Consider the following 72,089-nt stretch of genomic DNA (forward strand, 5'->3'; position numbering starts at 1 on the left):
AAGTGGCCCAATTAGTAATATTAACCCCCATAGCAACGCTATAATTATAAGCCGACCCCCCAGTAATAACCCCCACTCAGTAATAATAATAAGCCCCCTCAGTAATAATAATAAGCCCCCACCTCAGTAATAATAAGAACCCCCACCTCAGTAATAAGCACCCCCCGAGTAATAAGCAGCCGACCCCCCCAGTAACAAGCAACCCCCCCACAGTAATAAGGAGGCCCCCACCGAATAATACCCCCTCCTCAGTAATAAGCAGCTACCCTTCCCCAGTAATAAGCAGCCCCCACCCCCAGTAATAAGCAGCACCCCCCAACCCATATACTTACCTCTTCCTTCCTGTCAGCGTCGCTCCCTCTCTGCTTGCCCTGAGCCCGGATGCACACTGACAGTGTGTGCACCCGGCCCGCTTCCTCCCTGAGTCCTCTCCTGCGGAACTGATGAGTAGGGGACTCAGGGGAGGAGGATCTTGGCTGCACATTGACATCAGTGTGTGCCGGGATCAGCGCTAACAACACGATTACCAGGGGGGAGCTGCGGCGCCCCCGCTGGTAATCGCTTCAGTGGTGAGCAATGTCGGCACACCGCGGGCCACATAACACAAGGCAGCGGGCCGGATTCGGCCCACGGGCCTTGTGTTTGACACATGTGTACTAGAAAAAGTGGAAGTGATTAATTAGCTGTTTGTTCTTCAAACCAAGGTCTATGATGAAGTTGAGAAGTTTACAGTGAGTCTTCAGCAGGAAGTAGAAGATATTAGTGTGGAGCTTGGTTACCAATGTCAGATGGTGTCAAGCTGGAGAAGAAACAAAAGGTGTCTGAACAGTGGCTCACTGAGGAGAAATTGGCATCTCCTAAAGATGCAAAAGAATGGGTTAACAAGCAGGTACGCTCTGAAATGCAAGACTGGATTAGCGCCAAAAAAGAAAAGGATGCTGAGAAGAGAACACTGGTATGGGAAAAGCTAAAAAGTGTCGTTCAACAATTGGTAGAAGGAATGGAGACCTTGTTGGAGAACATTAAAAAAAGAGACTGAAGCGCTAACCTTGATGCGCACCCTAAAGGTGGGGTCAGAAGAAAAAACAAAATTTCAAAAGTCTGTTAAGAAGTTAAATGCAAAGATGAAGCTCTGGGAGTCAAATAGTTGTGTTGCTGAAAGTGAGATTCACAGACTAGAGAGGTCTAAGACCCAGTTCAGATTGGAAAGAAAAGAAAAATCCTTGCTGAAAAATTGTGCAAATGAGACGCAAGCAGTGAAGCATGCCAAATTATGCAAAGATGACTTGGGCGCTACAGGTGAACAGTTTATAGAGACGGGAATGCAGCATAATGTATAATGAAGCTGCATAGGGACTGTGGGCTAGTAAGGGTTAAGAGCAGAATGAGCTCAGAGGATCGGAAGCGGAACTTCAGCAGGAAGAGGAGGAGTCCAGAAGAGGGAGAAAGAAGAGAGAAGACTTTGGAAGAAGCCGAAGGAAGAAAGAAGTAGCAAAGAGAAGAAGAAATGCAAATAGAAGTGAAGATAAGAAGAAAGAAGGACGGAAGACCGAAGATATCGGAGGAAGGAAGGATGGAAGAGCTCCAAATGAAGATTCGGGAAGCGGTAGTCCAGGACGGCACTGAATGGGTGGAGCAGCTACTGGAAGCATGCAGAGGCCCCCCCGGCAGCAGCACCAGGACTGCCAGGAGGAACGACCGAGGACCAGCAGCCTACTACACCACAACCCCAGGCGGCACTCGAAGATGAAGGCTCAAGGAGAAGACCTAGGCGGAGGAAGAATCCTCCGGCGCGACTCAGCCCCAGCCCGGTGGTGAAGCGAGGAGCCAGGAGGTACAGCCCCGGAGCGGAGGAGCTGCAAGGAGCCGCAGCGCAGAAAGCAGCAGTGACGCAAGGAGCGGAGCCGAGGAAGAGCGTCTACTCACTGACAAGGCAGGGTGGCACAGGAGCGGTAACAGAAAGAGAGGCTTCGGCGGGTCACCAGCGCAGAGCGGTAGCGGCTTGGAGAGCAGACGCGATGTTAGGGCTTGTGTGCCTACCCATTTTCGTCAGGCATCTTTTTCACCAGCGTCTTCCGCTAGCGAGGGGCAACAGCGCCGAAGGAGGCATAGGCACTCACTGGAGCGGTCCATCCGGGGCCAGGAGACAGCATCACGGTCCGATGATGGCCGTAGAGCAGCAGCAGAAGACCATTGGAGGTATCCGAACACGGAGCGGAGAGAACAACCCCTAGAGATAGCACGAAGCATAACACCGGTACCAGAGCGTGAACATGGTGGTGAGGCTTCATGCTTTGCAGTGTGCAAAAATGTGATGGATCCAGCAAGGGAGGCCGGAAAAGGTGATTTTGTGGAGGCTTTAAAGTCATTATTAGGTAAAATGGAACAAAAAGAAGGGCTTTTAGTGTCCTCCGGGTTACCAGGGGGCGTGGGCTCGCCTGACGGGAAGGAAAAGATGGTAGAACACAACGAAGGTCTAAAGTTCGCTGATTCGCTATTCTGTGGTGTAGCCCCACTGGGGGTTGGTTTGTCTGAAGAAACGGTAGAGAAGGTTAAAAAAGGTCTTTACATCGATATTTGGTCACTACTATCGGCTGATAATATGACAGTAGACAAGGAACGTGCTTACGAACGCGGGGCGGAAAAGAAGCCTAAGATCGCCAAGACCTTTGGTAATTGGCTCCAGGCCTTCTTGGTGTTGGCTCATGTTACATGTCAACACAACCCTGGTAAGGGTCGGGAGTTGATGGTGTACATGAATACCATATACAGCGCATATAAACTTCATGGTGGATCGGCGTGGTGGAGGTACGATGAAGACTTCAGGCGTCAGGTTTCTGGCATGGGCCAAATCAGCTGGGCGTCCAAAGCAACGGACGTTTGGATACAACTGATATTGGCTCAGCGCCCTCAAAAACAACCCTTTCCAGGGGGAGCCGCTGCGGCTGGTCAACAGCCGTCTGCCACCCCATCTCGACCAAACGGCTCGTGTTGGTTGTATAATGAAGGACACTGTAGATTTTATGCGACCTGTAAATTCCGCCAAGAATGCTCGGTATGCGGAGGCCAACACACCGCAATCCGCTGTTTCCGAAAGCAGAGAGGATTGGCTACAGTGGATGGTACCAGTAACGCGGCACACTCCAGTGAAAAACAGCTTTCTACACAAGTGGCTCGAGCGATATCCCAGGAAGCAGGAGGCAAGCCTGCTCAGGGAGGGCTTCACTAAGTGATTTAGGATCCCTTTCGTGGAGCAGCCCGCGGCGATGTTTTGTACAAATTTAAAATCGGCTATAGCCAACACCGAACTGGTAAAAGAAAAATTGTTGAAGGAAGTCGAACTGGGCCGAATGGCCGGCCCCTTTTCAACCCCTCTGTTCCCCAATTTGCGTGTTTCCCCCCTGGGGCTAGTCCCCAAAAAGGAATCCGGTAAGTTCCGATTGATCCATCATTTGTGCTTCCCAATCGGCGAATCGGTGAACGACGGAATAACAAAAGAGCAATCCACGGTAAAATATCCCTCTTTTGACTGTGCGGTGCAGTTGGTTCGGACCGCAGGTAGACGGGCCTTCCTGGCAAAGGCGGATATCGAGTCCGCATTTCGCTTGTTGCCGGTTCACCCGCAGTGTTTCCATCTTCTGGGATGCATGGTGGACAGCCAATTCTTTGTTGACATGTGTTTGCCTATGGGGTGCTCTATCTCCTGCTATTATTTTTAATATTCAGCTCTTTCCTCGAATGGATGGTAAGATTCGAGACGGGCATCCCATCGGCGATACGTTATCTCGACGATTTCCTTTTCGTGGGCGCAGAAGCATCGGGAGACTGCGAAGTGTTATTGTCACCTTTCCGTAAACTTATGCGACGAGCGGGGGTCCCGCTGTCGGAGGAAAAGACCATGGTCCCAGTCACAAATATAATTTTCGTGGGCGTCGAGATAGATACGACGGAAATAGTTTACCGCCGGAAAAAGTCGCTTGACTGCGCCAGTCAGTTTCAACGATATCGGGATCAAAAAAGACGACGCTGCGTCAACTGCAAGTGCTTATAGGCTTGCTAAATTTCGCTTGCAGAGTCATCCCTACGGGACGCGCTTTCGCAAGGAGGCTGTCCTTAGCCACAGTGGGGGCAAAGGAGCCTCACCATTTCGTGCGCATAACGCAAGGTATCAGAGCGGACTGCAATATTTGGAGAATATTCTTACACGAGTTCTATGGACAAGTTATTTGACAAAAGGAAGAAAGGTCGAGCAAAGAGCTCAGCCTTTTATCGGATGCGTCCGGGTCTATCGGTTTCGGCGTTATTTTCCAGGATCATTGGTGCAGGGAGTTCTGGTCAGAATGTTGGTTTGAGAGGAACTGGACAAAGAACATTACATTGCTGGAGTTTTTCCGGTTGGTAGTAGCGGTAGAGTTGTGGGGGCCGCTGCTAACAGATCAAAATATCTGCTTCTGGTCAGACAATGCAGCAGTGGTCCAGATCATCAACAAACAGTCCGCTTTATTGTGCTGGCATTACTGAGGTTCCTTGTATTACGCTGCCTGCAGCTGAATATTTGTGTTAGAGCGAGACACGTACCTGGTTGCGAGAACGGGCGAGCTGACGCTCTCTCTCGTTCGCAGATGAAGACGTTAAGGGAGCGTCACCCGACGGCGGACATGGAGGGAGTACGTTGCCCTCCGTACTTGTGGAAGCTGGCAGACGAGAGCTGATGTCGTTGGTCTGGGGGTCAGTAGCCGAGACAACCTGGAAAGCGTATGAGGCAATATGGGCAAAGTGGTTAAGTTTTACCGATGGCAGAGAGTTTGACGAACAGCAGGCAACATTTGATATGCTAGCGTCGCTACGGGCAAGAAGAGTTTCAGTGGGCGTGGCAAAAAAGCACTTAGCAGGCGTGGCTTTTTTTTCCTGCAATTAAATGCAAAAATGGATGTGACAAAAGATTTTGTTTTCAAAAAAAGAAATAAAAGGTTGGAAGAAGGAGGGGGGATGGGTGGACTCCCGTCGCCCCATCACCTTTTCCATTTTGCTGGAGTTATTGGAAGTTCTGGGATCGGTATGCAGGGACGAACAAGAGGCGTTATTGTTCAGGGTGGCGTTTGTTTTGGCATTTTTTGCGGCCCTTAGAGTAAGTGAGCTAGTGCCAGCAAGTAAACACAAACCCGGGGGCCTTAAGTTCGCGGATGTGCTGGTGTCTGACGAGATGTTAAAGGTATGCGTTCGAAAATCTAAGACCGATATGTACGGGAGAGGAGAGTGGATATCCATAAATAGGCTAGGTTCAGTGTGGTGACCACTAAAGTTAGTGTCACAGTATATATCGTCCAGGCAACCTGTCCAGCAATTTTTAGCCCACTCATTTGGCCTCCCCCTAACACGGTTTCAGTTTTCCGTGTCATTAAGCTCGGCATTAAGCAAAATAGGTTTACACCCATCGGAATTCAGTACCCACTCTTTCCGTATAGGGGCCGCTACTACGGCAGATTTTTGCGGCATGCTAGGGGAAGGAATTAAGAGGCTAGGCAGATGGAGGTCCGACGCCTACAAGTTGTATGTTAGACCAGACTTGATCGTTCGATGATGTTATAGGTTATATTATTGATATTCACAGATTCATACATATAGTCATAAAAAAAAAAAAAAAAATCCATATAATTCATGGAAAACAGACGGAATTTTGTGTTTTTACGATAGTACAGCAGTATAGTTTTGTTTTTCCAGTGGTCGATCAATGGACAGTATGGATTGCCGGGTACTCCTATGTGCATTGGGCGCAGAAGAGGGCAATGATTCGCCCAATGGGGAGGAATCTCGGTTTGCAAGGCCTAAAGGTGCATTGGCATGGGACTTCAATGGCCCAGGCTCTTGCAGGAAATGATGCAGATCAGCGGGTGGACCCCCCCGAAGGGTAATCCTCGTGGTACATGCCGGGGGGAATGACCTAGGGAAGATAAAGATGGGAGAGCTCTTGATCCTTATGAAGCAGGACATGCTCCGTTTCAGAGACTGTTTCCGTGAATCGGTCATGGTATGGTCGGACATTGTGGCGACATGTTATTGGAGAGATGCCAGGAACACGGAGGCGATCGAGCGCGTGAGAAAACTGATAAATTTAAAAATGTCGCAGTTTGTGCAATGTTTGGGCGGGATTACAATCAGGCACTGGGAGCTAGAGGATAGAGAGAGGGGAGCTCTTAGGCGTGACGGAATTCATTTGAATGACGTCGGTTTAGGCACTTTTCTATCAGGATTGAGGGACAGAGTAGAGGCAGCTTAGTTAGGGCTTATAGGGTGGGGCGGCCTGTGGCATAGAGGTATGCCACATTCCGGATGGCATAGAGCTTCCATGCCTGAGGTGTTTTTTCAAGGATGGTTAGCAAGCCCGTAATGAGAACGGGGCTTTCAAACACCCCAGGATGTTTTTTTTCCTACTAAATGAAAGTGTTTCAAGCATGGAAGAGTTGGCGATATTAAAGTTGGAAGTTATACAATTAATTAGAGTTAATAAAAGCTGTGGTCTACCCCACAAATGTTAGCAACAAGAAGGAGTTAGAGTTTTTTTGTTCTAATTTAGCAAGGTCAAAAGGGTAGGGGTCTGTTGATGAGTGCACACATTCTGGAAAAGTCTGGAGAGAAGAAATCGCCTCTGTAAACCAGAGAAAAGTCATTGAGAAAGTGAGAGCTGAGCTATAGGTGGAGGGTGAGCAATCCTCTGAAGTTCAAGTGACCATAAAGAAGGCAGAAGGTGAAACTGCTGAAGCAGAGAGGGCTACTAAGGTAGCAGAGACGGGGGAAAAGGCCTCAGAAATGACTCCTGTCCTGGATTAGAAAGTCGTGCAAATAAATGGAGTATCTCTGTGATAGATGGACACAGGTGGAAATAAGTGCACATGCTGCTACTGAAGTGCAGACTGAAGAAATGGCTTCACAACAGTTAAACAGATGAGTGATGTACAATTGGAATCATCCAATATGGAAGCTAAGAAAGTTGTTGTTTCAGTTTAAATGCAGGATAAGGGAAAAGCCAGTGCTGCTGTAGGTGAGGACCAGAGTGAAGTTCCTACTGCAAATTATGTACACACGGAAGAAAATGTGAAGGAAGTTAAGGCTCAAGCAAATGGAAAGATTCTTAGTGTTAGACAACATAAAGAAACTGAGCTTGAGAAAGTGCCAGTTAGGGCAAAAGACCCCCAAGCCTAGAGTTTTGACCCTGGAGGGCCAAAAGAAAGTATGATACAGCCTACAGCTTATATCAAAGGAGTTATATGTAGGCTGCAGTATCAGAATGACCTGCAGAGGGTGCTAAATAGGCATTCTGACAGCTGCAAAAGGAAAAGATAGGGTTAAAGGGGTTCTGACATGAAAAAAAAAAAATTGTACTCACCTTGCCTGGCCTGGCCCGATCGCCAGGCATGTCCCCTCCAGCCGGCATCTTCTTCTGTGCCTTTAAAGCAGAGCAGGAGCGGTCAAAAAGACCGCTTCCTGCTCTGGTCCGTCCGTCAGGCACTTCCGAGGTCAACGGACGGACCGCTGTGGGCGGCCCGTCCGTCCGGCTGAACTCCGGAGTGCTGAGCATGCGCAGTGGAGACGCAGCCCGTCCTGACTCCTGTCAGAGGGCACCTCTCCACTGCGCATGCGCGCGATCCCGGAGCGGCGCGGCTGCTGGAGGAAGAAGACTGCCTGCCGGGAGGCATACTAGCACTTTCTGCTTAGGTTAAGCAGCGCTGCTGATTAGAGACACCTGATTGGCTCTTCGGCACCACGTGACTGCACAGCGTGCACCAATCAGGTGGCTCTAGTCAGGCTGCTTAACCTAAGCAGAAAGTGCTAATATGCTGCCGGGAGATGACCCCCCCCCCCCCCCCCCCGATGTCAACAACAACAGGAGAACAGGTAAGTATAAGATTTTTATGCTTTAGCAGCCATTAACCCATGGGTTTCCTGGGTCCATTAGGCAGACCAGGGAACAATGGCTGCTAAAGCATAAAAAAATTATTTGTGTCAGAACCCCTTTAAAGGGGTTGTCTCGAGGAAGCAGTGATTTTTTTTTTTTTTTGCCCAGTCCCCCTAATTAAGCATACATTACTAAGCCCCCCTGTAAATGACTTTTCTAGCTGGTTTGTACTTACAGTTCCAGCGTTTCAGCAACTTATAAAAATTTTCCCAAGACGGCCGCCGACTCTTTTCCCATCGCTTGCTGTAGCCCGACGTGCGCGCTCCCGAGACGCTACCAGCTGTGTCTCCCTGACAACCAGACGCCCCGCAGCCGCCGACCGGACCCCTGGATTGAAAGCGGCCGACCACGGCACACAGTCACCCACCGCCAGGCAGCAGGTAACCGGCGCAGCCCCCCCTCCCCCGGCACAGCGGCAGCCCCCCCCCCCCCCCGGCACAGCGACAGCCCCGGCACAGCGACAGCCCCCCCCCCCCCCGACACAGCGGCAGCCCCCCCCCCCCCCTGGCACAGCAGCATCCCCCCGGCACAGCGGCAGCCCCCCCCCCAACACAGCGACAGCCCCCCTCCGGCACAGCGACCCCCCCCCCAGGCACAGCGGCAGCCCCCCCGGCCCATCACTTACCTGGGCGGCAGGATGACGGGACAGCTGGGTGGCTTCTCGAGACAGCTGTGCGGCTCTGCACCTTCCTCTAACAGAGGATGGTACAGAATGGCCGCTCCAGCGCGCTCCCAAGCAGTGACAGCTCGTCTGCGCATGCGCAGAAGAGCTGTAGCGGCGAGCACACTGAAGCGGCTCGTGCTGAGAGGAGAAGACCGGACTGCGCAAGCGCGTCTAAAAAAGCAAGCTGCCAGCGAATTTAGACGGAACCATGGAGACGAGGACGCAAGCAACGGAGCAGGTAAGTGAATAACTTCTGTATGGCTCATATTTAATGCACGATGTATATTACAAAGTGCATTAATATGGCCATACAGAAGTGTATAACCCCACTTGATTTCGCGAGACAACCCCTTTAACACCTGATGGGTGTAGCAGGAATTAGGTGAATATAAGACAGTTCCTGATAGAAGCAAAGGGGAAGTTATAGCTTGGCTGTGCAGGACAACCCTAACCTCACACCCAGGGTGTTTATGGCCTTTGCATTGGCCCAGTTGGGCCTGTTACCCTGTCTGACGGAGAAAGACACCCTCCAGATGCCCCAGGAGGGGTTAGTGACAGGGCCCTGTGGGTTGTGAACCCTAAAAACGATATGGACTGTGAATGATGTTGGATGTACTGTGAAAAAAGGCAGACACGAGACAGATTTAAAGAAACCTTCTGACTGCTGAGCATATTTTTGTGCAGATCCGCCACTTTTTATTCTATTGGCATTTTATACTTCATATACAGCATATGATCCATGTATGTTTAGCTTTATATGGCCCATTGGTTTCTTTTACAGAATATCTTTTTTTTTTTTTTAACCATATATGGAGAATATGCTATATAGAGACGAGCAAGGGTACTCGCTAAGGCAAACTACTCGGGCGAGTAGTGCCTTATGCGAGTACCTGCCCGCTCGTCTCAAAAGATTCGGGTGTCGGCGGGGAAGAGTGGTGAGTTGCGGGAGTGAGCAGGGGGGGAGAGAGTGAGAGAGAGATCTCTCCCCCCTACCCCCCGTTCCTCCCCGGTCTCCCCCGCCGCTCCCTGCCCCCCGCCGGCACTCGAATCTTTTGAGACGAGCGGGCAGGTACTTGCATAAGGCACTACTCGCTCGAGTAGTTTGCCTTAGCGAGTACGCTCGCTCATCTCTAATGCTATATATGAAGTATAAAATGCCGATAGAATAAAATTAATTTATTTTCTAAGAAACAGTATTAGAGAAATATATGTACCACATTATGTACAGGGGTGAGATGATTTTAAATTATTTACATGTGGAATACACGAATTGGAAACCGCATGAATTTGAAAAACATGCGGAACCCGATACTGAGATAAGCTGAAGCTTTGTAACAGCGTACGGTCCACTATAGTAAGACCCGTTTGTTATGAATGAAATTGCCGAATGCTTTATTTTAGAAAAAATAGAGTGACACATTTGGTCACTAAATTATGTGTTCTTATGTGACAAATTGAATTTATGAATCGCATATAAGAGAAATGATGTGAAATTTGATGTAAAGAGAGTTTGGTATTTTTAATAGAAGATCTGTTGTAGTAAGAGTGGTTTTATAAATGAAGGTGCCTGATGGAACGCACAATGCACTCCAACAGAAAAAGTTACCGTATATACCGGCGTATAAGGCGACGGGGCGTATAAGACGACCCCCCAACTGTCACCTTATACGCCGGTATACAGTGGAGAAAAAAAAATAAATTCATTACTCACCTCCCACGGCGTTCTGTCACGCTCCGGCAGGATGTCGCTCGCTCCGGCAGGCTGTCGCTCGCTCCTCGTCCCCGGCGCAGCATAGCTTTCTGAATGCGGGGCTTGAAATCCCCGCTTCCAGAAAGCTAATACACACGCCGGCAGCCATGACATCATTGAATGGCTGTGATTGGCTAAAGCACACGTGGCTTCAGCCAATCACACTATTCAATGACATCATTGAATGGGTGTGATTGCTAACACGTGCGCCTTCAGCCAATCACAGCCATTCAATGATGTCATTGAATAGTGTGATTGGCTGAAGCCACGTGTGCTTTAGCCAATCACAGCCATTCAATGCTGTCATGGCTGCCGGCGTGTGTATTAGCTTTCTGGAAGCGGGGATTTCAAGCCCCGCATTCAGAAAGCTATGCTGCGCCGGGGACGAGGAGCGAGCGACAGCCTGCCGGAGCGAGCGACATCCTGCCGGAGCGTGACAGAACGCCGTGGGAGGTGAGTAATAAATTTATTTTTTTTACACTTTTTTTTTTTTGTATTACCGGCGCATAAGACGACCCCCGACTGCAGAGCAGATTTTTCGGGGTTCAAAAGTCGTCTTATACGCCGGTATATACGGTAAGTGGATAGTTTTCCAAGCGAATACTCTGCTGTAGTAAGAGCTGTTTTTATAAATGAATGAACTGAACGGGGCGCACATTGCATTCCATCAAAAAAGAAAGTGACGTACCAAGTCACCTGAACAGGAAGCACCTCCCATATGATGACGCTGTAATTGCCTTCGTATTGGCGTCTTCCACGAGGGATGAAATGTAAGTGGATTTTAACCTATATATAGGTGTGTTTTATGTATTTTATGCACAGTATGCTCGAAAAAGGCAATAATGGATTGCCGAAACGTGTTGCACATTAAACCAAGTTTTATGGACCAATGAGCTTACGATTGATTCCTTTGTATTCCGGAGTGCGTGGATTTTTTTCATTTGAGCAAGCGGTACTTTTCCAGCCCTGGAAAGGGTGGTATTCCCCAAGACTACTCTCCAGGATCTGGTTTTGGAACCAGAGTTATATGATAGGACATCGTGGATGCTAGGTGCCAGTGAATTCTCCTTAGGGAAGAAATTCACAGAGCACCAGGTGAGTGCACATTGATTCATTTGCTTTAATTTTGGTTTGCTTTGAATGAGGCGCTGATATATCTTTATGTGTGTAGAATTGTGTGCATGTATGTGTGTAGAATTGTGTGCATGTATATTATATATATATAAAGCTGAAAGCCCTCACTGACTCACTGACTCGCCAAAAGTTCTCCAACTTCCCGATGTCGTAGAGACATGAAATTTGGCGCAAGCATAGATTATCTCCAAAATAGGAAAATAAATTGGGTCCCAACTCGATTATTCAATTCTTGCACAAAAGAATTGGCGTCGAAATTTAACGTACATAATCTAAATCACTCACTTCCCAATGTCATAGAAACGGGAAATTTGGCACAAGCATTGATTATGTCATAAATAGGAAAAGTTAATAGGTCCCAACTCGATTGTTCAATTCTATGCGCAAAAGAATTGGCGTCAAAATTTTACGTGCATAATTAAATCTCCCAATTCCCAATGTCATAGAAATGTGAAATTTGGCAGGAGCATTGATTATGTCATAAAAAGGAAACGCTAATGGGTCCCAACTCCATTATTCAATTCTATGCACAAAATAATTAGCGTCCAAATTTTACGTGCGGAATGTAATTTTCTCACTTTCCGGTGTCATAGAAACCGGAAATTTGGCACGAGCATTGATTATGTCATAAATAGGAAAAGCTAATGGGTACCAACTCGATTATTCAATTCTATGCGCAAAAGAATTAGCGTCCAAATTTTACGTGCGGAATGTAATTTTCTCACTTTCCAGTGTCATAGAAACGGGAAATTTGGCACGAGCATTGATTATGTCATAAATAGGAAAAGCTAATGGGTCCCAACTCCATTATTCAATTCTATGCGCAAAAGAATTAGCTTCCAAATTTTACGTACATAATCCAAATCTCTCACTTCCCAATGTCATAAAAACATGAACTTTGGCACAAGCATTGATTGTGTCATAAATATGAAAAAGTTAATAGGTCCCAAGTCGATTATTCAATTCTAAGTGCAAAAGAATTAGTGTCCAAATTTTATGTACGTAATCTAATTCTCTCACTTCCTGATGTCATTTTATATGAAGGAAACGTCGCATGGTTACCTTCACGTGGTATTTCCTGGGTAACGCAGAGAACTATGCAAAATGGTGAACATATGTTTTTCCTCAGTATCTCTAAAGTAACCACGACTTCATAGCATTTTCCGTGTGAACACCAGATAAACACCAGTACCAAATTGACTCGGGCGAAGCCGGATATATCAGCTAGTGTGTATATGTATGTATATATATATATATATATATATATATATATATATATATATATATATATATATATACTAGCTGATATACCCGACTTTGCTCGAGTTAATTTGGTACTGGTGTTTATCTGGTGTTCACACGGAAAATCCTATGAAGTCGTGGTAACTTTATAGATACTGAGGAAAAACATATGTTCACCATTTTGCATAGTTCTCTGCGTTACCCAGAAAATACCATGGGGAGGTAACCATGAGACGTTTCCTTTATATAAAATGACATCAGGAAGTGAGAGAATTTGATTACGTACATAAAATTTGGACACTAATTCTTTTGCGCATAGAATTAAATAATGGAGTTGGGACCCATTAGCTTTTCCTATTTATCACATAATCCATGCTCGTGCTAAATTTCCTGTATCTATGACACCGGAAAGTGAAAAATTTACATTCCGCACGTAAAATTTCGACGCCAATTCTTTTGCGCTATAATTGAATTTTGGAGTTGGGACCCATTAGCTTTTCCTGTTTATGACAGAATCAATGCTCATGACAAATTTCCTGTTTCTATGACACCGGAAAGTGAAGAAATTACATTCCGTACGTAAAATTTCGACGCCAATTCTTTTGCGCTAGAATTGAATAATCGAATTGTGACCTATGAACTTTTCTTATTTATGACATAATCAATGCCCGTGCCAAATTTCACGTTTCTATGACACCGGAAAGTGAGAAAATTACATTCCGTACGTAAAATTTGGGCGCTAATTCTTTTGCACATAGAATTGAATAATCAAGTTGGGACCCATTAGCTTTTCCTATTTATGACATAATCAATGCTCGTGCCAAATTTCGAGTTTCTATAACACCGGGAAGTGAGAGAATTAGATTCCGTACGTAAAATTTGGACGCTAATTCTTTTGCGCATAGTATTGAATAATCGAGTTGGGACCCATTAGCGTTTCCTATTTATGACATAGTCAATGCTTGTGCCAAATTTCCCGTTTCTATGACACCGGAAAGTAAAAAAATTACATTCCGCACGTAAAATTTTGACGCCAATTCTTTTGCGCTAGAATTGAATAATCGAGTTGGGACCCATTAGCGTTTCCTATTTAAGACATAATCAATGCTCATTCCAAATTTCCTGTTTCTATGACACCGGAAAGTGAAAAAATTACATTCCGTACGTAAAATTTCGACGCCAATTCTTTTGCGCATAGAATTAAATAATCGAGTTGAGACCCATTAGCTTTTCCTATATATGACATAATCAATGCTCGTGCCAAGTTTCACGTTTCTATGACACCGGAAAGGGAAAAAATTACATTCTGCACGTAAAATTTGGACGCTAATTCTTTTGCGCATAAAATTGAATAATCGAGTTGGGACCTATGAACTTTTCCTATTTATGACATAATCAATGCTCGTGCCAAATTTCCTGTTTCTATGACACCGGAAAGGGAAGAAATTACATTCCGCACGTAAACTTTGGACGCTAATTATTTTGCGCATAGAATTGAATAATCGATTTGGGACCTATTAGCTTTTCCTATTTATGTCATAATCAATGCTCGTGCCAAATTTTAAGTTTCTATGACATTGGGAAGTGACAGATATAGATTACGTACGTAAAATTTCTACGCCACTTTTTTTGCGCTAGAATTAAGTAATCGACTTGGGACCCAATTTCTGTTCCTATTTTGGAGATAATCTATGCTTGCGCCAAAATTCATGTTTCTACGATATCGGGAAGTTGGAGAACTTTTGGCGAGTCAGTCAGTGAGTCAGTGAGGGCTTTCAGCTTTATATATATATATATATATATATATATATGACTAGCTGATATACCCGGCTTCGCCCGAGTTAAAGGGGTTGTCCTGCGCCGAAACGGGTTGTTTTTTTTTTCAACCCCCACCCCCGTTCGCCGCGAGACAACCCCGATGCAGGGGTTAAAAAAGAACACCGGAGAGCGCTTACCTGAATCCCCGCGCTCCTGTGACTTCTTACTTACCTGATGAAGATGGCCTCGGGGATCTTCTCACTCGGTGGACCGCAGGGCTTCTGTGCGGTCCATTGCCGATTCCAGCCTCCTGATTGGCTGGAATCGGCACGTGACGGGGCGGAGCTACACGGAGTCGGCATCCAGCACGAGCAGCCCCATTGAAAAAAGAAGAAGACCGGGACTGCGCAAGCGCGGCTAATTTGGCCATTAGACGGCGAAAATTAGTCGGCTCCATGGAAATGAGGACGCTAGCAACGGAGCAGGTAAGTGAATAACGTCTTATAACTTCTGTATGGCTCATAATTAATGCACAATGTACATTACAAAGTGCATTAATATGGCCATACAGAAGTGTATAGACCCACTTGCTGCCGCGGGACAACCCCTTTAATTTGGTACTGGTGTTTATCTGGTGTTCACATGGAAAATCCTATGAAGTCGTGGTTACTTTAGAGATACTGAGGAAAAACATATGTTCACCATTTTGCATAGTTCTCTGCGTTACCCAGGAAAAACCACATGGAGGTAACCATGCGACGTTTCCTTCATATAAAATGACATCAGGAAGTGAGAGAATTAGACTACGTACATAAAATGTGGACGCTAATTCTTTTGCGCTTAGAATTGAATTACCGAGTTGGGACCCATTAGCTTTTCCTATTTATGACACAATCAATGCTCGTGCCAAATTTCCCGTTTCTATGACACCGAAAAGTGAGAAAAATACATTTCGTACGTAAAATTTGGACGCTAATTCTTTTGCGCATAGAATTGAATAATGGAGTTGGGACCCATTAGCTTTTCCTACTTATAACATAATTAATGCTCGTGCCAAATTCCCTGCTTCTATGACACCGGACAGGGAAGAAATTGCATTCCGTACGTAAAATTTTCACGCCAATTCTTTTGGGCTACAATTGAATAATGGAGTTGGGACCCATTAGCTTTTCCTATTTATGACATAATCAATGGTCGTGCCAAATTTCCCGTTTCTTTGACACCAGAAAGTGAGAAAAATACATTTGTACGTAAAATTTGGAAGCTAATTCTTTTGCGCTAGAATTGAATAATCAAGTTGGGACCCATTAGCTTTTCCTATTTATGACATAATCAATGCTCGTGCCAAATCTCACGTTTCTATGACACTGGAAAGTGAAAAAATTACATTCCGAAAGTAAAATTTGGACGCTAATTCTTTTGCGCATAGAATTGAATAATCGAGTTGGGACCTATGAACTTTTCCTATTTATTACATAATCAATGCTCCTGCCAAATTTTAAGTTTCTAAGGCATTGGGAAGTGACAGATTTAGATTATGTACGTAAAATTTTAACGCCAATTCTTTTGCGCTAGAATTGAATAATCGAGTTGGGACCCAATTTCTGTTCCTATTTTGGAAATAGTCTATGCTTGCGCCAAAATTCATGTTTCTATGATATCGGGAAGTTGGAGAACGTTTGGCGAGTCAGCCAGCGAGTTAGTCAGTCAGTCAGTCAGTGAGGGCTTTCAGCTTTATATATATATAGATATATTTATACACACACACTTATATACACATACTATTATATACATAGATATGTGTGAGTATATATGTATGATAGTGTGTGTATGTATATATATATATATGTATAATTTGTATGTGTGTATGAATAATAATATATTATACATACACACTGTACATATATACATACACACAGTATAATAGTGTGCATCTGTGTGTATATATGTATAATAATGAGCGTGTGTGTGTGTGTGTGTGTATATATATATAATATCTATATAATCATGTGTGCCACTGGCCACCATGTGGTGCCCTTTTACCACTTGGGCCACTATGGGGTTCATTATTACTATACAGTCTTACAATTAGAACCAGCCCTTGAAGGCAACAATAAGGCTGATGTGGCCCTTGTTGAAAATGAGTTTGACATCCCTGTACTAGAAAGTGCAGTGACTGCAGAGTATATGAGCCGGCAGGGGAATACAGAGAGTCAGATGATAGATAGTAAGAGAGGTCAGTTAGTGAGAGTACAGCCAGCTGTCAGTCCGTGTAAAGCAAAGAACAAGGCGGTGTCAGTACAAGGGAGAGGAGCAATAGGATAGTGATAGTCTGCTAGTCTGTTATAGAGAAAGATAGCAGCATAGTAGAACGTGCCCTTAGGAGTTGTCATAGGGACCCAGTCGTTGGATAGGGAAGAGAGAGTCAGCGGCAGTGAGAGCTGTTGTCAAGATGTCGGAGGAGCACAAAGTCCTACAGATTCCTGTCAGAACCCTGACAGGAAAGCTACCAGACCCTGTGGCGTGTGACTATGCCGAGCCCTGGTGGAAAGAGAGCAAGTGGTCATGGAAGAGAGATAAGTGCCAACAGCCCCTGCTATTGCAATGAATTGTAATAAACTAAGTAAAATGCCTATTGCAAATATGTGCCTCTGCTCTAGACTACTCCCTCTTCTCACCCCCTCCCACTGCGTTTCTAAAATTTACTAAATATGGCGCCTCCATCCAGGAATGCAACCGAGATAAGACTTCAGCTCCTGGAGAAAGATCCATATAAGGGCAATAACCAATCAGTTACAGATTCGTACTTCATGACGTATTAACCATGCCCACTGTCTATGAAACCCAATGCAGCTTGATTGGAATAAAGAAGTTTCATTTAGCTGAACAGCAGGTTTCAGAGTGATTCTTCCATGCATGCACAGGCCTCAGGCCTTATGCCTACTAATCAGGAAGGGGACAGATATTTATCATTAGGTATACTAGTACCAATCTATAACACTATACTCTGGACCTTACTGGGATCTCCCTGGAGGCTAGAGATGAGCGAACGTACTCGTCCGAGCTTGATACTCGTTCGAGTATTAGCGTGTTCGAGATGCTCATTACTCGTAACGAGTACCACGCGGTGTTCTGGTTACTTTCACTTTCATCTCTGAGACGTTAGCGCGCTTTTCTGGCCAATTGAAAGACAGGGATGGCATTACAACTTCCCCCTGCGACGTTCAAGCCCTATACCACCCCCTGCAGTGAGTGGCTGGCGAGATCAGGTGTCACCAGAGGCGTTGTGACATAGCTGAGGGACAGTGCTATCGTGTTGGAGCTGCTGTAGGGAGAGTGTTAGGAGTTAGTGTAGGCTTCAAGAACCCCAACGGTCCTTCTTAGGCCTCATGTCCACAGGGAAAATAAGAATTAAAATCCGCAGCATTTTTCCTGCACGCGGATCTGCGCCTTATAGGAATGCATTGACCATCCGCGGGTAGATAAATACACGCGGATGGTATTTAAAAGTGAATTAAAAAATTTCTGGAGCATGAAAAAAAATGGACATGCTCAATTTTAGTGCGGATCACACATGCGGGAGCTCATAGAGCACATAACTCAATTGATCTCCCGCATGAAAAATAAAAGACAATTACAGTGCATCCGCAGCCTAAATCCGCGTTACAAATCCACAGCGGATCTGATTTTCCCCGTGGACATGAGGCCTTAGGGCCACATCTATCCGTGTGCAGTAGTGTGGAGGCTGCTTTTTGCAGTGTTGCACATTTTTTTTTTTGGTATATCGGCCGTGCAGAGCATTGCGCCCTGCAGTAATACTCCAGGGACAGAAGTGTGGAGGCAGGGACAGAAGACATATATTATTGATTGAATATACGCAGTGGGCCTTTTCTAAAAAATATTGGGCAAAAAATCTATTTGGCCTGCCTGTCACTGTGCTCAGTGTTCTGGGCCCGTGTGTGCTGGGTGTAGTAGTTCTACAAAATCATATGCAGCCAGCTAAGTGTTACAGCAGGCTTGCGCCAAATTATTTCCTGGCTCTGAAATCACCGCTCTGTTGCAGTTAATAACAGTGCAACACTCTGCAGTTCTGTGACACACTCCAGGGACAGAAGTGTGGCGGCAGGGTCAGAAGACATATATTATTGATTGAATATACGCAGTGGGCTTTTTCTAAAAAATATTGGGCAAAAAATCTATTTGGCCTGCCTGTCACTGTGCTCAGTGTTCTGGGTCCGTGTGTGCTGGGTGTAGTAGTTCTACAAAATCATACGCAGCCAGCTAAGTGTTACAGCAGGCTTGCGCCAAATTATTTCCTGGCGTTCTGTAAGCGAACTCAGCCTCCAACCACAGGCCAATAAGCGGCACATTTAATTACAGCGTTCTGTTTCTGCATTACTGGTAATACAGCATGCTGAGGGGTAGGGGTAGGCCTAGAGGACGTGGGCGCGGCCGAGGACGCGGAGGCCCTAGTCCGGGTGTGGGCACAGGCCGAGCTCCTGATCCAGGTGTATCTCAGCCGACTGCTGCGGGATTAGGAGAGAGGCACGTTTCTGGCGTCCCCACATTCATAGCACATTTAATGGGTCCACGCGGTAGACCTTTATTAGAAAATGAGCAGTGTGAGCAGGTCCTGTTGTGGATGGCAGAAAGTGCTTCCAGCAACCTATCGTCCACCCACAGTTCTGCGCCGTCCACTGCTGCAACTCAGAATCCTCTGGCTGCTGCTCCTCCTTCCTCCCAGCCTCCTCACTCCATGAAAATGAGACATTCTGAGGAGCGGGCAGACTCCCAGGAACTGTTCTCGGGCCCCTGCTCAGATTGGGCAGCAGTGGTTCCTCTCCCACCAGAGGAGTTTATCGTGACTGATGCCCAACCATTGGAAAGTTCCCGGGGTCCGGGGGATGAGGCTGGGGACTTCCGGCAACTGTCTCAAGATCTTTCAGTGGGTGAGGAGGCCGATGACGATGAGACACAGTTGTCTATCAGTGAGGTAGTAGTAAGGGCATTAAGTCCGAGGGAGGAGCGCACCGAGGATTCTGACGAAGAGCAGCAGGACAATGAGGTGACTGACCCCACCTGGTTTGCTACGCCTACTGAGGACAGGTCTTCAGAGGGGGAGGCAAGGGCAGCAGCAGGGCAGGTTGCAAGAGGCAGTGCGGTGTCCAGGGGTAGAGGCAGGGCCAGACCGAATAATCCACCAACTGTTTTCCAAAGCGCCCCCTCGCGCCATGCCACCCTGCAGAGGCCGAGGTGCTCAAAGGTCTGGCAGTTTTTCACTGAGAGTGCAGACGACCGACGAACAGTGGTGTGCAACCTTTGTCGCGCCAAGATCAGCCAAGGAGCCACCACCACCAGCCTCACCACCACCAGCATGCGCAGACATGTGAAGGCCAAGCACCCCACAAGGTGGGACGAAGGCCGTTCACCGCCTCCGGTTTGCACCGCTGCCTCTCCCCCTGTGCCCCAACCTGCCACTGAGATCCAACCCCGCTCTGAGGACACAGGCACTACCGTCTCCTGGCCTGAAACCACACCCTCACCTCCGCTGTCCTCGGCCCCATCCACCAATGTCTCTCAGCGCACCGTCCAGCCGTCGCTAGCGCAAGTGTTTGAGCGCAAGCGCAAGTACGCCACCACGCACCCGCACGCTCAAGCGTTAAACGTGCACGTAGCCAAATTTATCAGCCTGGAGATGCTGCCATATAGGGTTGTGGAAACGGAGTCCTTCAAAAGTATGATGGCGGCGGCGGCCCCACGCTACTCAGTTCCCAGTCGCCACTATTTTTCCCGACGTGCCGTCCCAGCCCTGCACGACCACGTCTCCCGCAACATTGTACGCGCCCTCACCAACGCGGTTACTGCCAAGGTCCACTTAAAAATGGACACTTGGACAAGCACAGACGGGCAGGGCCACTATATCTCCCTGACAGCACATTGGGTGAATTTAGTGGAGGCTGGGACAGAGTCAGAGCCTGGGACCGATCAAGTCCTACCCACCCCCAGAATTGCGGGCCTCAGCTCGGTGCTGGTATCTGCGGCGGTGTATGCTTCCTCCACTAAACCACCCTCCTCCTCCTCCAACGAAACCTCTGTCTCGCAATCAAGATGTGTCAGCAGCAGCACGTCGCCAGCAGACGGTGTCGCGTGGCGTCGCAGCACAGCGGTGGGCAAGCGTCAGCAGGCCGTGCTGAAACTACTCAGCTTAGGAGATAAGAGGCACACGGCCCACGAACTGCTGCAGGGTCTGACAGAGCAGACCGACCACTGGCTTGCCCCGCTGAGCCTCCAACCGGGCATGGTCGTGTGTGACAACGGCCGTAACCTGGTGGCGGCTCTGCAGCTCGGCAGCCTCACGCACGTGCCATGCCTGGCCCACGTCTTTAATTTGGTGGTTCAGCGCTTTCTGAAAAGCTACCCACGCTTGTCAGACCTGCTCGGAAAGGTGTTCCGGCTCAGCGCACATTTCCGCAAGTCCAAGACGGACGCTGCCACCCTGCGCACCCTGCAACATCAGTTTAATCTGCCAGTGCACCGACTGCTGTGCGACGTGCCCACACGGTGGAACTCTATGCTCCACATGTTGGCCAGGCTCTATGAGCAGCGTAGAGCTATAGTGGAATACCAACTCCAACATGGGCGGCGCAGTGGGAGTCAGCCTCCTCAATTATTTTCAGAAAAGTGGGCCTGGTTGGCAGACATCTGCCAGGTCCGTGGAAAGTTTGAGGAGTCTACCCAGGTGGTGAGCGGCGATGCTGCAATCATTAGCGTCACCATTCCTCTGCTATGCCTCTTGAGAAGTTCCCTGCAAAGCATAAAGGCAGATGCTTTGCGCTCGGAAACAGAGCCGGGGGAAGACAGTATGTCGCTGGATAGTCAGAGCACCCTCCTGTCTATATCTCAGCGCGGTGAGGAGGAGGAGGAAGATGAGGAGGAGGGGGAAGAGACAGCTTGGCCCACTGGTGAGGGTACACATGCTGCTGGCCTGTCATCCTTTCAGCGTGTATGGCCTGAGGAGGAGGAGGAGGAGGAGGAGGAAGAGGAGGATCCTGAAAGTGATCTTCCTAGTGAGGACAGTCATGTGTTGCGTACAGGTACCCTGGCACACATGGCTGACTTCATGTTAGGATGCCTTTCTCATGACCCTCACGTTACCCGCATTCTGGCCACTACGGATTACTGGGTGTACACACTGCTCGACCCACGCTATAAGGAGAACCTTTCCACTCTCATACCCGAAGAGGAAAGGGGTTCGAGAGTGTTGCTATACCACAGGACCCTGGCAGACAAACTGATGGTAAAATTCCCATACGACAGCGCTAGTGGCCGAAGGCGCAGTTCCGAGGGCCAGGTAGCAGGGGAGGCGCAGAGAGCAGGCAGCATGTACAGCACAGGCAGGGCAACACTCTTTAAGGCCCTTGACTGCTTTATGACTCCCCAGCAAGACTGTGTCACCGCTCCCCAGTCACGGCTGAGTCGGCGGGAGCACTGTAAAAGGATGGTGAGGAAGTACGTAGCCGATCGCACGACCGTCCTCCGTGACGCCTCTGCCCCCTACAACTACTGGGTGTCGAAGCTGGACACGTGGCCTGAACTCGCGCTGTATGCCCTGGAGGTGCTTTCTTGTCCTGCGGCTAGCGTCTTGTCAGAGAGGGTGTTTAGTGCGGCTAGGGGAATCATCACAGATAAGCGTACCCGCCTGTCAACCGACAGTGCCGACAGGCTAACACTCATCAAGATGAACAAAGCCTGGATTTCCCCAGACTTCTCTTCTCCACCAGCGGACAGCAGCGATACCTAAGCAATACGTAGGCTGCACCCGCGGATGGAAGCATCGTTCTGTATCCCCATCAAAAACGGGGACGTTTTCGCTTCATCAATCTCTGTATAATATTCCTCCTCCTGCTCCTCCTCCTGAAACCTCACGTAATCACGCCGAACGGGCAATTTTTCTTAGGCCCACAAGGCTCAGTCATATAATTTTTCTAAACAATTTTTATACGTTTCAATGCTCATTAACCCCTTCCCGCTCCAGGACGTACCGGTACGTCCCGGGAGCCTGGTACTTCCCGCAACAGGACGTACCGGTACGTCCTGGGGATAGCGCGGGATCACATATGATCCCGCGAAATCCCGCAGCGGGAGCCGGCTGTCAGTCACAGCCGGCGTCCCGCTCCAACAGCGGGGGGACATCGGAGATGCGCCCGCCGCTGTTAACCCCTTCCCTGCCGCGATCTAAGTAGATAGCGGCAGGGAAAGAGTTCACAGAGGGATCGCGATCCCCCGTGTCTCCGGCCGGCTCTCGCGATGTCATCGCGAGAGCCCGGCCTGTCACCATGGCAACAGGACGCCAGACACTGGCGTCCTGTATTGCCTGTGCCTATAATCGCTGTACAAGCGATAAGGCATGGGAGAGCAGTAGCTCTGCCATGCCTTATGAAGCAATCATAGGCATACTGCTGCAAGTCCCTCAGAGGGACCCAAATAGTATAAAAAAAGAAAAGAAAAGTGTAAAAAAAAGAAAAATGTAAACAAAAATGTAAAAAAAAACCTTTTTTATGCTTTTTCTAATATTAGCATAAAAAAAGGGAAAAAAAAACAAAACCCCCACATATTGGATATTGACGCGTCCGTAACGACGTGTACAAAAAGTTGAACATGCTTTTTATTTTGTACGACAAAAAGCGTAAAAAAAAAACGCTAAAAAACAGAGGCAAAATGCTAATTTTTAGCATTTTGCCTCACAAAAAATGCAATAAAAGTGATCAAAAAAGCAGTACATTTCCCAAAATGGTACCAATAAAAACTACAGCTCATCTCGCAAAAAAATAAGCCCTTAAAGAGCTCTGTACTTGGAAAAATAAAAAAGTTACAGGACTTTGAATGCAGCTATAGAGAAAAAAAAAAGATTTCCAAAAAAAAGGGGGTTTTATTGCAAAAAAGTGTAAAAACCTAAAAAAAAATATAACAATTTTGGTATCGTTGTAACCGTACCGACCCGCAGAAAAAATTGTGTGTGTCATTTATGCTGCATGATTAATGCTGTAAAAAAAAAAAAATAAAATCTATGGCAGAATTGATGTGTTTTCTCTCCCTGTTATCATTAAAAAAAACAAATTTACGATATTGTCTATGTAGTTGTACCCAAAAGTGGCACAGATAAAAACTACAGATCGCCACGCAAAAAACAAGCCCTTATACGGCCACGTCCACGGAAAAATAAAAAAAGTTATGGCTTTTGAAAAATGGAGATGGAAAAATACCAAAAAAAATCGCTTGGTCCTCAACGCCAAAATAGGCCGTGTCATTAAGGGGTTAAAGCGTTGAAACGTTCACCTCAACCAATTTTTATTTTAACTGGGCTGCCTCCTGGCCTAGTTACCAATTAAGCCACATTAACCAAAGCGATTAATGGGTTTCACCTGCCCTCTTGGTTGAGCATGGGCAATTTTTCAGAGGTACATTACTACTGTTGGTACACCAATTTTTGGGGGCCCTCGCCTACAGTGTAATCAAAATAATTTTTAGCCCACCTGCATTACAGCTGACGTTACATCAGCTGTGTTGGGCACTGCAATGGGATGTATTTATGTACCGCCGGTGGCTTCCTGGCACCCACCCATGCTGTGGGTCCACAGGGAGTTTTAAATGCATCTGTTTCCACTTCTAAAGAACCCCAGTCTGACTGGGGCATGCAGTGTGGGCCGAAGCCCACCTGCATTAAACATGACATTACATCAGCTGTGATGGGCAATGCAATGGGATATTTTTATGTACCGCCGGTGGGTTCCAGGGAGCCACCCATGCTGTGGGTCCACACGGAGTTGTAACTACATGTGTCCACTTCTAAAGAACCCCAGTCTGAATGGGGCATGCAGTGTGGGCCAAAGCCCACCTGCATTTCATCTGACGTTAGCTCTGCTGTCCAGGGCACTGCAATGGGATACATTTATGTACAGCAGGTGGGTTCCAGGGAGCCACCCATGCTGTGGGTACACACGGAATTCCCATTGCGGAGTTGGGGATTCCCAGTTGTACCTGCCTGTGACTATTTATAAAAAAGCGCGGTCTGACTGGGGCATGCATACACCTTGACAGAATGAATAGTGTGTGGCACATAGGTTACCCATTGCTATGCCCACGTGTGCAGCTCCAGATGGAAGTGGCACAGGATTGGATTTCTCATTGCTTCTGTACAGCATTGTGGGCTATCGCCCCGCCCCTTTTAAAGAGGGTCGCTGCCTAGCCGTGCCAACCCTCTGCAGTGTGTGCCTGCGGTTCCTCCTCATGGCAGACGCACTTATAAATAGACATGAGGGTGGCGTGGCATGAGGGCAGCTGAAGGCTGGGCAGGGACAGTTTGGTGTGCGCTGTGGACACTGGGTCGTGGGGGGGGGTTGGGCAGCATGTAACCCAGGAGAAGTGGCAGCGGAGTGTCATGCAGGCAGTTATTGTGCTTTGTTGGAGGTAGTGTGGTGCTTAGCTAAGGTATGCATTGCTAATGAGGGCTTTTCAGAAGTAAAAATTGTTGGGTGGGGGGGGGGGCCCACTCTTGCCGCTATTGTGGCTTAATAGTGGGACCTGGGAACTTGAGATCCGTTGCTGTGTCATTCCCATCACTTTCTTGAATTGCCCCGATTTTCACAAATGAAAACCTTAGCGAGCATCGGCGATATACAAAAATGCTCGGGTCGCCCATTGACTTCAATGGGGTTCGTTACTCGAAACGAACCCTCAAACATCGCGAAAAGTTCGTCTCGAGTAACGAGCACCCGAGCATTTTGGTGCTCGCTCATCTCTAATGATCACCAGTCTGCTGAAACACAATACGAAGTGTCCTTTATGCAAGTCCATCATTGTGTACACTGGGTCGTGGGGGGGGGGGGGGATTGGTCAGCATGTAACCCAGGAGAAGTGGCAGCGGAGTGTCATGCAGGCAGTGATTGTGCTTTGTTGGAGGTAGTGTGGTGCTTAGCTAAGGTATCCATTGCTAATGAGGGCTTTTCAGAAGTAAAAGTTGTTGGGGGGGGGGGGGCACTCTTGCCGCTATTGTGGCTTAATAGTGGGACCTATGAACTTGAGATGCAGCCCAACATGTTGCCCCTCGCCTGCCCTATCCGTTGCTGTGTCGTTCCCATCACTTTCTTGAATTGCCCAGATTTTCACAAATGAAAACCTTAGCGAGCATCGGCGAAATACAAAAATGCCTGGGTCGCCCATTGACTTCAATGGGGTTAGTTCTTCGAAACTAACCCTCGAGCATCGCGAAAAGTTTGTCTCGAGTAACGAGCATCCGAGCATTTTGGTGCTCGCTCATCTCTACTGGAGACCATTTATGTCAGGAGGCCTAATCACAAGGCTATAAAAGGGAAGTTCCTACATAAAGGTCATCAGTTTGTGGATTTGGTATCAGTGTAGAACTGCTGTGGGCCGACTCTGCTGCTCAACCATATAATTACTGTTTTATCTCCCTTTCCGGGAGGATAGATAGTTGGCAACACTTTTCCTGAACATTCTGCAAAGGAACCAAAACCTTGTAAAACAGAAACCACAAAGCTCTCCATCTCACACTGTTGCCTGTAGTTCAATCCAGCCGCTTTCAACATCAAAACCACAACAGAAAATTGTAAGAGTGAAATCTGCTGTGGATGCGCATCAAAAACCACATCAACATCAGCACCATTGGCACAGATTTTGACATGATTTCCAATGTCTTTTTTTTTTTTTATAAATTTGTTTTTATTGACTTGTCTATAATACCATAGTGTACAACAAAAGTTATTCCAACTATGTCATAACATACATTTGAATATATTTGTAAAATATAACCAGTGACTCCAATGTCGTTTTGATGCAGCATTTGGTTCATATTGTCCTCTGTGTACAATCTCCCCCCCCCCCCCTTCATCTTCTGCTACTTGAGAGCATACTCTTCACACACAGGATGGCTTAGCATGGCTCACCCCCCCCCCCCCACCACACAGGATGCCCTAGCATGGCTCACCCCCTCACCACACAGGATGCCCTAGCATGGCTCAACCCCCCACCCTCACCCAATACCATACAGGATGCCCTAGCATGGCTCACCCCACCAACACCACCACACAGGATGCCCTAGCATGGCTCACCCCCCCCCCCCCCCCAAGACACCACTCAGGATGCCCTAGCATGGCTCACCCCCTCACCACACAGGATGCCCTAGCAGAGCTCACCCCCTCACCACACAGGATGCCCTGCATGGCTCTGTACTGGTGCATCTTGTCTCCACCAAAACTTGAGGTTGAGACATGGGTTGGTCTGGCTTAGTGACAGAGAAGGTGCAGGTGACACCCACAGCAGTAGATTGGCTGCTTCCCTCGGAATCTCCTGTCATGTTATATAACCTATTACGGCTGAATATCACCCAGCCAGATTCAAGGGCAGGAGGGAAGCTGGCGGCGACTCAGACAGCAGGGCACCACAGCAAAACTGAATGGGCGCGTATGTTCCTGCTGTTAACAGTGGTTCTGCCTTCCGCAGCACCACTTCCACACATGCAGCCATGGTGAGTATGAGGCCGCCGAAACACCAATATAGGAGAACTGGACAGTGACAGTGGGGACGACAGCAAGCACAGATTCAAGGGTAGAAAGGAGGCCGGCACCTACACTGACAGTGGGGGACTGCCGCGGAGCTGATCAGGCGCATTTGTTCTTGCGTAAGCGGCGATGCAGGAGGACCAGAGCACAGCACTGGCCATACTCAGAGCGATGGAACCACAGGGGACAGTGCCGTAGTAAGTTACAGGAGACAAGAGGGCAAATGGTGGTAGTAGTGCAGGAAAAGTCCCATGAGCTGGCAGGGGGACACTTACAGGAGGCAGGAGGGTAACGCGGGTGGATAGCACTCCTGCATCAGTTAATCTACTGCTGAGGGTGTCACCTGTCACTAAGCCAGGCCAACTCCTAGTTCTGGTAGAGAAAAGATCCACCAGTACTGCATGGTTCACCTCTCACCACACAGGATGCCCTAAAATAGTTCACCCCTCACCACACAGGATGCCTCTTCATGGCTTTCACCCGCTCTCCCGCTAAATGCTGCCTGTGATTCCCCTCCACCCCTGCATGTTGGAGTCCTGGTTTTGAGTAGAAGTTTAATGATGTTTTCTGAATGCTTACAATAATTTGGGGTCAGATCTAAACCTTTAGGGAATGATAATAACTAATGAAGTAGAACATACATTACATCTGAAGATGGAAGCTGTCTAGAAGACTTATTGTTGGCATCAATGTATCAGTCTGAGATGATGTGATCAAGCATTTGACTATTTCTCCCCATTATCTTGGGGGTTCCAATAATGTAACAGACAATCTCAATGTAATGCTCAGAAAGTAATTTATTGTAAAAGAACCAATCACAGGTGCAATTACTTCTCTTCAGATAACAGTTTTCATTCTATTATCCAAATGTATAGATAGAGAGGTGATTAGAAAGAAATCAGATCTTGTGGCATGCCTGTGCCATAGTGATGTAAGGTACCTGCAAAACACAAGAAGCCATGGTTAGTGGGGGACAATGGAAGATACTACATATATGTACTGTGTGTGTAACTGTATCCCTTATTACATGGACAGACACTTTCTGAGTGTCCTTGGGGTCCAATCACATCCTTTCAGTAGGAAAATCTCAATATGCTATTTAGAGGAGTGAGCAACAGGAAATGGTCAACCTCCGATGGTTCCCAAGTCTAATCCCTTATGTAAGGCATTGAATATGGAATACAAATCTTATCCATATCAGAAAAAAGCCTGTGTCAGGGTACCACACAGTCTTTTCTTCTGGTGGTTTTTGAGTGAAAAAAAACCCAGAAAAACTATAATTTGTATATTGGATAGAGATGAGCGAGCACCAAAGTGCTCTGGTGGTCGTTACTCGAGTCGAACTTTCAGTGATGCTCGAGAGTTCGTTTCGAGTAACGAACCCCATTGAAGTCAATGGGCGACTCGAGCATTTTTGTATATTGCCGATGCTCGCTAAGGTTTTCATTTGTGAAAATCTGGGAAATTCAAGAAAGTGATGAGAATGACACAGAAACGGATAGGGCAGGCGAGGAGCTACATGTTGGGCTGCATCTCAAGTTCCCAGGTCCCACTATTAAGCCACAATAGTGGCAAGAGTGAGACCCCCCCCCCCCCCCCCCCCCCCACTGTCAGCATAAAGATCGTTCTCCTCTGCCACAGCTCTAACAGCTGTGGCAGAGAAGAATGATGTTAGCCCATTGAATTCAATGGAGCCGGCAATACAGCCGGCTCCATTGAAAGCAATGGGCTGCCGGCGATCGCGGGATGAATTGTCGGGAAGGGCTTAAATATATAAGCCCTTCCCTGCAATCCATCCAGAAATGTGTAAAAATAAAAAATATATATATATACTCACCTTGTCCCGGCAGACGGAGTTCAGCGAGGCAGGCTGCAGTTCTCCTGAACTGCTCTGAACAGCTCTGAGTAGTATTCAGCAGCCGGGGATTTAAAATCCCTGCCTGCTGAATGAGCTGCCTCTGATTGGTCACAGCCTGAAAATATTATCAATCAATGCAAATACTGTACAAATCAAAATCTGATGACAATACTGATTCAATATGATTTTATCCATATTTTAATCAATTTCCAGATAATAAAATGGGTGTATTTTTCACGTAATATGGACAGAAATATCACATGCTGTGTTTTTTAAAACACAGCTGTAAAAAAGCTCCCCATGTAAATAGATACACACTGTTACATCAGCTCTGTATTACAGTCTGCAAAACACAGATCATTTGCTGGTGGTTGGGAGTCTCACTGCTGAGATGCACACCAATCTCAGGAATGGGACCCCATATCCCAGCCTGCCTGTCGCTGTGGGGGTTACTTCTCCCCCCACAGTTACATTTAAATAAATGAAGTGCTAGCGTTCCATTCATTTCAATACAGAAATACCCAAGTGCGTGCCATTCGGCTATCTCAGCAGTCCCATTAAAAGTTAAGGGAGCACTATTACACTTGCATGACCAGCACTCCATTCAGTCACAGTCATTTATCAAGCGCTGGCTGTGATTGGCTAAGCGGTAGCCAATCACAGCCAGCACTTCCAGAAGGAGGGATTTTTTGAATCCCCGGCCAGAAGAGAAGATGATCAGGGACCCGTGGAGAAGATGTGGCCGGGCTGACAGCGCGGGAGAGGGGATGCATGTGTATTTTTTATTCTGCAGTAGATTGTAGCTTTGACAGTAGCATTGTTACGATATACTACCCATGATACGCCAGCCCGGGTGCCCTAGATCTCACCCACAACCCCTGTCCCTGCCTACTTGCCTACACTCCTGGCTAACCTCAGGTGGGCAACTAGGCGGCAGTCCCTACTCACTAGGGACTGAAAAGGGACGCTGGCATACCTGGATAGAAGGGTAGAATACCGACAGGAAAGGCAGATGTAAATAACCAACACGAACAATATTAAGCAGAACTGAGGCAGATGGAAAAACCTGGTGGATAATAGCAAAGTATAGCAGACAAGCTGACAGTCAGGAGACCAACAGAGGCAGACTAGCTAGCACACTGATGGAAACCAATAACTGGCAGTGATTTCCAGTCTCTTCCCGACCTTTAAACAAAAGCCTCCACCCAGGGGCGGAGAGGGGGAGACAGCCAACTCCCAACAGAACATAATAAAAGGAAGCTCGTGCACGGCAGCTGCATTCACAGGTGCACACGCACACAGCATCGGGCGCCACCAGCACCACACCAGCCAGGCACCCGCGCCCCTGGTAGCTGGACAACAAGCCGGGGGGATGCGCCCCAACCGCAGGACCCCACACACCGCCACCCCAGGAGGACCAGCAACCGCCGCATGGTAACAAGCATTTGTTACTGTCAAAGTTGCATTGCACCGCACAATAACCGCAATGCAACAGAAAGGAAGGCTCCATAGGGAAACATGGGCTACAAAACCTCACATGCACAAAGCCGGACCCATGAGGTTTTTGTGTCGTTTTGTAGCATGCTACAAAAGATCGCATGTGTGAAGGAACCCATAGGAAAGCGAGGGCTTCTCATACATGCAATTTGTAGCACTGTAGCAACGCTACAAAATTGTGCGACTTTGTCACCCGTGTGAAGGAGGCCTTAAAGGGGTTGTCCCGCGGCAGCAAGTGGGTCTATACACTTCTGTATGGCCATATTAATGCACTTTGTAATGTACATTGTGCATTAATTATGAGCCATACAGAAGTTATAAAAAGTTTTTTACTTACCTGCTCCGTTGCTAGCGTCTTCGTTTCCATGGAGCCGACTAATTTTCGCCGTCTAATGGCCAAATTAGCCGCGCTTGCGCAGTCCCGGTCTTCTTTTTTCAATGGGGCTGCTCGTGCTGGATGCCGTCTCTGTGTAGCTCCGCCCCGTCACGTGCCGATTCCAGCCAATCAGGAGGCTGGAATCGGCAATGGACCGCACAGAAGCCCTGCGGTCCACCGAGTGAGAAGATCCCCGCGGCCATCTTCATCAGGTAAGTAAGAAGTCACCGGAGCGCGGGGATTCAGGTAAGCGCTCTCCGGTGTTCTTTTTTTTAGCCCTGCATCGGGGTTGTCTCGCGGCGAACGAGGGGGGGGGGGGGGTTGAAGAAAAAAAAAAACGTTTCGGAGCGGGACAACCCCTTTAAGGTGTTAAGATAATGTTCTGCACCACAGTTTATTTGCCATTTCAATAGCTTTTCAATGATCTTAGTTTCTTTTCATTGGCTTAAAATAAGATAACTGGTCACAGAAAGGCATTCTATTCAAGTTACACTTTGCTAAATCTGTAAGAATTGATGTACCGTATTTTCCGGCGTATAAGACGACATTTTAACTTAAGGAAATCTTCTCAAAAGTCGCAGGAGGTGAGTAATGATTTTTTTTTCTATATTTCAACTGGAAAAGTTGGGGGTCGTCGTATATGCCGGAAATACGGTATGTTAAAATGAAGTATGTGATTGCTGGGAACAGTAGAACGCTTCTGCAGCACAAACTGCATACTTTATGAAGTGTGCTATTCAATGGGAAGCCACGCTGGCATCTGCTTTATTTTCTCTAATAAAGAGAACGTCGCAATGAAGAAAATCAGTACAGCAGCAAATAATTAGCATTTATTGTGGTGCCCGGGATAGTAAATTAGTTATATGTACTTATAATTGGTTAATTTGTCTGTTTAGGATGAATTGAATTACTAATGGGAATATCGGAAACAGATAAAAAGGACTGCATTTTATTACCTTACTTTAGCATGGACAGGTATATAAGTTGCCTCCAAGTAAAGCACCGACTAAACCAACAATACTACCAAGTAAAATCCCAATAACTGCAGTCGCGGTGCTTAGAATAGTGTCAATGCTGAAAAGGATCCAAGTGCACTTGGAAATCAAATCTTCGTTACCCTGGAAGGGAAACATTTGTCAACATGTGGATTTTGCCATGAAACAAACAATACAAATATACCTTCTAGTTTCTAGGATTAAAAATTTATTTTCTATATTTTACTCATTTTTTATAACGCACACATGTTCTGCGACGAGGTACAGGGAACACTTACATCGTTCCCTGTCCTCATTGGGCATCACTATCCGATTTCACCTATTAAAGATGATATAATGAGGTTTGCCATTTTCACTGAGGCAGTTATTGTCTATATAATCAACTAGCTGATATACCCGGCTTCGCCCGAGTTAATTTGGTACTGGTGTTTATCTGGTGTTCACACGGAAAATCTTATAAACTTGTGGTTACTTTAGAGATACTGAGGAAAAACATATGTTCACCATTTTGCATAGTTCGCTGTGTTACCCAGGAAACACCATGGGAGGTAACCATGCGACGCTTCCTTCATATAAAATGACATCAGGAAGTGAGAATTAGATTACGTACATAAAATTTGGACACTAATTCTTTTGCGCTTAGAATTGAATAATCGAGTTGGGACCTATTAACTTTTCCTATTTATGACACAATCAATGCTTGTGCCAAATTTCATGTTTCTATGACATTGGGAAGTGAGAGATTTGGATTATGTACGTAAAATTTGGACGCTAATTCTTTTGCGCATAGAATTGAATAATGGAGTTGGGACCCATTCGCTTTTCCTATTTATGACATAATCAATGCTCGTGCCAAATTTCCTGTTTCTGACACCGGAAAGTGAGAAAATTACGTTCCGTATGTAAAATTTGGACGCTAATTCTTTTGCGCATAGAATTGAATAATCGAGTTGGGACCCATTAGCTTTTCCTATTTATGACATATTCAATGCTCGTGCCAAATTTCCCGTTTCTATGACACCGGAAAGTGAGAAAATTACGTTCCGTACGTAAAATTTGGACGCTAATTCTTTTGCGCATAGAATTGAATAATGGAGTTGGGACCCATTAGCTTTTACTATTTATGACATAATTAATGCTTGTGCCAAATTTCCTGTTTCTATGACACTGGAAAGTAAAGAAATTACATAACGCACGTAAAATTTTGACGCCAATTCTTTTGCGCTAGAATTGAATAATGGAGTTGGGACCTATTAACTTTTCCTATTTATGATATAATCAATGCTCGTGCCAAATTTCATGTTTCTATGACACCAGAAAGTGAGAAAATTAGATTCCGTACGTAAAATTTGGACGCTAATTCTTTTGCGCATAGAATTGAATAATAGAGTTGGGACCCATTAGCTTTTCCTACTTATGACATAACCAATGCTTGTGCCAAATTTCCCGTTTCTATGACACCGGAAAGTGAGAAAATTCTATTCCGCACATAAAATTTGGACGCTAATTCTTTTGCGCTAGAATTGAATAATCGAGTTGGGACCCATTAGCTTTTCCTATTTATGACATAATCAATGCTCGTGCCAAATTTCCCGTTTCTATGACACCGGAAAGTGAGAGATTTAGATTATGTACGTAAAATTTTGACGCCAATTCTTTTGCACTAGAATTGAATAATCGAGTTGGGACCCAATTTGTTTTCCTATTTTGGAGATAATCTATACTTGCGCCAAATTTCATGTTTCTACGACATCGGGAAGTTGGAGAACTTTTGGCGAGTCAGTCAGTGAGTCAGTGAGTCAGTGAGTCAGTGAGTCAGTGAGGGCTTTCAGCTTTATATATATAGATTATCTAAGCCCTTCACAGTTATAGAAACTGAAAATAATTTTTATTGAGCAACTCGTTAAAAATTAGAGGGCTACCATTGACAGACTAACGCAAAACTACAAAGACACACAAAACTCTGATTCCACTGGGCTGTGATTGAGGAGAACCACAGTTTAGGAGGAGAGGTGACGGTCTCTGGCTTGCTGAACCACAACTGATTTGGACAGAGTGGAAATTAGTGGGTTAAATTAAACCACACCAGTCTAAAGCCTGCACAGGAGTAAATATTCCTGTTTTGAGTGAACATTTGTATTTCAATCAAGAGGGGTGTCCTCTCTATGTTTGTATATTATATATGTGCCCCATCTAAACCAGTTTCACTTCAAGGAGATGTCCCGAGGCAGCAAGTGGGGTTATACACTTCTGTATGGCCATAATAATGCACTTTGTAATATACATTGTGCATTAATTATGAGCCATACAGAAGTTATAAAAAGTTTTTTACTTACCTGCTCCGTTGCTAGCGTCCTGGTCTCCATGGTGCCGACTAATTTTTGGCCTCCGATGGCCAAATTAGCCGCGCTTGCGCAGTCCGGGTCTTCTGCTGTTCTCTATGGGGCTCCGTGTAGCTCCGTGTAGCTCCGCCCCGTCACGTGCCGATTCCAGCCAATCAGGAGGCTGGAATCGGCAGTGGACCGCACAGAAGAGCTGCGGTCCACGGAGGAAGAGGCCATCTTCAGCGGTGAGTAGAGAAGTCACCGGAGCGCCGGGATTCAGGTAAGCGCTGTGCGGGTGGTTTTTTTAACCCCTGCATCGGGGTTGTCTCGCGCCGAACGGGGGGGGGGTTTAAAAAAAAAAAAACCCGTTTCGGCGCGGGACATCTCCTTTCAGCCTGATGAAGGGTTGATAGAAGACCCAAAAGCTCGCTGTAACATCATATATTTTTGTTAGCCATTAAATATCATATCTACAAGATTACTTGGTTTCTCTCACTGAGAACAATCACACTGTGTTCAAACCCCTTTAATTTCCCCATCTCCAGCACACTAATTGCTTCCATAAAATGTATAATCTTTGTATGGCAAATTGTGTTGCTGCAGTCATTGATAATATACTATACAATTGAAATGGAATAGTTTAGCAATGGGTGATTCAAGGTCATTGTCAAAGGAAGTAATGACCCTTAGGGCTCTTTCCCACGAGCGTATATCAGCCGCCGTTTTCACGGCCGGCCGATATACGCTACAATCTGACACATTGGATTCCAATGCATCAGATCACATGGCCATATTCCCACAGTGTAAAAGCGCATGTCCGGGCCAATGTAGCACTGAGCTCTTTTACGCTGGACCGGAAAGACAGTCCTGGAACTATCTTTCTGTCCGGAATATGTCAGCCACTGCATGGGCTCTTACGGAAGCCAATGACAGCAGCTGTAGAAGGGAAGTGTGTGTGTGTGTTTGGGGAGGGGGGGGGGTAGTAGCGTGACTGCTAAACTCCTTCCCCCTCTTCTCCCCTCTCCTCCAGCTGTTTGCAATGGGAAGGAGTGGGACAGGGGTTGGTCTAAGCTCTGCCCCACCCCCTCCCATTGCTCGCTGCGGACAAGGGGCCAGAACGGGGGGGGGGGGGAGCTTAACTCTGTCCCCATCCCGCCCCCTCCCATTGCAAACAGCTGGAGGGGAGGAGAGGGGAGGTGAGCCGGCGAGGGGGTGGGAAGGGGGAGACAGCTAAGTTGTGGCCTCAGAGTATATGCGCTAGGGCTGTGCTGTTTGAATGGGCGCACAAATGTTAGATTTGTGTGCCCATTCACATTTGTATGGCGCCGGCGGGCATGTGTAAAAACGTCTACGGCCATGTGAAAGAGCCCTTGATGACTAAATAGCATGCACATCTACATCTAAAATTAAGCACTTACCCAAATGGTTAGACATTTTTTCAGATGAACGTGAAGGACAACATTGAATTTAGCTAGAATGCATTGCTGCAGATTATGAAAAAAAAAGATAAAACCATATTTTCAGTATCTGTATATAATTTCCTGTGTAATGCAGTAATTTACAAAATTGCAACTCCTGAAAGGTAATTCTGTCGTTCTTTAATTGTGGGGCAGTGAGACCTCATACTGGCTTTCAGTTTTTGCCCTGTTTCCCCACCATACAGACCCCTAACCGGACATTTACTGTACATTTTACACAATGTTATTGTCGGTAATCACAGTAATTAGCAGACAAATCAGATTCTATCCGTAGGATGCCGTGAATACTCGTTATATATCTCAGATATTGCAGGCTCTGAGTGCACCACGTGTAACAGAGAATGTGTCCCTTAAATCTTAGTTTGTCTGCGTTTCAGTGTTATTTTCTTGTCCCCAGTCTCAGGAGGAGCAGAATAAAAATGTAGCTTACCGTCAATTTACCAATACTATCCAGAAGGAACTGTAATCCAGTAACTAGTAGTAAAAGGCCAATGAAATCCCCTTTCTGAAATATAAAATCTAAATTTTTTAATCTAATACCTTTTGTAATCGGTTGTCATTAGTAACAATTACATGTAAAGATGTATTAACCCATTAAACAATCCTCTAGCTCCGTTAGTGAGTGCACGGTAGACCTGTCTTTATACACAGCAGCCAATGTGAACCAGCAGAGGTTCCAAGGATTTGTCAGGAGACGTTACTCCGACTTCCCGTAGACCCCGTAGATAAGTTGTAGTCAGGGGTCACAGCTCTGCCCTATCGGAGCCAAGCAAACAAATCGGCTAAACCCTGAATAGGCAGCAGTAAGCAGAAGCCATACTCTCATTCATACCTGTACATTTAAAATGCCTTCTTCCATCAGAACGTTCCAATCATCATATACAGCGATACCTTTTTGTAAAATCCCTTAAACTGCGATGTACTGGCATGTTTCATTTATGCTTGACAACTAATGTTGCTGCATTCTGTTGGGATGTCTGCTAAAACGGGAGCTACGAGAAAGCCGAACAACAGTAATAGTAATGCCTCTGCTCATTAAATATGTTTGACCTCCTGTCTATGATGTAACTGAATTTGGATATGATGATGTGCATCTGTCCATTATTTGATATGAAAATCTCCTTTAAATTGTAGATTGGTACTTACCAGGAGCAAGTTTATCTGTGCAAGTGTTAATCCCTAACAAGGATAAAGGTAAACACAATGTTGAATTCTTAGATTTGACAGACAATGTTTTCTTACATGTGTTTACTATAAGCACTAAAATAACAAGTTCAGACGTTTACGTTTTACTGCACTTTTCAAGAGATTTTGCATAAATGTTTATTTTAAAAAAATGTATTTCATTTTAAGCGGGTGACCGGCACGATTATGTTAAAAAAGGAACAAATCATGTTCTGCCTGTTTTTGTGCACATTTTCTGTCATTTTGACACGTACTCCATGAATCTGGCTTTCCATGCAAGCAGATTAAAGGGGTTTCCCATGACTAGAACTAAGGTTCTGCTATTTCTCCAGTCTTTTTATTGGCTGTTTGAGGTATTGAAGCTCAGCCATACTGAAGTGAATGCAGCTGACTTGTAGTACCATACACAGCCAATGGAAAGTTATGGCGCTGTTTCTGGGATACACAGTAGATCCTTTATTCCAGTCCTGAACAGTCCCCTTATAGCTGTTGAAGTCAATGAAATAACATCATTTAACTTTATCAAATACAGTTTATCAATGAGCCAATAACATAAAATGGGAAGGAAGGTTCTTACCGCTGCTTGTAAAAGTATTGGAACTGAAGTTTTAAAAATTTTAGCTAATATATTCTGAAAAGAAAAAAAAAGTATTAAGAGTGAACCATTTCAATATTCTGAAAACTACTTATTAAGGATGAAATATTAACCAGTGTTGTCCTGAAATCTTGGATATACCTCTAGCCAGATATTTTACGCATTACGTGGTCATCATTTATAGAATTCGTCCTACAGAAGCGTGATTGTTTTATTCCGATTTTTTTTAATTGAAAATTTTGTTCTCATCAATGGTCTCAGGTAACACCTTTAACCATTTTTTTTGCTGTCCCAAACATATTTCTAGTTTTCCCATATAGCACATTTGCTTATTTGCCACTGAGAGTAGAGATTCAAAATGTTTGTATTGAGACCTTCTAATCTGCAGTTTCCAGTGAGCAATCAACTTGCTGAAGGAGTTTAAATATTTTATTATATAGTATATAATGTATCAATGTTAATCTTACTTTATCACATATAGAGCTCAGTCACACGGGCGCATCCGGGCGCCAATGGGCCCGTCTTCCTGCATGGTCATGTGTTCTTTCTGCCGGTGGTGGAAAGAGTCGTCCGCACCTGCAGTGCGTCCGTTTTCTTCATGCAGGAAGACGGGCGCATCGCGCGCGGATGTGCCCGTGTGACTGAACCCATAGTCAAAATATAAGTCTCATTTATTTATCCATAGCTTTCATAAAACCTTTAATATGAATATATTTTGAAGTCAGGATGTAGACATGTGGTCTCCTTGTGAAACCAGTTTTCTGTTCTAAGATTAAAGGCCCATTCACATAAAGCGATGATCGCACAAAGATCGCTCAAACGACAGTTTGAGTGACAGCTTTGAGCGATAATTTTGCATAAACTATTAAGCAGCTACTTAATAGCTTATTAGCGTGCAAATGAAGCCTTTAGCAGAATACAGTTAATATCCGAAGGGCTCTTATCTGCATTCAGCTCCTTTGCTCTCCGACAGGTAACAATGCTATTAACACTACCCACGAAGAACCCAGCGTGTGGTCCTGATAAGACCGCACGACCATTTTTAGGTTGACCTGAATTGAAAGATCAGCTAGCAGCGCACGAAAAATGCACCATGGCCGCGTGTTTAGACGCAACGATTATCACTCAAACAATTGCCTTTAGCGATTTTTGAGCGATCATTGCTCTGTGTAAATGGGCCTTAATTCTGCCTCAATCACACGGTCATATTTTTGATCAATATTATTCACATATTTTTTACACATATTATGCCCCATTAAGTTGCATTGGGATATGCAGGCATATTATTTTCATGTGCGTATTTCACACTAGTTAAAAAATAAAAATCGCAGTATGTCCTATTTTCAGCTGTATTACATGTTCGTTAAAAACCAGCTGAAAGATAGATCTTGCCCATCTTTTATCACACATAGAAAGATAGAGCATAGCCTATTTTTTCTCAGGAATGTAGCACAAGACAGACAGATCTAAGAACAAAACCATTGCAGTCAAAATGGGACGAATTCATGGTTGTCTGTTTAAGCATTAAAGGGTGCATGTAAAACTGAACAACAAACAATAAATTCATTCAGCTTTCCATTTTGTATGCATAAGAATTGAACAGATCGGCTCATGTAAACTGCCTGTTTACTGTGAATGGCGGCAGGAAGGCCAGAATGATCCTCAGCTTGATCTACCTTCATTCACTAGCAATGATCATTCCTGTGTAAAAGCACAGGAGCAATTATCGCTTGCACCACTTGATGGGCATCTGTGCTTGACAGGTCATCCCGTATAAAAGCCCCCTTAGTCTAGTATCTTTGCTTCAAGTCATTGATGTTTTACCACCTTTATAATTGTATATTGTATTTTATTATGTCATATTAATGTAAAAAATTTTAATACTGCTTTCACATTTAAGATAGTTACCATATGATTACAAATGCATTCACATGTATATTGATTCCACCTAGGTCTTTCACCTGCATCGCATTTCTGTAAAGTAAAGTAAACTTTAGTTGACTTGCTTTTGACCAGGTATATTGTGAGTGACATGGTGACAATCTATTGCTGATTAGACGAACATCTTCACTATACTCATATTACCAATCCCTCCACCTCTAACAGTGATGTGTTATGATCTGTGTTGTATCTGATACCTTGTAACCCAGCAGTATCCAGTCTCTAGTAACATTCTGTTGCAGTTCCCTGCTCCCCCAGTGATATTTGTCTGGACCCAGAATATCATTATACGCTAACTAATCTCCAGTGAGTAAGCTGCGCAGTGTCCATCCCAGGGGAACGGTACCCATGGTTATCAGGGTACGATATGGCCCCGCCCCCAGTGCATGCTGGTCCTATGGTTCACATCTGGTTACATATTACACTCCAGTTATAACATTTTATTCTAATGCAAGCATTGTAACGTGAAACCATAAATTTATGGAAAACTAGTGTCATGTCCATGCAGCACATGAACGCGATGATAACCACGACTGTAGTAAATCGACTATTGCACTGATAAACAGTGCGCACCACAACCGAAGTACGTAACCCAGAATTGAGGCCCGTGCAACACCAGAGTACAACACTGCACGGTGACAGGGAACATATATATGGTAGCAAATAGCCTCACACCATGCTATGCGGGACAGTAGCACCACTCCAGAAAAAGGAAAGGCAGCCTGGCTCTAACCTAGCAGAGTGGGTGATGGGTCCCTGCCTAAAGCGGGGACATCATCTCAATAAAAGGGCAGCACAGCTGTCTTCTTTCTGGGCCCTGATTGTCCCTAAAGGAACCCCAGGAGAGATGCACTGACATGCAAATCAAAACAGAAATGAAAAGCAACAAGACAAACTGAAAAGGAACCAGCTGCTACTTATCTGCAAGTTGCAAAAACACCCAGCACAGCAGCGCACCAAACATCAGGTTCTCCACTGTGGAACGGAATAAGCAGCAGTGGTCACCAGGAAGGGTAAGAATATATAGCCCCTCTGCACCTGAACACTGGCAGAATGAATAGCAAACCACACTTCCAGCTTACTCCCAGGCATGGCTAATCCAGCATGCTTCTATGCAGCAAAGGCAGACAGCACCAACAGAACTCCGCACACGGTGCATTAACCCTTAACCTGCATAACTTGTCAATAGGTCTTTGGCCTGTGTTGAGTCCACCATGCCACCACGTTGTCACGACCGAGAGGCCACGACAACTAGTAATTGGCTCTAAAGCCTTTAAAGATCAATCTAAAATAAGACAAAATAAAGATGCAAGGGGTTGTCTAAGGTCATTACATGTCAATACATAATAAATTATCTTATACTTACTTTCCCTGGGCCTTTGCATGTCTTGCACTGAATGAGACATCACAGACTGCTGCAGCCAATCACAGACCTCAACGCTTGAACATTAAGGTCTGGGATTGGCTGCAGTAGCCTCTGATGTCCCGTATAAAGACTGCAGCCTGTAAGCCCAATGTTATAGGAGAGACCTGGCCTGTGTTGCTGGAGCTGCGGGGACCCAGGAGGGGTAAATATAGGACCATGTATTATGTTTTGACATAGGAAGAACTAATTTAAAAAAACCCTCAGACAACCCTTCTTAAGAAGAAATAGGATAACTAATACAGATAAAGCGAGTCATTACATATAAACTCCAGTAAGAGCTTCTGGAAGACGGGGAATTACTTTCAATTTGGAGGACAAGAGTTTCTTCAGGGACCTGTACAATATACACAGCGTACCAGAGAAACAATACGGACTGATGTGTAAATGAGGAGGTAATACTGACGCAGTGAAACACATGTAGCACAGGGAGATCACTAGAAAGTCTATCAGCACATGGACTGCGGTAATATAGCAGGAAGCCCACGTCATACCCAGCCGGTACCCCTGGGATGTACATGTACTGCGGTAATATAGCAGGAAGCCCGCTTCATACCCAGCCCGTACCCCTGTGATGTATATGCACTGCTGTAATATAGCAGGAAGCCCATGTCATACCCAGTCGGTACCTCTGAGGGAAAAGGGGTTAATATTAGGTTTTACAGGTTAAAATTTACCTCTGCATTTCCATAGGCATTCATCACCGCAGTAAAACTGTGCACTACAGTTTGACACTCCATGCTCTGAAATAAAAAATTCACAAGTAACAATCAGTAAATATCACTAAGGCCTCTTTCAGCGAGCGCGCTTATGTGCATACCATTCAGCGCACATAACCACGCGTCTATTAAAACCATTGGGTTCCTATGGTGCGTTCACATGTCCATGTTTTATAGGCGTGCAAATGCGCGCACCTTCAAACGATAGGACATGTGTGCACCATATGTCCATGCCGCGTGTAAATATTGCCCACGGGGAGTCCCCTCATCACTGAACACTGTGATAGCACTGTCACAGTGTTCAGTAATGATGACACCCCCCGCGGGGAGTAAAGAATCCCCTGCTACAGCTGTAGCAGAGGATCGCAATGTTCTCCCATTGCTTTCAATGGGGCCGCTACTGCTGCTACCATGCATACTACTGTACGAAAGGTGTACATGTTATATGTTTAGAATCCCAGATTCTGGATGTAAATGAGCAGCTTGCTGCACTGAGCTCCATTGACAATATGGAGAGGCATTTACTGTAACGAGCAGACAATCGTTGGGTCAGATGTGGGGGTGGATGGTAGCATGGAGGTGAGGATGACAAGACAGCGAGCTGGGTGACAGTAGGAGAAAAGAGCGGCAAAGAGGCTAGTTCTAATCTGGCACACCACAACAACTTTGCTAAGTTGGTGGATGAGGGAAATGCCTTTTAAGGGTTAGCACTGCTGCAGCATGACATGTCTTTGGATCGTCAGATGGAAGTCTGCTCTGGTAAGAAGGGGAATAGGAGTATATGCCAGGCTAGACATGTCCTGATAGAGGGCACTCAATTATTAAGGGGACAGACAGGGGCAGTCTGTCACAAACACTGGTATCGTTGAACAATGTGTTGTCTTTCTAGTGCTCAAGTTTGGCACATTGAAGATTGGGTTGATTACTGGAAAGGTTTTGGTGAGGACCCAGAATCATGGTGCACTTTGGCTCCAATAACAAAGTTAGAGGTAGGTGGAAGATCATTAAAATGGTTTCAGGGACCTAGAAGGTAAGCTTAGAGCAAGGACTTCCAAAGTAGTATTTTCTTAAATATTGGCTTTACCATATACCACACCAGAAAGGCAGCACAAGATTATATAGGTAAATAAGTGCAGCATCCAAGGAGCGGGCCCACAGCCGAGGAGGTAGCGGAGAAGATAAAGATTGTTGCTATGACGATCGCCCTACGATCTCCTCCCCTGGGGGTAGCTCGGGACCCGTCCAAGTTACTGCTGGGGGAGGTCACAGGGGAATATTAACCAGAAGTTACCTCAATGTCCTTTGTCACTTGTGATACCACCATTCTGTCCTTTGCAATGAAGCTTGTTGTTAAAAGATAACTTAGTCCACACACAGGGTTAACTTTTCTGAACAAAACTGGGAATGGTTGGTAATGTCAGTTTACTGAAACTTTCAGAACAGTTCAACAACAGGTTGGCACAGATACAGCAAGAGAAGGTGGCATGACAGGGAGGATACACGGGGCAATCCGGACAATCCACACTCGAGTTATCTGTGTAATGCCGCTCCCGACTTAGACTCTCCCTCAGAACCTCTTGCAAAACACATATATAATTCACAGTCACATGACATACATCATGATACATTTTTCAGACATAACACAGATATTAACCCAGTCAGTGCTGCAGAAGGGCAATACACTTCAAATGTATGCAACACAGAAGACACTGACAATGCGATTGCACAGGACAAACACATTCAAACTTATGGAGAGGCCCCAATAACTCTGGGCCACTATATAAGTGGTTCAAGAGCTGGTCTAAGAAAGAGGGGTTTGGTCTCCTGAAGAACTGACTGACTTTGCTGTTGGTTACAGGTTCTTTTGTATGTATCTCAATGGGGAGATGTACAGCTGTGCTTAGAGAGACGATGGCTAGAAGATTAGAAGAGTGTTTAAACTAAGGACTGAGAGGTAGGCAATCACAGAGACAGAGGGGTGGACAGAGAACACAGTGACTTAAGCCCCATTTACATAGGATGAACTGTCAGGCAAACGATTCCTGACAGCATATCCCAGTAATGCTCGCTCCTGTGCTGTGTGGCCAGGAAGTGTTCTTTCCCTGCCTGCCTCCATTCACTGTAAGCAGACAGTCGTTCAGAACTGAACAACTGCTGTTTACATTAAATGGCTAGTCTTTCAGGTTTCTGCATGCATTTAAAAGAGGCGACTATCATTCAAGTTCCCGCGGGAGCACAGGGTTTTAAACAACTCTGGACAATGATCATCCCGTATAAATGGGCTTTAACCCCTTAACGACCAGCCCATAGTGTTTTTACGTTCTGCCCAAGTGGGCTTTATTCTCTGAGGACGTAAAAACGTGTCCTGCCGAGAATAAAGCCACATGGGCTCTGGAAGTGACAGCTCCATGCTGTTGGTGCCTGCAGGTAGCAACAGGTAGCCCCCCCCCCCCCCCCCCCCGCCCGGCATTGCGCCAATCACAATAAAGTGAAAAAAAGGTTTTAAAAAAAGTTAAAGATTCAGCTGCCCTGATCAATCAGGGCAGCTGAAATTACTCACCCGGGGTCTTTTGCTGTGACGGAGTCCTTCCGCCAGACGTATGACGTCACGCGCATGCGCAGGAGCCCGGGAGCCCTGTGCAAATTCAAAATCTCCTGGCTCCCGGCTCCTGAAGGTAGCTGGGAACCAGGAGATGTTACAGGGGACCGCGGCGAGCGGTCTCCGGCCCCGTGATCGCCGCTACCCAATGGAAAGCGGCGATTATGAAAAAGTTTTAAAAAAGTACAAGTTTCACCTCCCCTCATGGATCAGATCCATGAGGGGAGGTGAAAATACTCACCTCAGGTCCGCCAATGTCCCTGGTGTTCCGGGACCTGAAGCCCCCGTCTGCGCATGCGCGCCCGATGATTGACATCGGGCGCGTGTACAGAGGGGCTCGAGCCCTGGGAAATTCAAAATTCCTCTGCTCCTGGCTGCCATGTGTAGCCAGGAGCACAGAGATTATACCAGGGACATGATCACTGTTATCCAATGGATAACAGTGACCATGTAAAGTTAAAAAAAAGTGTAAAAAAGTAAAAAAAAAAAAAAAAAAAAAAAGTTAAAAAAAGTTTTAAAAAGTTAAAAAAACAGTTTAAAAAGCTTACGTTTTATCCGTGGACCTTACCCCAGCTTCTGCGCACACGCCCATCGCCAAAATGGCGGATGCATGCGCAAAAGCTGTGGATTGCCAGGATAATTTAAATTCTCCTTGCTCCTGGCTACAAAACTTAGCCAAGAGCCTGGAGCTTTCACGGGGGGCCGCGGTGAGCGGTTCCTGGCCACATGTTCGCCGTTATACAATGGATAATGGTGGTCACGTAAAAGTTTTTTTAAAAATTGAAGTTTCATCTCCCCTCACAGATGCAATCGGTGAGAGGAGATGAAACTTTTTACAAGAGGCCTCTATATTTGAACCCCGACGCGATCCTCTTTCGTGAACCTTGCCAGATTCTGCACATGCGACCGCCGGCAAAATGCCGGACACATGCGCAGGAGTCGAGGAGCCCAGGAAACCTAAAATCTCCTTGCTCTCAGCGACCAACGGTCGCCGAGAGCCTGGAGCAGTGACGGGTGTCCTCGTTGAGTGGTCCCCGGTCACGTAATAAAAAAGCAGCGTTCTAACATAGGTCGGTCTCACATGACCGGATAGGAATTAGATTCCGCACGCATCTGATCCGCGGTAATACGCAGATCAATCACATTGGATTACACAATTCCGCTCACATTAGCGGGTCGGAATTGTGTAATCCACTCGCAGAAAAGAGAACGCAGCAAGTTCTATTTTACTGTGGATATCCGCAACATAGAGCCCATTGTGCTTCATGGTCGTGGATATACCCGCTGCCCATACGCAACTACGTTATGTACGGGCTGCGGGTACCCGCGTCATCACTAAGCGACAGTGCGGGAAATACAAACAAAAAAAAAGGTGTACTGCGCATGACCGCCTGTGTGAGTACACAGTTATGCGCAGTACATTACGCGGCAGTACGCAGGGTCACAGCCGGGCTCACAGCTGGGATCCGCTGCGGGCCTCCGCAAGTGGATTCCGCCTAAGGCTGCGTGAGCCCGGCATAATTTCAGATCGCTACCTGTAATACGCATTTTACAAGAAGCCCCCGGGAACGCTTGCCTTCCTGCAGTTCCAGGAGCAGCTTGTTGAGCGTCTTCTGTGCGAGACCACCGCACCTCAGCAGGCTTACGGAGACTCACAGAGCGCCACTTTTTACACCCCATACCCGCCACTGAGGACAAGAAATGACCCCCAAAAAGCATGAGAGGAGGGGGGATACCGGTTTTATTACCCCATGTGCCCATTCCAACCAGCCTCCGTAATTACCCCTGTCTTCGGAAATACCACACAGTTCACATTATTACTTTTATCTAAGATTTGGAGAACGCCAAAAAGGGCGCGGAGGGGGGGGATATTTTTAGGGAGTCAATTTTTATTCCGTACAAATGAGCAATGGGCCTGGAATTAATTCAGTTGTGCCCTGCAATCCAACGGGTGTTCCCTCCATTATAGGCCTTGCCATGGGCCCTGTAAGTAGATAAGGGCCAAAATGGGAATGTTTCTGAACTCGGGACAAACGGGGGTATCTATTTTGGGGTGAACATCTTCATTCCTATGTACGCTGTACAAAAAACCTGTTTTTAAATTGAAAAAATTGCCAAAAAAATTGAAAATCGTAATTTTTTCCTTCTGCTTTGCTTAGATTCATTCAAATACTGTGGGGTCAAAATACGCAGTACACTGTGTAGTATTACTACACAGTAATGAATTCGTTAAGGGGTCTAGTTTTCAAAATGGGGTCATTTGAGGGGGTTCCTTATCGTTTTGGCCGCTCAATGGCTCTATAAGTGGGCGATGGGGCCTGGAATTTATTCAGTTATACCCTGAAATCCAATGGGTGTTCCTTTCATTATATCAAACAGGGGTATCCATTTTGGGGTGCAAGTCTTCAGATATAAGTGTGCTGTACAAAAAAAAGCTGTTTTTAAAATGACAGAATTGACAAAAAACGAAAATCACAATTTTTTCCTTTTGCTTTGCTTGAATTCATTCAAAAACTGTGGGGTCAAAATGGGCAGTACACCCCTAGATGAATTTGTTAAGGGGTCTAGTTTTCAAAATGGGGTCATTTGTGGGGGTTTTCTATGGTTTTGGGCACTCAAGAGCTCTACATGTGTGCTATGGGGCCTAAAACGGCTTCAAGCAAAATTTCTGTTCTGAAAGACACTGACTACTCCTTTCATTTTGGGCCCCGTTGTGCATCCAGACATAAGATTAGGGCCACATTGGGTATATTTTTGAACACAGGACAAACAGGGGATCCATTTTGGGGTGTAAATCCTCATTTTTATGTAAACTATAGAAAAAAATATGTCTTTAAAATGACATTTGCAAAAATATGAAATTTTACTTTTTCTCCTGTAAATTGAATTAATTCCTGAAAAAAAACTGTGGGGTCAAAATAATCATGACCCCCCTCAGTGAATACATTAAGGGGTCTAATTTTTAAAATAGGGTCATTTGTGGGGGTATCTATTATTCGGACACCTATGAGCCTTTGCTATCTTGGCTTGGTGCAGGAAAATAAAGTGTTCCTCCAAATGCTGAAAAGTAATGTTAAATTTGTACGTCTCCTAAATGGTTAAAAAAAATAAAAGTTTTTCAAATGTGCTTCCAGAATAAAGTAAATAGATGGAAATATATATCTTAGCAAAAGTTTGTACAGTATGGTTGCACATATTTGATATATTACAATTGAAAATGTGAAACACAAAATTTTTTTTCAAAATTTTCCCAATAGTGGCACTTTTAATAAATATACACAAATTCTATCGGACTATTTTCACCACCTAAATGAAATACTACATGTGGCGAAAAAACAATGTCAGAATCACTTGGATATGCAAAACCTTTATGGAGCTATTCTATGTTAAAATACACATGTCAGATTTCCAAAATTTGGCCTGGTCATTAAGGCGCAAACAGGCCTGGTCACTAAGGGGTTAAGTAATGAAAATGTGGAGTGGAATAATAGGAGGCATACAGTTAAATCAGTTAGTGCAATTAAAGCGGTTAATAGAGACACACAAATTTAAAAAAAAAACAAAAACATCTGAACTGCATGTTGCCTAATGCTAGACATCTGACTAATAAAGTTGGTAAACTGGAAGCAATAATGTCTGAGAAAAGGTATGACCTAGTGGAAATGACCAAGACATGGTTGGAGGAGAGCTGTGTCTGCATGGTTAATGTAAAGGGTTACAGTTTGTTCAGAAGGGATGGTAAAAGCCAGAAAGGGTTATTACTTGATGTAAAATCCTGTTTAAAGCCAGCACTCTGGACGATATATATGAAGTTGCTATGTGTAGAAATTCATGGAGCGAAAAACAGTAATATAATCCTGATATGAGTTTGATAGAAGCCACCAAGTATAACCGATTATGTGAAACTGAGTAACTGAAACCTGGGATCTCCTAAACGAATTAAGTTTATGTCAACAACTAAAGATAATTGCCTTCACCAACTTGTGCACAACTCAACTTGAGAGATAACTGTTTTGGACTTAATATTAACCCCTTAGTAACGAAGTAGGTTTATTCCTTAATGACCAGACCAAAATTGGGAACTCTCATTTGTCCCTTTAACACAATTTAGAGGAAAAAAAAATAAAATGTAATATATTTGTAAAAATGTCATTTTAAAGACACCTTGAGTCTATCAGGGTTCTCACCTCTCTATCCGAGCTGAGAGCTGTCGCTCTCCCCTTTATGTGTGTCTGAGTTTTTCTGGGTTTTTTTCTGTCTTGTTGCTGGAGCATTGCGGTTTCCCCTATGTCTAAATACCCCACCCCAGCTGTTTAGCCCTAGTGTGTATGTTTTTAGTAGGTTCTAATAAAGAGTATCAATAGTGATCTTTTAACAAGTCTAATCTGTGGAGGGTCATTTTAATGTTTTGTATATTGAACATGGAAATGAGAATGTGCATCCCATAATGTATACCCCTGTTTGTCCCGTGTTCAGAAATATACCCATTATGAACCTAATTTTATGTCTAGATGTGCAATGGGGCCCAGAAGGTAGAGAACACCCAGTGGCTTTCAGAAGATAACTTTTTGCTTGAAAGTGTTTCAGGCCCCACTGCATACTTGTAGAGACTTTGAGCTGCTAAAGCAATACAAAATCCTCACAAGTTATCCCATTTTGCAAACCAGACCCCTTGATGAGTTTATCTAGAGGTATACTGTGCTTTTTGCTCTTATAGTTTTTGACTTGAAAGCAGATTAAAAAAAGGACGATTTTCTTTTTTTTGGCATTTGTGCCATTTTTCAAAAGAGCACAAATATGAATTAGAACTTGCACCCTAAAATGGTTACCCCTGTTTGTCCTGTGTTCAGAAACATACCCATTATGGCCATAATCTAATGCCTGGATGCATAATAGGGCCCAAAAGGAAAGGAGCAGCCAATGGATTTCAGAACAGAAATTATGCTTCTATTTTGGGCCCTATTGAACATTTTTAGAGCCCTTAAGCTGCCAAAATGTTGGAAATCCACAACAAATTACCCCGTTTAGAAAACTAGACCACTTAATGAATTCATCTAAAGGGGAAATAAGCATTTTAGTCCCACCATGTGTTTCCTGGAATTAATGTAAGTGCTTATTTACACAAGCGTATATCAGCCAGAGTTTTCACAGCCGATATACGCTTCCATCTAAGCAGTTCCCCCCCCCTTCCCTCCCACTCACCAGCTCTCTGCCTCTCTCCTTCCCTCTAAGCGGTTTGCAATGGGAGTGGGCCGGATGGGAGCAGAACCAAGCTCTGGCCCCTTGTTCATAGCCAGCAATGGGAATGGGTGGGACAGAGCAGAGCTTAGCTCCACCCCAGCCCCTCCCATTGCACACACTGGAGTGGAAGGGAGAGACAGGGAGCCGGTGATGGGGAGGAAAGGGGGACTGCTCAGATGGAAATGTATATCGGCCAGCCGTGAAAATGCCAGCCGATATATGCACGTGTAAATAAGCCCTAAAACTGATGTAATAATAAAACTTATTTTTTTACCAATATGTAAATTGCAAGACTTTTTTTAACCCATTAAGTCTAAGTTCTGTAAATTTACGGCAGTTGGTCCTGGGCTTTAATCCCGGCCGATAGTAAAAATAAGGTGGGGTATTAAAGCCTCTTCTTCTGCAATCAATCAGAAGCAGGATGGGTTGTCAGTTGTTAGTCACAACTGATAACCCAGAGGACGAGGATGAGGTTTTCAACCCTTTAAGGACATGGCCTATTTTGGGCATAAGGATGCAACGATTTTTGGCGGATTTTCATCTCCAAGTTATAATGCTATAACTTTTTTTTATTTTTTTGTCTGTCCAATCAGAGGCAGCTCTCACTCACACCCATTCATGAATTCATGAATGGGTGAGTGAGTGCTGCCTCTGATTGGCTCAGCTGTCATTCAGCTGAGAGCTGCCCCTGATTGGCCCTGCGCTGAGCCAATCAGAGGCAGCACTCACTCACTCACCCATTCATGAATTCATGAATGGGTGTGAGTGAGAGCTGCCTCTGATTGGTCAGGCTGTGACCAATCAGAGGCAGCTCATTCAGCAGGCAGGGATTTTAAATCCCCAGCTGCTGAATACTACAGAAAGCAGTTCAGGAGAACTGCCGCCGGCTGCGGCTGAACTCCGTCTGCCGGGACAAGGTAAGTATATATATATATATATTTTATTTTTACACATTTATGGATGAATTGCAGGGAAGGGCTTATATATTTAAGCCCTTCTTGAAAATTCATCCCGCAATCGCCGGCAGCCCATTGCTTTCAATGGAGCCGGCTGTATTGCCGGCTCCATTGAATTCAATGGGAAAACATCGTTCTTCTCTGCCACAGCTGTAACAGCTGTGGCAGAGAAGAATGATTTGTCTTGTATATGTTCTCAATGGGGTCGGCGCTGCTGCCGCCGGCCCCATTGAGCGCATATAGAGAAGAGAACAGGAATCGCAGATCGCAGATATGTGCGATCTGCGATTTCTGTTCTATAATTTATTGGACGAGCGCATAAAAAGCGCTCATGTGTCCGATACCATTGCAAAGCAATGGTTTTATAAAATCGCCGGACGCATGCGCATGCGCAAATCGCGGGAGAAAACGCCCGTCTGACTAAGGCCTTTCAGTCACCCTGTTTCCCAGACAAAATGCAATAAAAAGCGAACAAAAAGTCGTATGTATTCCAGATTGGTACCAATGTAAACTACAGGACATCCCGCAAAAAATGCTTCCTCACTTAACTACGTCGATGGAAAAATAATAAAGTTATTGCGCGCAGAAGATGCAGCAGAAAATAATTATAAAAAATTAAATGTCTTTGAAAAAATACAAGTACTACAGCAAAAAAAAAAAAACTATACAAGTTTGGTATCATAGTAATCCCACTGACCCATAGAATAAAGTTATCGGGTCATTTTTATTGCAGTTGGTGCGCTGTAGAAACAAGATGCACCGAAAGATGGCGGAATGTCATTTTTTTTTTCATTTTACTCCACTTAGAAATTTGTAAAAGTATGGTACTTTAAATAGCACCAATGAAAAATCCAACTCATCCCGCAAAAAACAAGCCCTGATAAAGCGGCATCAATGGATAAATAAAGAAGTTATGATTTTTTAAACGGGGGGAGGAAAAACAAAAATGGGGGAAAAAAGAAAAAAAGGGGCCATGTCATTAAGGATTAAATAATATACCAACTTCCTTCTCTGAGTCATTACAACGCACGGATACCACATGTGTGATTTTATTGTACATTTTTTGCAAAGTAAAGGGGGACAAGTGTTTTTATTTTTATTTTTTTCATATAATTTTTTAACTTTTTGTTTGTTTTAACTTTTTATTTTTATTTTTGTCCCTTTAGGGGACTTCCACAAGGACCCATCAGGACCCCCTGATCACTTTCCGGGGGTCCGATGGTGACAGCCCTTTACATGCTGCAGTGACAGCCCTTTACATGCTGCAGTCACATAGACTGCAGCATGTAAAAGGTTAACACAGCAGAGATCGGAGGTTTTCTCTGATCTCTGCTGTAAGAGCTGGTGTCTGGCTGTCCTCTGACAGCTAAGCACCAGCTCTCCCTGCCACAGAGACCGTCGGCTTGTTTCTGACAAGTCGATGGTCTCTATAGCAACCTATAAACAAAGCAGGAGACTTAGAAGCAGGAGATTGCCGGCATATCGGCAATATCTTCTGCTTCTGTTGTTCAAACAGCCCTTGCTTTGTTCTCTCCGGGTCTGTGCAGGCAGAGCACAATGTCACAGCTTGTGGCATTGTGCTCTGCAGCTCCCATAGTGATACATAGCCCGGAAATCTTCCGGGCTATATCACTATCGGCAGTGGAGCTCGTCCCGTAAAATTTCCGGGCGTGCCACTCAAGGGGTTAATCGATCACATGGGTAAAATTCCTAAAAAAGTGTCTGGTCCTTAAGGTACAGGACAGCCTGGTGCTTAGGGCTTACATAAAGCAGGGGAAACTGGGGAGATGCAACTCAAATTTTATTCCATTAGTTCTGTGTTCAGCAATACCACCATCATAGATCCAATCTGCTTACTGGATCCATGGCTAGACCTGTAATGGAGAGAACTTCCATTGGCTTTTGTGGAATCACTGAAAAAATCCAGGCCCCATTGCATACTTGTGCAGAAAAAAATAAATAAATTGACTACGTAAAAAAAAATCACCCATGCTCCTGCTTTTTTGGTATTCCCTAAATCTTACATAGAATTTCTAATGTAAAACTGTATGAAATGTCTAAAAAAAATAGGGCTAACTACAGATGCCTAGTTAGGATCAGCACGTGGGGCAAGAAAAAAGGGTATCCTTCCTCCTCATATGCTTGCTGCAAAACTGACACTTTGAGGGTATTGATCAACTTTAGTGGCAGGGACAGGTTGTAAAAAAAGTGGCACTCTGTCAGCCTTTGTACCTCCTTGGACTCATAAGCTAGGTGATGCTCGGTGGTATCAAACGAAATCGCTCAACAAGCTACTCCTGGAACTGCAGGAAAGTGACTGTTCCTTGGGTCTTTATGTATAGCATGTAGGCATTATAGGTAGCAATCTGAAGAAGGTAGATCAGTACATTCTTGTACAAGGCCCAGGTCTTTTGCATCACGGGGCATGGCTGAAACACCTGGTCAGACAGGTCCACACACCCCCATAAATTTGTTTTAGTCTGTGACACACACAGGTTTTCTCTTGCCTGTGGTAGCCCCTTTCTCCCTGAACACTACTAACGTGTCAGCATACACAGTTGAGAGCAAGTAGACCTCCTTTTGTCTTGACAATGGACTCCAAGCAGTGGGTCACTTGCAAGCACGTATGGCGCCACCTTTTCCACGTGCCTGGACCCCAGAGATTGTGGGAATCCCACTCCTTTTTCTTGTTACTGTCCCACAAGCCTCTGTATTTGCAGCATAGAGGGATTTGAATACTGAGACACTACTGTAGTAGTTGTGCATATACACATGGTACCCCCTTGTGTAAGAACACCACCATTAGCTCCCAAACAATTTTTCCATCCATGCCAATATTATCTGGGCAATATGAGGGATTAAGGCAGTGGACTCTGCCTTCATATGTATATAAAAAAAAACAGGTATAGCTTGTTGTGCTGTCGCACACCTTATATAATTTGATGCCATTCCTGGTGTGTTTGGATAGAATGAACTTCCAGAAGTAAAGCTGTCCTGTGAAGCCCATCAGGGACTCATAAACTGAGAGATTATTCTCAGTAGCATTTACATTTTGAAATGATTCTTTTAACAGAGAGATTGGGGGCCTCGATTCATATAATCGATCGTAGGCAGGGTAATCTTTTCAGGTGCATCGGAATTATCATTAAAATGGAAGAAACATATTAGCAGTTCAAAGTGGTTCCGAGGTATAACTGCCGCAAATATAAGGGTCGCATGCACAGCACTGGTAGACCAGTGTGAACAGATGCAAGAGTTTTGTACTAAACCCACTAACTTTACGATTCCCTTTTTTTAAAAATTATTTCTGGGACATTTGTCCATAGTGTGGAATAGATAAAGGGGCTCTAGCATAGAAGGTGGTCTGCTGGACAATTAATTCCACAACTTTATTACTGATAAATAAATGTAAAAAATCAAAGGCAGAAGAGCTAGCAGCATCCACATTTATACCCAGAATTGCTGCAAATTGGGGTATCTGGGGGAAAATAAAACTGCAGAATCACATGTTGCGGGAGTCATTGCACTACTCAGTCCTGACGACTCAACAACTACTTTAACCACCATAGGGCTAGTGCTAGAACCAAAGTTGTCCCTGCCAGAATTTATTTCAGATGCAGTTTCGGTATCCCTAATACAACGGCTGGAAGAAAGCACCGTGTAGTCCTATCCTGCAGTATGGCTTCTACTTGCCATTTTGCAACATTTTTTTCGATAAAGAATGACCTATAAGCTGAAAAGAAAATACTTCGTCCATTTCACCTCAACTGTAACATAACGCTACATAAAAGCGTTACAACCAAAAAAAAAAAAACTGAAAAAATGTTAGTTGACATACACTACTAAAAAGTATTCTACTATGTTTTTGTTGTCTTTTTAAATTTTCTTTGCTTTTCATTTATTTAATAATAAAAAAGCTGCTAACCGCATGTAATAGCATAATGCTCCCTAAACAACGTTATGACCCACCAAACAAACAAACAGATTAACAAGAAGAAAAATAAGTGAATAGGGGTGTTCTTCTCTTTGTGGGTGAAGGCGGGGATCAGGGTGTGAGAAGGGGGTGATGAGGGATACTTTCTTTCACTCTTTTCCACTACAGTACAGGATTAGTAGCTCTATACCTCTCATCACAGTAACACACTCAGTGAGGGGAGCGAAATATACAGCACTAATCATTGTTTTGCATTGATCACTGATTTTCATTGAATAAAGCCCCTTAGTGGTCGCCGTCAAAGGTGCAGATCAGGGGGAACCAAGGAAATGGTGGCCATAATATAATACATTTCCACTTGTCTTTCAGTCGGGTGTTTTCTTGTTGGGGAGCCTCAAAAACACCAAACTTCAGAAAGACAGAACTGACTCAGCTTACAGATCCCCTTAGCCTTATTGACTGGGACAATGTCCTCTGAATAAGGGTGTAGTGATGATTAACTCACTAGAAGAGTTTAAGAAGGGCCTGGATGTCTTTCTTGAGTGCCACAATATTGCATATTATTGTCACTAGATTACTCCAGAAAGGTAGCTTATTCAGGGATTTATTCTGACTGACAGATTTGTGGTCAATAAGGAATTTTTTCCCTAAAATGAGAAAAATTGGTTTATCTTGCTTCCTGGGTGCTCACATGATGCTGATGTCATGCATGTACTGTGCATAGTGTGTGTCTACGTGTTTAATGGGTTTAGTTCTTAATATAACATTGAACGTGTCTATTTCTTTTATAGTAACTCTGTAAAATACATAATATTCCTCCAACCACATCCCTACCTCACATGTGCAATTCTCAATGCAGCGATGATTGGCCATTCTACAACATATATTGTCCTGTAAATGCTCAACTGGACTATGCTTATCTATCTGTAAATATAGCTATATATATATATATATCTATCTATACTGTGTGTTTGGTTATATAATTACTTTTTTTATATGCTACCACCTAATTTTTACTTTGTTCACTTAGAAAATGGCCCACTCTTCTATTAGCATAATCCATAGAAGAAGACTATTGCATCAGATTTAGAAAAGCTTGTGTGTTTTCATTAACACTTATGTGCATAGACAAGCAGTCTTCTCCTATCTTTTATAACAATTAGATAATAGTATCTTATGTCAGATAAAAAGGCATTAAAAAATTGCTCTTACGTTTCCAAACGAAGTTTGACCACCACCACTGCTAGTGCCTGTAAGGAAATAGAACAGAGGAGACATCATTGTAAACAAAACCAGAAACTTGTTATCCTTTGATGTTTAGAAACATTTGAGAGCCCAGGAACAATCTTCCTGAAGTCCATATCCTGCATATAAAGTAAAGACCCATTTACACAGATAGATGATCGTTCAAATGATAGTTTATGACAGTTTTGAGTGATCATCTTTGCATACTTTAAAGTAGCTAATTAGCTACTATAGAATATGCAAGCAGAGCAGGACAAGGCTGCTGATAGAACAATACAGCTGCTTTGCATATGCAAACAGCTGTAATGTTATCCACTCTGACTGCCAGTGTCCACCCTGTGAATTCACAGCAGGACACAGACACAAGAATCTTATTAGTGCATCCGGCTGATAACAGCCTGCTTCACTGATAACAACTGATCTGAGTTCTAGCATGCTAAAATTCTGCAATCAGCGACTCGTGCATGAAAACTGCACGATGTCCCTGCATTTAAAAAGAACGAGAATTGCTCAAAAGATGGCTTTAAGCGATTCTTGTTGTGTCTAAAAGGATCTTAATCCAAAGAATACAAAAAAAGGAATAAAGCAAACTTCCACTTCTCTTACATAACTTTGTAACGTACTTATGATACAGTAATGTGTACATCACTTGATGGAAAAATAGCAAATCTTAGCAGCAATGGAGATACCATTTATTTTGAAAGTCACCCAAGTCTCACTGATACGTTCTTTTCTCCTTCCATGTAAATCACCCTCTTCTACACTTTATCACTGTGTCTTATGTATTGCAGTGCTTTAATATATGATTCTGTTCAGCATCTGCACATCTTTTTGTTTTAAATATTGGTAATTAAAATAGTCCTCTTACTTTATCAAACCTCTTTGGCCTGAACATCACACTGTGGGCATGCATGCGGCATAGTTTCTATATGTTTACTATAGAATGTATCCATTGCATTTTGTGGCTATCAGTAACTATTGTAAGATGTGTTTTACAGATTTTTTACCTCCCTCACTAACCTAACCATCTCATGGTTGAAATAACGATTATGATTGTATCCTTAAATGGTGCTCGGCTATTTAATAAAAACATTTCTCCTCTATTATTCAGGATAGGAGGAAATGCTGATCCCAGTCATTTAACTCATTAATTCCCACAGTCAAGATGAGTGGATTATGGTCGAAGAACATAGAAAGCAATGTAGAGACGTCTTTCCAATGCCTTTCCAAAAGCATAAAATATTGTTTGTCATTCATGTGTTGTATGAAAACAAAAAATACCCAAACACTAGATATCCACACAACCATTAAAAAATGGAAGAAGTTAAAAAAGATTATTTAAAGTGAACCTCAAGCACTATGAAATAAAAGTACAAACAAGGGTAAAAAAAGCTACAATGTCACCCTCTTAAAACGGTGTCATACATCAATGTCAATAAAAATATATAAAGGTGAAATTAAGAGAGGCAATATAAAATAAAGACTCTGTCATAAAGGTCCAAGCAAGCCTTGTTGGCTACTAAGTTAATAATTGGGTAACCAACACAAATCTTATACGTAGGTATATTTTCAGGTACAGTTAAATGACCTTGTGTTATAATGTTTGGGGTCTTCTAATAGATAACTGATTTACTATTTAAAAATGGAAACACTTTATTACATAGAAATGAAATATTATTTTAACCATTGATCAGAATTTAAACTGACTGCAGAGATGAGACAGATATGAAATAGAAATAGTACATGGCATTATTGCATCTTTATATCCAAAGGTTACTCAGTAATACATAAAATATAAGATAATGAAAATTATAATCTTTGACTTGTTTTTTTTTTCCATTGAACTGTTTCACCCATATTAACAATGTATTGCTTTGTACTTAATTAATTTCTACCGTGACATTTTACAACCCTGTAGAAGCAAAGTTTGCGTTATATTAAGCTGTTTTTCTTTAATTGCACATAGGGACAACTTTTGACTGATTAAAGATAGGAGTTAATTTTCCTTACCCATAGAGCACCAAGCATGGCAAAAACTAATATTTATTAGTCGTTATTTAAACTATCATGACAGAGATTTTCATATAAGCATTATGAAAATAAAAAGACAATTAATTTACCCAACTAACTAACAAAATGTAATCAATATAAAACTTACCAATGAAATTGGCAACGCTCAGACTGAGGAAGATGACTGCAAGTTTCATGATGCAGTTGTAGTTAAGCTCTTCACTTCAGGAAAAAGTCAAGGCTGTCTTTAAACCTTAGTGCTACGAGCGCCCTTTATATACATCCAAGATGATGCTTGAGGGCGATGTCGTCTTGTTTCCTTATTTGCTGATTGGCACAGTAGTAAATGTTGTCACTATGCCATCACTTTATTACTATGAAGTTCTTACTATCTATATTTATCACAAAGACATAGATTGTTTAGAATAAAATACATTTGCTTTGGGTCCCATCAATCTTGCAGTAATTAAATGCATATGTTTCTAAATTAATTAAGTTTTTATGTTCTAAAGTTTTTAAAATAGGAAAGAATTATAAATGTGATAATCATTTAGTAATAGTTACACTGATAATAGAAATAATAGTAGAAAGAAAGAGTAACTAATACATTTTTTATTAGTCAGGTTTAAATTGAAGCTCCTGGGCCCCATGCAAAGTCTGTAATGCCCCCCCCCCCCCCCCCCCACACACACACACACAACTACCATGTTCCATTTATAATACCAATCTTCTCCTGTGACCCTCGCTATCTCTGCGCAGTCTATAGCTGTGTGCCTGTTTTTGTTGTGATTACAGGCCTTCCTATTCCATATTAACTATAAATGCATTATTGGCTTAATTTTATTCATTCCATTTACAAATTTATGTACAAATTCACAAATCAAAATGTGAGATTAAAATTAGTGACAATATGTTTGCCATATTTTTTATTAACTTGGATGTTTACTTTGGACAATTCCTGTTTCTGAAAGAAACATTTATTTAGTAAAAGATTCCTGCGCTCACAGGACCCACTTTTCCCACGGGATAGCACAATAAATGTACTTTCAAGTAAAAGTGACTTACTTTGGAGGAGGGGGTTATGATATTCACAGTTCCCCCTCCTAATCTTTATTCCATATACAAAAGTTGGTATAATCAAATATAACAATGGCAACGCGTTTCGGTACAAAGTACCCTTTTCAAGCCCTGTTTACATATACAAACGATGCATATATATAGTAATTTACCTACTGGTTAATCCGGTGTCTCTCATTCAAATCCCCGTAATGGGGGAGTAGTTTGCAATCACGTCATCACGTTGATGTCTATGTCATTACGTGCATCACGATATCTTCCAGAGATGCTGGGAGCGTTATCACGTTGATGTCTACGTCATTACGTGCATCACGTTATCCTCCAGAGAACTGTGGATATCATAACTCCCTCCTCCAAAGTAAGTCACTTTTACTTGAAAGTACATTTATTGTACTGTCCCGTGGGAAAAGTGGGTCCTGTGAGTGCAGGAATCTTTTACTAAACAAATGTTTTTCTTTTACTGTATATGGGGGCACGTTACATTTGGTGAACCCTTGAAATTCCAGCAGCTCTCCTCTTGAAAAGTGGATGCCATTGAACATAGGACCACATAGACTCATGCTGAGGTGAGACTACTGGTGCTCCAGGGTGCCAGCAGTCTGTACCAGGTGAGATTATATCAGTTCAACTTTATATTATTTTTTTATTCCTCAAAATCGTTTTGAAAGCTACATTTATCTGGCGCTTTCTCAACATTATACATTATTTGTTTCTGAAAGGTCCCCTGAAAATGAGCTTATCTAAGAATGTTCTGCTTCTGGAAAACTCCAGCAATCATCTATAATCTGTTCAAGAGTTCAGTTTGCAAGAGTTCAGATTCCAAGCAGATCATGTGCAGGAGCAATGGAGCATTACCCTGTTCCCAATTAAATCAATGGATCTCCTGAAGAGGTCTATAAATGGGGGACTCCATTCTAACTCATAAACCCTTGTAAAGTATGAATGTGTTTTCAAAATGAGATAACCTTGGTAAATTGTCATCAGAGTTCAGCAGCTGAGCCTGCTCCATATGTGATGGATGCAAAGTAATACCTGCTTTCAATGGCCAGAATATCATTGGATATCCATTGGATAATGGCGATCACGTAACCAGGGACCGCTCACCGTTGCCCTCCGTCACTGCTGCAGGCTCTCGACTACCTTTATTAGCCTAAAGGAAGAAGATTTTAGATTTTGTATGCCCTCACCAGCTTCTGCGCTTGCATCCGCCATTTTGGCAACAGGCACATGTGCCAAAGCTGGGGAAGGCACACAGAAAAGGATCCCATCGGGGAACATCGCCAGAGGTCTGGCATAAGTAATTTCCCCTTCAATCACAGATCGGATCCGTGGCAGGAAGTGAAACTTTCACTTTTTTAACTTCTATGTGACTGCCGTTATCCAACGGATAACGGCGATCATGTGACCAGGGACTGCGTACCTCCCTGCTCTTGGCTATGTTTGGTAGCCAGAAGCAGGGAGATTTTAAATTATCCTGGCAATCCGTGGCTTTTGCACATGCATCCGCCAATTGACCATTTTCTAGACGTGTTATATATTGCATTCTTGCAAGTTAGTGCTTGTCAGCAGTCATTCTAGTTAAGCAAAAACCACTCTGCATTCAGCATGTCAGAACTTGTCAAATATTGAGCGAGTAGGATTTGTGACGCATTGATCAATCACGTTGAGACCAGTGTCACATACAGTTCAGCTGCACTACTGAAGTAGCATCGGGACCTGTGCCACACTACACTGCTGCGTTTGTTTGAGCTTTGATTTGGAGATATATCTAGTGGGAAGCGTTACACCGCTGAACAAGCTGAAAATATTTTATGTCTATTTCAAGGTATTAGAGAGGGTCTGTCTGAAAATTACCGAAAATTCCTTTTTTCCGAGTCATCCTGACGGCATACCTGGAGGTTGCACATTGACCTCGTAGGGACAGGAAGTAAGAGACTTCAAAAGGCTCCTCCCGCCTCCCATTCTCCAGTGTCTTTTAAATTACTTACATGGACATGTCGTGGTTAACCAAGGAAGCTATTTATTTGCTCCGAAACAAAAATAACATGGTTAGTTCTATTTGAACATAAGCAAGAAGAGGGTAGCTTACCCGGACTTAAACAAAGGATAATATGCACAAATTTTCCGCATAAAAAAAAGTCCGACATAGGAGCCTCTGGGCTACAGATTCGTGCCCGCATAAACGTAAATATAAATGTGTGAATTTTGGGAGGGAAATACGTGCCGTCAGGATGACTTGGAAAAAAGGAATTTTCGGTAAGAAATTTACTCCTTTTCCCCGGCGTCATCCTGACGGCATACCTGGAGTATACCAGATTATCTCTTTAGGTAGGGACCACTGCTTGCAAGACCTTTCTCCCGAACGAGAGATCGGAGGAGAGGTCTGTATTCAGCCTGTAATGTTTAGCAAACGTGTGCAGGTTGGACCATGTGGCTGCCTTGCAAATTTGGTCCGGCGTCACCATAGCCCTCTCTGCCCAGGAGCAGGATAATGCCCTGGTTGAATGGGCCTTGAGTCCTTCCGGGATAGGTCTGTTGCAGGAGTAGGCCTGCGGGATGGTGGATTTTATCCAGCGGCTAATGGACCTCCTAGAAGCCGCTCTTCCTCTGCCCGGCCCCTGAAATTGAACAAAAAGACAGTCAGCCTTCCTAAAGGATGATGTCTGCTCTAAGTAGCATAGAATGGCCCTCCCTACATCCAGGCTATGGTAATCTCTTTCCCTATCATTTTTGGGATTTTGACAGACAGATGGGAGAATAATTTCTTGCTGTCTGTGGAATTTTGAGGCTACCTTCGGAAGAAAAAAGGGGTCTGTTTTTACTATGACCTTATCGTCCTGGACTAGTAGGTAAGGTGTTTTACAAGATAGGGCCTGGAGCTCGCTTACGCACCTCGCTGTTGTGATAGCTACCAGAAACACGGTTTTAAAGGTGAGGAACCTAATTGGTATCTGATCAATAGGCTCGAAGGGGTCTTTGCAGAGATTTTGGAGAACTAGGTTTAGGTCCCATGGGGGGACCATACTACGGCTAACTGGCCTCATTCTTTCTGCCGCTTTCATGAACCTGCGGATCAGTCTATGATCCGCTAAGGGTTGGTCTAGAATGGCCGAGAGCGCTGATACCTGTACTTTCAGGGTCCCTGGTCTCAGGTTTTCATCTAGACCCTCCTGGAGGAAGTCCAAAATCTCCGCCATCGAAGTGTCAAGATTGGAGACTTCCAGCCCCCTCCAGGAGGAGAATTTTTTCCAGATTTTGTTATAAATAGCTGAGGTCACAGGTTTGCGAGACTGGCGTAGAGTCGCGATAACTCTGGAGGACAGACCTTGTCTTAGTAGCGTCTGTTCCTCAATATCCACACTGCAAGGTTCAGTCTCTCTAAGTTGGGGCACAAAACTGAGCCCTGCGCTAGGAGATCCTTCCTGGGTGGAAGGCGGATTGGCTCCCTGATAGCGAGTCTTAGGAGTACTGGAAACCATGCCCTTTTTTCCCAATATGGGGCGATTAGGATCAGCGTGATATGGCTTTGCTGGACCTTCTGAAGAACTCTCGGGATCAGGGGTATGGGGGGAGGGGGGGGGAGGCGTACGCCAGACTGAAGTCCCAACTCTGGGAAAAAGTGTCTAACCCCTCGGCCCTGTCCCTCGGATCTAGGGAATAGTAGGCGGGGCATTTTGAATTTTTGCTGCTCGCGAACAGGTCCACCTGTGGACTGCCCCAGGTTTCTGTAATAAGATGAAATTCCTCTTGATTCAGAGACCATTCCCCGGGGTCCAGGCGTCTTCGACTGAGAAAGTCGGCGGTCAGGTTCTGGGACCCTTTGAGATGGACCGCTGTCAGGGACTGTACCGTGGTCTCGGCCCATCGGAAGATCCGGGCTGTTAATTTCAGCAGGTGAAAATTTCTGGTGCCTCCCTAGTGGCGAATCAGTGAAACGGCGGTCACATTATCAGAGAAGATCTTAACATGTCTCTTCTTTAGGATATCCTGGGCTCTGTGAAGCGCCTCCCACATGGCCCTAAGTTCTCTGAAATTTGATGTCTGGGCACGCAACGTCGGACCCCATTCGCCCTGGAGCAGGCGCTGCCCCACTTGCGCTTCCCAGCCAGACTGGCTTGCGTCGGTGACTACGGAGATGAAGGGCTCTGCCACCCATGGGAACTCTGCTTCTAGATTGTCAGTTGACCGCCACCAGCGGAGGGACCCTGTGACAGATGATGACATGGGCATTCTGCTGTCCAGAGAGGTTGCTGCCACGTCCCAGTTGCCCAGAATGGCTCTCTGTAGCGTTCTTGAGTGCGCCTGGGCCCAAGGAATAATGCCAATACAGGAGGTTATGAGGCCCAGGAGCCTCATTGCGTCCCTAATAGTTATTTGCTTCTTCTGGCCGCATTTCTGTGCTGCTAGTCTAAGGCTTTCCTGCCTGGGTGGAGGCAAAGACAAGGTCTGTACAAGTCTACCTGTACCCCCAGGAAGGTTTTCCGCATCTCTGGGAAAAGACTAGACTTAGCGAAGGTAACTATCCACCCCAGTCTCTGAAACAGGGAGATGACTCGGCTGGTATCCTCTTTGAGTATCTTCGGTGAGGAAGCATTTACCAGGAAATCGTCCAGGTATGGGATGATGTTTATGCCTGCTACATGGAGATGCGCCACCATCTCTGCCACTATTTTAGAAAATATTCTGGGTGCTGTAGAAATGCCGAAAGGTAGGCACTGGAATTGAAAATGGCATACACGGCTTCCTATCCTGATGGCAAACCGCAGGTACTTGTGATGTTCTGGCAGGATTGGGACGTGGTAGTACGTGTCCTTTAGATCGACAGTACTCATATAAAGTCCCCTCTTTCGATCAGAGTTACTGCTGACCTGACGGTTTCCATTTTAAACATTTTGTAGGTAATAAATTTGTTCAGGCCCTTCAGAGTAAGGATCATCCGGAAACTGACGTTTGTTTTTTTGATCAAAAATAGGGGTGAGTAGAATCCCAGGCCCTGCTCTACTGTGGGGACCCGAACTACCTCCCCCATTTGTAGCAGCTTAGAAATTTCGTTTTTAAAGATAACCTGCAGGGCAGGGGATTGCGTGGGGGTGACTCTGAAGAAATTAGGGGGCGGGTGAAGAATTGTATTCTGTACCCCTGGGCTATGAGCTGCAGGACCCACAGGTTATCTGTAATCTCCTGCCATTCCCGGGAAAAATTCAGTAGTCTGCCCCCCACCTGGTACTCCTCTATGGGGGTAGGGGTTGTTTTTGTTTTACCCCTGCCTCCTTTGGGGTAGGACCAGCGCCCCGTCTTTCCTTTGCCCCGATATGGCTTGAAGGATGGCTGACGTTTGTGGGGAAATCCCGTTCTCGCCTGGTCCGGAAAACTATGGGTCTTGTCGGTAGCCTTCTTAAGGATCTCCTCCAAGTCCGCGCCAAAGATGTGCTGACCATGAAAAGGAATGTTACACAGTCTTCCTTTGGATGCCGTATCTGCCTTCCACGTTTTCAGCCAGACCGCCCGCCTGGCCATGTTAGACAATGCGATGCTTCTGGCCGCCAGCCTCATTGATTCGGCAGATGCGTCTGCCAGGAAGCCTGTTGCTGATCTTAATAGAGGCATGCATTTCAGTAATGCATCTCTAGGGGCCTTCTGTTTGATCTGGTCGTCGAGTTCACCTAACCAGAGGAACATTGACCTTGCCACAGAAGTCGCTGCGATATTGGACTCCAGCGTATAGGCCGTTGTTTGCCAGGCCCGTTTCATCAAGGCGTCTACCCTGTTGTCCATCGGGTCTTTAAGATGAGAGGAGTCCTCGAATGATAGGGCTGTCTTTTTGGCCATTCTGGCCACCTGTGCGTCCACCTTGGGAACATCCTCGTAGATGCTCACGTCTTCCTCCGCAAAACGGAGTCTCTCTTTATACTCGCGGGATAAATAGAGGTGTTTGTTCGCGCAAGCCCATTCATCTGTGATCACTTTTTTCAGGGTATCATTAACCGGAAAGACAATGCGGTTCCTTGGTCTGAGCCCGCCGAACATGTCGTCCTGTACGGACCTTGGCTCGACCACATCCTCGACCTTCATAGTATCTCTGACTGCTTTGTTCAGGTCATCCAGGTCCCCCGATGAGAAATAGTATTTTTTCTTCTCATACTTGGCGTCAGGGGGACGGTCAAAGATTTCACCATCTGACAGGTCGCCCGGGGATTGTTCAGACTCTAAGCTCATTAGCGGTATGTGGCTAGACCTTTTGGCGGCCCTTCTTTCCCACTGAGCTGGGGGGAGACTGGAGATTGACGCCCGGACCTCCTCTCTAACCAGGGATCTTATATCTTCCCTAAATGCAGACTGTTCGTCCATAAGGATCTTGGAGGTATAATCAGGGCATAGCAGCTTTTTATACGCCTCGTCTAGTTTTTTAAGACACAGGGCGCATTTCCTGTGTCTTTTCTTAAGGTCCTGTTTAGACCGGGTGGATTCCCTGTCCTGCAAAAATATATGCATGCACATAAGGGAAAAAAAAAAAACACACAATGCTAAATCCCTGAGCATATTACCCCTGCAACAAGTCACACTTACAGTTTGCAGAGCTTCCATCTCTGATTCTTTTGTAGTCATGATGCTAGATAGCGTAGACTGAACCAGATAGACAGATTAATCCTTCTCTGAAGGTGTGCTGTCAGTGGAAGCTTGCCGGGGGGTCTCCATTTTTAAATCTCCCGCCACTTCCGGGCTCTGCCGACGGCGTCTGACGTCACCGCGTCACGCCGCTTCATTGGCTCCGCCCCCCGACATCACGCGCGGTCGCGCCTGCATGCCTGGAGGAGAGAGGCATCTGAGCCTATGGCCCGCCGCTCTCCCCGGCTGAAAAACGCTGCACAGAGCTCTGGAAGAGGAAGGAGGGGACTAAAGGACCTCTGGTCCGCCGCTCAGACCGCTGCGGTGGTGAACCCCGGGTGGTCAGACCTGTGGCCCGCCATACTCCCCGACCGCGCTGACACCCGAACGGGAGATTTGAAGGGAAGCAGCCCTGTGGACCGTCAACCCTACTGTCAGCCTGCTTGGAAGAGAGGTGAGGGGGAAAGCAGCCCTGTGGACTGTCCCCCCAGCTGTCATCCTGCGGCTCCCCGGAGGGAGCTCCTCTTTCATGTCCCTGTAGGGCCAGGAAGCACTGGAGAATGGGAGGCGGGAGGAGCCTTTTGAAGTCTCTTGCTTCCTGTCCCTACAAGGTCAAGGTGCAACCTCCAGGTATGCCATCAGGATGACGCCGGGGAAAATGGAGATGATTCTGAAATATTGTCAGACCTTGAAGATGAGTACAAATTGAGTGCATTAAGTTCTAATACAGAGGAGGAAGTTGTGGGAAAAGAAAACAACAATAACCCAAAGCTATCTTCTAGAGGGGTGTAGTGTGTTATCATTTTATTTCTTTTTCACAAATGTTCTTAGGCCACTCTCACACATCCTTTTTCTTACCGCGATCACCTTGACATTTTGAACACCGCGGTAATCACAGTACAAGGCTTCCATTGATTTCAATGGAGCCTCGCAGACCGGAGCTCGATCTCAGCGTTTACTAACTCCACGATTTTCAAGTACTGTCTGCTTCATCGCACTGATCGGGTGCACTAAAACCCACTGTCGGAGGCAGTAACCTTTATCTGAAAATGGAGGTAAAATCACGGCAAAATACCACAATGGAAATTGCAACATTTTCCCGACGGCATGTGTGAGACTACCTTTACAGTAAGCTTCTATTTTGAGTGTCTATTATTTTCAAAACCTGAAGCAGCGCAAAAAAAAATATCTGATTCACGTCCTGCTTTCTCACGCGATTGACGTAATGCTTTAGAGACCGGAGAAAGTTCATCTGGAGACCAGAAACCTTCTTTTCATGCAGAAGCTTATTCAGTGTCTCATGGCAATTAGAGAAGCAGAGGACAATGTATACATTTTATACTTCACTTGACTTGATTGTAATTTAATTATACAATTAATGTTTTACAACATTTGATATAAAATGTGATTTGTTTACATTTCAAAATAACGATAATAACTTGACCAAATTTTTTCTCAGTGATTGTACCCTAAAAATAACTTCCGCAGCACTGCAGATCAAAAATATAAGCATAAACAAGAAAAAAAACTATCTACATTAGAGGTCAAAATGACATTTTCCTGACAATATTGTGCCTCATAATGTAGCAACTGTGGTTGGTGATTTCTGGAGCAACATGAGGTGCATGTGGGTCGGAACCTTTGGGACCTATAAGTCAGGACATAATGCATATTTTAACAATGGGGAGATGGTTATGATAGCCTTTTTTCAAAACCAAGGATAATTGTTGAAAGTCCTGCTTTGTAAAAGCATCCCGAGATAAAGTGTAGCCCCAGAAAAGTAAGATATGACTACCACTCCCTGAACCTTGCCTTGGGACTACACATGCATAGAGACATTGAAGGAATAGCTGGGTGTGTGAAAGGAGTAACTAAGCTCATTAAGAGCCCAAAGGAGTGTGAGTCGATCCCCGTTGCTGCACCAAGACATTGAAGATTAATTACCAATGCCAAACTCCACAAACTTGTCCTTTGGCCTCAAATTCTCTGTGGATGCAGAGGGAAGGCAGAGGCTGCCTGGCCTTACCTAGGCATAGTTTTGTCATGCAGAGTGATGAAATAACAGGGTCTTTCTAGGCTTCATCAGGATAAAGCCTGCGCTGTCCACGCAGTGGGGGACACAAAAGCACTTCTCTCCAATTGTGAAGAGTGCCTTTGTTTCCCACCGCTAATTGTCCATGAAAAGAGACACTATGTTTGAGGTTTTTTAAAAGTGATGAGATTTTCTGTATGTGGCGCATGATCCCAGTGGACACTGGATCAGTGGAGAAGGAATTCAAGCCCTGTCCTAGCAGCAAACTCAAACATCATGAGAATGTTTGTGTTATGCCCTATTCCCATGGACCAGCCTACGTGTGGTGCATTACATACTGAAACAAGCTGGAAGGTTTGCTTTTGAGTGGGTGCATATTACCTTGCTCTGATAAGGGGTATGTTTGCACCCATAATGTAGTGAAAGGTGAAAGTTTTCAATCGGAAGAAAAAGCAGGCAAGTGCAAACAGAAGCATGGAGTAACATTTAGCTATGCACCCGTCTGGCTGCTACCCATAGAAATGCAGCTGTGGAGCCCCCTCAAACTGGCCCATTTGGTGCTTCTATTGGCCCTGAAAAGTGGTGAGCTGCTGCCTCTGATGATTGGTGGACTAGTTCATATAGTATCATTGAATTGTACTGAATAGGTTTGTGATGTCGGGGGGTCCTGTGCCACTGTCCTTAGTGCTGTAATGGCAGCCTGCAGCAGCAGCTATACCTCGGTCGGGAGACAGTGAGATGTGACAGCCACATTATGAGCTAAGCCGTCTGCCCAGTCAGCCAGGCATTGACCCTGTAGAAAATTTAGTACTTGTTGGTTGACAATCCAACCTACTAGCGGCTCCTCCCCTGTCCGATGCTGACGACTGGCAGCATGGGCCGGGTGCTGGGCCTGCAAGTGTCCTGGAGCTGGCCAACTAGGTCCTGCCTCCTCTCCAGCTGCTGCCACTGGCTCAGTTTGGGGATGCAGGTGGTTGGCTTTCTGATGTGCTTGCTTCGTGGCCAGCTGAAGAGTTATTATTGACAGTCCTGTTGGCAAGGAAACCCCGCAAAAATGTTTAAAAATTTTTCAAAAATCAATCTATCTGGCATCACCATGACAGTAAAAGTCAGGTCAATTAAAATAATGTATATTTTTCCTACACAATGAATACCGTAAGCAAAAAAGATTCAAAATTACACTATTTTGGTCACCCTGTTTCCAAGAAAAAAGCTGTATTAAAAGTGACCAAAAACTGCATGCACCTCAAAATGGTATCAATAAAAGCTGCAGGTCATCCCACAAAAAAAGGCCTATACAAAACCCCATTGAAAGAAAAATAAATACATCATGGTGGTAAGAAAATGGTGACAGAAGGTAATTTTGATAGAAAGGTTATATGTTTTTAAAGAAGTAGGATAATAAAAAAAACTATTACAATTTGGTGTCGCTGTAATTATACTAACAAACAGACTAAGGTTAGCAAGTCTATTTTGAAGTAACATATACGTTATTGAATAAGACCCTCAAAAAAATTGCACAATTATGTTTTTTCCATTTTAACTAGAGATGAGCGAACGTGTTCTTAACGAACACTTACGCACCCGGACAGCGGCTTTACCGAGGACTTCAGTGTCCGCGCGTAAAGATTCGGGGGGCGCCGGGGGGCGGGAAACAGGGGGGAGCCCTCTCTCTCTCCCTCTCCCCCCCACTCCCCGCCACCCCCCCCCCCCCCCCCGCGCTGCCACGGCGACCCCCGAACTTTTTTCGCCCGAGCACGGAATTGCTCGCAAAGTTCGGTGTTCGGGCGAAAAGGGGCGGAGCCGAACACGTTCGCTCATCTTTAATTTTAACCAATGTAGACATTTTTTAAAAGTTTTCACTTTCTTATATGGTACAGTGTACTAATTATTAAAGATGAGCGAACGTACTCGTCCGAGCTTGATGCTCGCTCGAGTATTAGGGTACTCGAGATGCTCGTTACTCGAGACGAGCACCACACGATATTCGAGTCAATTCCATTTCCTTCCCTGAATGTGTTGCACCATTTTCTGGCCAATAGACATGCAGGGAAGACATTACAACTTCCTCCTGTGACGTTCCAGCCCTATCCCACCCCCCTGCAGTGAGTGGCTGGCGAGATCAAATGACCCCTGAGTATTTAAAGTGGAGCCTCCCGCAGCTCGTCTCCGACACACACTGGGTAAGATCAGGGGGAGGGCTGCTGCTTATTTAGGGATAGTGTCAGTGTAGGATCCTGTGTACAAGAACCCCAATGGTCCTTCTTAGGGCCACATCTGACCGTGTGCATAACTATGTGGCTGCTGGTAGCAGTTTTGCACATTTTTTTTTATATCGGGCGTTCAGGCCATTACAGCTGTAGCGTTCTCAGGCTGCAGTCTGTACTACATAGTATAGGGAACACCAAAAATGCAATACCTGATAGTCTGCAAAGGAGACACGGTCGCCATAGGCACGATCGCCATCGGCACAATCGCCGTAGGACAGGCGCAACCGCCATAAGCCCTACAAAATATGTGCAGTCAGCCAGAAAATAGTGTGGAGGAGCAAATTGTTCATGGCAGGCTAATATGCAGTCACTCACACATCCCAGCCCAGTTTGGGCGACTGCATATAATCATAGCCTGCACATGTGAGGCTGGCATCTTGGTATCGTTCACATGTGCAGGCTATGATTATATGCAGTCGCTCCTCCCCAAACTGGGCTGGGTTGTGTGAGTGACTGCATATTAGCCTGCCATGAACAATTTGCTCCTCCACACTATTTTCTGGCTGACTGCATATTTTTAGGGCTTATGGTGGTTGCGCCTGCCCTACGGCGATTGTGCCGATGGCGATTGTGCCTGCCTTATGGCGATCGTGCCTATGGTGACCGTGTCTCCTTTGCAGACTAACAGGTATTGCATTTTTGGTGTTTTCTGTGAATAATGTCTTTGTTGTTTTTCTCACCTCTGTGATTTTATAGTATAGAGCAAGTGCTGCTGAGATAGGGACAGTGGTAGTGTAGGATCCTGTGTACAAGAACCCCAACGGTCCTTCTTAGGGCCACATCTGACCGTGTGCATTACTGTTGTGGCTGCTGGTAGCAGTTTTGCACATTTTTTTTTAAATATTGGGCGTGCAGGCCATTACAGCTATAGCGTTCTCAGGCTGTAGTCTGTACTACATAGTATAGGGAAAGTCCTGCTTAGAAAGGGAAAGTGGTAGTGTAATGTAGAATCCTGTCTCCAAGAACCGCTATGGTCCTTCTTAGGGCTACCGCTGACCGTCTGAATTTTAGAGGGCTCTGCTGGAAGTTGTAGTGCATCACTATTGTAGAGCTTGGCCTGTGTGCAGCCTTCCGTATAGTTTTTTTTCCCCTGCAGTTTGCTTTACAATACTGCTCTCAGCGACAAAGTGTATGCAAACAATTCCATGATTTACACTGAGTTGCGTCTGCAGTGAATTAGAGACGCACAGCGTATGGCCAACACAGCCACTTATAGAGGGAATGTGATATAGCATGTATTCTTTTACAAAAAAAACCCCAAACCTCCTTTTTAGGGCTGCTGCTGACCGTCTAAATTTTACAGGGCTCTGCTGGGAGTTGTAGTGCATCACGATTGCACAGTTAGGCCTATGTGCAGCCTTCCGTATAATTTTTTCTCCCTGCAGTTTGGTTTACAATACCGCTCTCAGCGACAAAGTGTACGCAAACAATTCCATAATTATTTACACTGGGCTGTGTCTGCAGTGAATATGACGCACAGAGTACAGCCACAGCGACTGATAGAGGGAAAGTGATATACACACTATATAGCCTGTATTCTTTTACAAAAAAAAAAAAAAGCTGTGCACACAGACTTCCCATAGTGGAGTTGTACCTGCCTGGCACTATAAATAAAACCCAGACTGACTAGGGCATGGAGTGTGGGCCGAAGCCAATATGTATTTTCTCTCACATTACCTCAGCTATCCGGGGCAATGCAGTGGGATTTCTTTATGTACCTTCTCTGGGTTCCTGTGAGCCAACCATGCTGTAGGTGCACACAGACTTCCCATCATGGTGTTGTACCTGCCTGGCACTATGAAAAAAACCCAGACTGACTAGGGCATGGAGTGTGGGCCGAAGCCAACGTGTATTTTCTCTCGTTACCACAGCTATCCGGGGAACTGCATTGGGACAAACAGGAGTGATACCGCTCTAGGCCCGCAATTGCTGAGGGTTTGTGCAGAGGCCTATGTCCTGGGCGCAGTGAAAGTCCACTTCATGCCTATGATTGCTGAAGCTGTTGGCCGAGGCCTATGTCCTGGGGGAACTGAAACTGCGCCAGATTGGACCGGTGGAACGTTTTCCTGGCTAATCCAGTCTTTGGAGCGGTGAAAGAAAACGTAACGGATTTAATGAAACCTTCACAGGTGTACTAGCATCGAAGTCCGCTTCCTGCCTACAATTGTTGAAGCTGTTGGCCAAAGCCTATGTCCCGGGGGAACTGCAACTGCGCCAGGTTGGGCCTGTGGAACTTTTTCCTGGCTAATCCCTTCTTTGGAGCAGTGAAAAAAAAAACATAACAAATTTAATGAGACCTTCACAGGTGTACTAGCAACAATGTCCGCTTCCTGCCTACGATTGCTGAAGCTGTTGGCCAAGGCGTATGTCGTCGGCGCAGTGTAAGTCTGCCATGTTTGGCCACTCTGATTTCCTTATTGTACATGTCTTGGGTTGCCTAAGACCCACCTATGCTGTAGGTGACACAGACTTCCCATCGCGGTGTTTGACCTGTCTGGCACAAAGACACTGACTTAGGTAGGGGGCAGAATGCAGATGGCTTTCCCCTTGCGGTGTCGATTGAGCTATCCGACACCTAGACAGAATGAATACTGTGTGGGCACATGGATTCCCCATTGCTATACCCACGTTTGCAGCTCCTGATGGAG

At 45.0% G+C, this 72,089-nt stretch overlaps 1 protein-coding gene across 1 annotated transcript; it reads right to left on the reverse strand.

The window, feature by feature from the left end:
* Positions 1 to 27,859: 27,859 nt before the first annotated feature.
* LOC136610588 (uncharacterized) lies at positions 27,860 to 57,697 on the reverse strand. Its single transcript, XM_066589814.1, has 10 exons — positions 57,605 to 57,697; positions 55,414 to 55,451; positions 41,430 to 41,495; positions 39,297 to 39,362; positions 37,371 to 37,424; positions 36,755 to 36,787; positions 36,039 to 36,113; positions 35,549 to 35,614; positions 31,768 to 31,929; positions 27,860 to 28,020 (listed from the first exon to the last, which is right to left on the reverse strand). Exons 1-9 carry the CDS (start codon positions 57,651 to 57,653, stop codon positions 31,774 to 31,776), a joined length of 603 nt encoding a protein of 200 aa, XP_066445911.1. The 5' UTR covers positions 57,654 to 57,697; the 3' UTR covers positions 27,860 to 28,020; positions 31,768 to 31,773.
* Between the last annotated feature and the right edge of the window lie 14,392 nt (positions 57,698 to 72,089).

Source organism: Eleutherodactylus coqui, chromosome 2 (assembly GCF_035609145.1).
Source record: "Eleutherodactylus coqui strain aEleCoq1 chromosome 2, aEleCoq1.hap1, whole genome shotgun sequence".
NCBI classification, from domain to species: domain Eukaryota; kingdom Metazoa; phylum Chordata; class Amphibia; order Anura; family Eleutherodactylidae; genus Eleutherodactylus; species Eleutherodactylus coqui.

Coding starts and splice junctions, on each gene's coding strand:
- LOC136610588 (XM_066589814.1), bottom strand. CDS start 57,653: ATGAAACTTGCAGTCATCTTCCTCAGTCTGAGCGTTGCCAATTTCATT. Junction 37,425..39,296: donor AATGCATTTGTAATCATATG/GTAACTATCTTA, acceptor TTTTCTTTTCAG/AATATATTAGCTAAAATTTT. Junction 36,114..36,754: donor CACAGATAAACTTGCTCCTG/GTAAGTACCAAT, acceptor TTTATATTTCAG/AAAGGGGATTTCATTGGCCT.